At 37.6% G+C, this 72,089-nt stretch overlaps 1 protein-coding gene across 1 annotated transcript; it reads right to left on the bottom strand.

The window, feature by feature from the left end:
- Positions 1 to 35,547: 35,547 nt before the first annotated feature.
- On the bottom strand, positions 35,548 to 36,528 carry LOC133823678 (NDR1/HIN1-like protein 3). The gene has a single exon (XM_062256527.1). The coding sequence runs from the start codon at positions 36,430 to 36,432 to the stop codon at positions 35,746 to 35,748; it is 687 nt and encodes a 228-aa protein (XP_062112511.1). The 5' UTR covers positions 36,433 to 36,528; the 3' UTR covers positions 35,548 to 35,745.
- Between the last annotated feature and the right edge of the window lie 35,561 nt (positions 36,529 to 72,089).

Below are 72,089 nucleotides of genomic sequence, written 5' to 3'. Positions count from 1 at the left end.
AACACTTATAGATTTTATAAGTTTAACCTATAGTTTAAGAATATTAATTATAACATAAGGTTTGATGAATATAGCTGATTATAAAGATGTCATTTATTATACTATAAGGTTTAAATAGAATTAATAAGAACATGACACTTGTCGTGTGCAGGTTTATTTAAGAATTTAACTATAGTTTAAATAAAAGAAAGTTCTAGAAAAGTATAGAACCTTCCAAGACCATTAAGAGCATGACATTTGTCACAATCTTGTTTATTTGAGGAATTAAGCATTTTAAAGTGGATAATTCAAAAATGAAAGTTTCTAGAAGCTCTACACTCTTCTAGAACTTGCTGGAATCTCGTATTACTTAGTCAAACATGATTAATCAATTCAAATTATGCTGTAAAAGTGCAATTACATGTTTAATATATTCACGTATGCCGATATATTGCAGCATAGGAGTCGATGTATCGCCAAACGGGGAATACGAAAAAACACGTCAACTTTGCACAAACGAAACAACAAGCACTCGAGACATAGGGCCAGGCGATATATCGGCCCTAGGACTATACTTTCAAACATTTTTTAAACCGAGCTCAATTCATTCCTTAACCTCTTGACCAGCCTCTGAACATTTTGACCGAGTCTTAAGCCTTTGTTAAATGAATATTCAAATATTTTTCAATTAATACTCATTATTTTTATTCAAGCTAAAAGGAGGTAGCTCACTCCTTGAACTCTATAAATAGGACCTAGTACCCAGCCATTTCTCTCATTCTTCAAGCTGTGTTCAGAGCCTTCAAGCTACTTAGGTTACTATAGAGTGATAAATACTTGGGTTGGGGTATAAGCTTTATCATCTTAAGCTTTATAGACACTTGGGAAGTAAGATAAATAGTGTGTTTCCAATATCAAGGTGTAGTTCGGTTCTAGTACATTCAAAGGTATTCCCAATCTTAAGTTCATTTCAATTTAATTCTTTAGTTTTCATTTAGATCCTAACTCATTGTTTTCAATTCTTGGTTAGGTATTTAAGTTCTTTGAACTTAAGGTTTCTTTTCGGTAAGTTTCATCTTTGTGGTTTAGTTCATTTCTTGACCATCTCTTTCTTTAGAAATACTCACATTCTTATTGTTGGTTTTAGGAGTGTTCCGAATCTTGTTCTTGTTCTCATAAATCCCGATTTTGGTAAGGAAAATAGGATAGAATTATATATGTTTATATGATATGTTATCTTATCTTATGTTATGTTTACATTATGTATAGTATGTTTATAGACCTTGGGCATATGTCTTGTATAGCTAACAAGCCCCAGTAAATTATGGGCATATGACTTGCTTGGCTAGCAAGCCCCATCAATCTATTGGGCATATGACTTGTTTAGTTAACAAGCTCCAAGTAGTATAATGGCCATTGTATGACATATGTTTATAGTATATGTTTATGATATAGTTTATGTATATGTTTTATGTTATTAGTAGATTTTTCTTGCTGGGCATTAGGCTCATTCCTTTACTTTTATGCATGCAGGAAAATAGATATGGCAGTGGAAGGAATCGTGGTAGCTTGGCCTGTGTATTGAGGAAGAATGGATTCGATGGACTGCGTGAACGATTTGAGGACGACGTTATTTTCCGTCTTTTTATTATGTTTCTATGTATTTTCCGCACTTAGTTTGTAAACAATTTCATTTAAAGTTTAAAGTTATGTTTTATTTTCAAATAATAGGATCCCATACCATTCATTTATGTATTTCAATAATTACATTGAGGTTTTTAATAAAGTTGTGAATATTTCTTGTGTATGTTTTCTCAAAAGTATCTATGTATAAGTAGTTTTAATGGTCCAAAGTCTTAGAATTAGTGGGTCATTACAGTTGGTATCAGAGTAACGGTTCAATTGCATGAAGTTCTCCTTGATAAACACGCTCAAGCTCCGAATTTAACCGCCAATGTAAGTTTTTATGTTATAGTTATTATGTTTATGTGTTTAGCTAACGTTTTAGCCTTATGTTTTCAGTTAAGAATGAATGGAGCATTAACTTATGAGGATATCCGAGCCATTTAGGCCTTGAAAAGAATTAGAGAGCCAAGAAACACCGTAGGAGTGATAGAAAGAATCACTCGGAGACTACTCTTATTCCACAGGGAGATAGGTCACTTCCAAGAAACTAAGCAAATCATGATGAGAGCAATGGAGCAATATTTTTTAGTATTTAGACTTTTTAATGATTATCCTACTGTAATTACAGCTTTAGAAGACATATGGGAGACGATAGATGATGAAGATGAATGACCGGTAGCTATGAGATATTATTTTCTCATACTTAGGTTCACCTCTAAGATGGAGTTCCAATTCACAAATGAGAAAAACCATAAGAATTTTTATGAATCTTCCTCGATGGCATTTTGAGGCTCAAGATAATGATGACTATGAAGAGATAGACGATGATATGTTAGATGAAGGATTAGATGTAGAAGATCCCAATTTTTAGAATAGATTAGTTTCTTTATTTATTTTATTTATTATTTGTTTTCTTTTATGACTGTACTTAGTGAAAAACTTTTTTTCCAAATAAATATCATTGTTATTTTGATGACATGTATGAGTTTGATTTTCTTTTGCAATCATAATAAATAATGACTAAGTTCGGTGAGGGTAGATACAAATCAATGAACCTGGTTCCATATTGAGAGTTAGGGGGCCATAGTAGTGGGAACGATTTTACTAATCCCAGCCCTCCCTCAATATGGTTAACTTTGGAACAATGATGAGTTTCGAGCCTGAGAATTAAGTCATATAGAATGATTAGAAACAGACTTAGAAAATAATAAAGATGGCTTATTTTTCTAAGTATAGAAACCCACTCTAATGATAAAGAAGGCTTATATAATTTTCATAAGAAATCATAATTAATAGGTCCGAGTTATGTTTGTTTAGATTAAGTTTTTGCCTTAGAGCCTATTAGCGTAAAGTTCTAACATGTTTTTCTTAACTCATAGAACTCTGCTAAGATGTTGCTCAAAAGGTCCTCTCGCAACAATGCTAATGCCTCCAACGCCGCTCTTGAGAGAAATGAAGCCCCTCTAGTTCGCAGAATGGGAGTGCGTGCTACTGCCAACCGAAATGCGCTGCCGCCAGTTGACAACACTGCGAAAATTGCCAGACTGCGACAGCAAGTTGAGGAATTACTGCAGCAACAGCGACAACAGGCTCAGCCTCAGACTCAGCCTCTGCCTTCGCCGCAACCACAGCCTCAGCAAATGGCCCCAGCACCCCATCAAGTTGGTCCATATGGGGGATGGCCAATGGCGAACTATGCGCCATACCTAGCTCAGCACATGGAACAAGATTATGAGTGGTTTCGTAAGCAACACGCTCCAAACTTTGAAGGGATAACAAACCCCTTCGAGGCAGAAGAATGGCTTAGAAATGGAGAGCCAATCCTGACGCACATGAATCTCGGCAACGCGGACCGCATATCATGCGTTTCGTCTCTGCTCAAGAAAGATGCTAGAATATGGTGGGATTTAGTTCAGCAGACTCACGATGTCGCCACCATGACTTGGACCAGATTTGTGGAACTGTTCCATAAAAAGCTCTACAATTCAACAGTCATCACTTCAAGAGTCGAGGAGTTCGCTGGTCTGAAGCAAAGGAGTTTATCAGTAGCAGAATATGCTCGGCAGTTCGACCGATTAGCCAAGTTTGCACCGAAAATGGTTCTAACTAACTTTCTGAGGGTGACCAAGTTTGTTAGAGGACTTCGACCAAAGATTGAGCTAGGGGTTAAGCTAGCAAATCTGGGAAATACTACATATGCCGATGTTCTAGAAACAGCAAGAGAAGTAGAAAGGCTTCAGGAGAATGTTAGTAAGGAGGAGGCCAGTAAGCCTGAGCCTAAACAGCCAAATCAACCTCAGAATGGTCAAAACAACCAGAACAACAATAGCAATCTGTCCAACAACAATAACGATAAGAAAAGAAGGCATCCTGACAACAAGCAGTCCGACAAAGATAAAAGGGCACGGACGAACAATGGAGAGAATAGGTCGGGTTATGTAGAATACCCGCAATGTGCTAAGTGCAAAAATAAACATACTGGTGAATGTCGGGCAAACACCAAGGGATGCTACAACTGTGGTCAGGAAGGACACCGGAAGAGATAATGTCCCCAGCTCAAGCCAGAGGGGAAAAGGGAAGACAAGATGGTTCCTGCCAGGGTTTTTGCCTTAACCCAAGGAGAAGCTGACGCTAGCAATAAAGTAGTTACAGGTCAGGTTTCTATCCTCAATAATGTATGTTCTGTATTATTTTATTCGGGAGCCACTCATTCGTATATCTCATTAGGAATGATAGAAAAACTAGACAAAGCATGTGAAAGATTTAGAACTAGGTTTGTAACAGAGTTGCCTTCGGGCAAAGTAGTTCTATCATCACGGATAGTACGAGGCGTACCAATCAAGATTGAGGACGTAGAATTAGAAGGTTACTAGGCATGGACTGGTTAGCAAGGCATGGTGCAACCATCGACTGCAAACACAAGAAAGTGTCGTTCGAGACTCCTGACGGCCAGAGACTGTGCTTTATGGGACAAGTTTCAGGACTACGCACACCGCTAATATCATCTCTCAAAGCCCAGAGGATGATAGAAAAAGGATGTCAAACATACTTAGCCAGCGTCACAGATGTGGTAAAGGAAACACCACTAAAAGTTGGAGATGTCCGCATTGTAAAATAATTCCCATAAGTATTTCCCGACGACTTACGAGGGTTGTCGCCAACTCGGGAAATTGACTTCACCATCGAATCAGTACCGGGCACCAAGACTATCTCCAAGGCACCACACTGGATGGCACCAACAGAACTCAAGGAGTTAAAGACGCAGCTACAAGAAATCCTAGACTTGGGTTTCATTAGACCGAGCCATTCACCATAGGGAGCACCGGTTCTATTTGTGAAGAAAAAGGACGGAAGCATGTGGATGTGCATAGATTACCGCGAGCTGAATAAGGTAACAATTAAGAATAAGTACCCGCTACCCCGGATTGACGATTCGTTTGATCAATTCTGAGGTGCAACAATGTTTTGAAAGATTGATCTACAGTTCGGGTATCACCAGCTCAAGGTACGGGAAGAGGACATTCCTAAGACATCTTTTAGAACTCGTTATGGGCATTACGAGTTTTTCTTTATGTCTTTCGGTCTTACCAACGCTCCAGTCGCGTTTATGGATTTAATGAATAGGGTTTTTAAGGACTAATTGGATAAATTCGTCGTGGTATCCATCGACGATATCTTGGTGTACTCAAAGGATGAAGTCGAGCATGAGGAGCATTTAAGGTTAATCTTGATACGACTAAAGGAGCATCAACTTTACGCCAAATTCAAGAAGTTCGAGTTTTGGCTTTCGCAAGTGGCGTTTCTCGGCCACATTGTATCCAAGGACGGAATTGTAGTAGACCCATCCAAGGTAGAGGCTGTGAAGGATTGACCAAGACCGAAGAACGCATCAGAAGTAAGAAGCTTTCTGGGATTAGCAGGTTATTATCGGAGGTTTGTAGAGGGTTTTTCTAAAATAGCCACTCTACTAACCAACTTGACCCAGAAATAGCAAAGGTTCAACTAGACTGATAAGTGTGAAAAGAGCTTCCAATTGCTTAAAGATAAGTTGTGCTCAGCACCAGTACTCTGTGTACCAACATCCAACGACAAGTTTATAGTCTACTGTAATGCGTCGAAGCAAAGGTTAGGTTGTGTGCTGATGTAGAATGACAAGGTCATAGCCTACGCCTCAAGGCAGCTGAAGGAGTACGAGCAACGCTATCCAACACACGATATGGAGTTGGCAGCGGTGGTCTTTTTGTTGAAAATCTGGTGCCATTATCTTTACGGGGAACAGTGCGAGATTTATACGAACCACAAAAGCTTAAAGTATTTCTTCACTCAGAAGGAGCTCAACATTAGGCAGCGTAGGTGGTTAGAACTAGTGAAGGATTATGATTGTGAAATCCTATACCACCCAGGGAAGGCAAACGTAGTTGCTTTATGCACTAAGTAGGAAGAACTATGGAAGCTTAGCAGCACTAGCCAGAATAGAAAAGCCACTACAACAGGAGCTGATCAGTGCCGGAATAGAAGTAGTTATCGGTAAGCTGGCTAACTTGTCTATCTAGTCAAGTCTGTTAGAAGATATACGGATCGGGAAAGGATATGATGACACATTAGTAGCACAAATGGATGCAGTTGGAGAAGGGAAGGCCACAGATTTCTCAATACCAGGTCAAGGGATATTGAGATATAAGGATCGGGTATGCGTGCCAAATGATCAAATGATTAAGATGATGATTTTAGAAGAAGCGTACAGTACCCCATACTCAGTTCACCCAGGGTCGACTAAGATGACTCACAACATCAAGGCAATATATTGGTGGCCAGGAATGAAGAAGGATATAGCGGAATTTGTGTCTAAGTATTTAGTATGCCAGCAAGTGAAAGCAGAACATCAGCAGCCTGCAGGCTTATTGCAACCACTTAGCATACCAATATGGAAATGGGATGATATAGCCATGGATTTCGTGACGGGTTTGCCACGAACAAGTAAGCAACATGATTCAGCCTGGGTAGTAATAGATAGACTAACCAAGTCAGCTCATTTCCTGCCTGTTAAGACTTCATACATAGCGGATCAATACGCAGACATTTATGTCCAAGAAATAGTACGGTTGCATGGAATCCCTAAAACAATAGTATCTGATAGAGGATCGGTGTTTACATCGAGATTTTGGGGAAGCTTACAGCAAGCCATGGGTACCAAGTCAAGTCTTAGTACGGCATTTCATCCTCAGACAGACAGTCAGTCCGAGCGTACCATACAGATTTTAGAAGATATGTTGTGCGCTTGTGTACTTGATTTCAGAGGATCATGGAGTAAGTACTTGCCACTGATAGAATTCTCCTACAACAATAGCTACCAGTCAACGATCGGGATGGCACCTTATGAGTTACTTTATGGAAGAAGGTTCTGATCGTCGTTACATTGGGACGAGGTAGGAGAAAGGCAGTTTCTTAGTCCTAAAGCTGTTAAAAAAGCTCAGGAAGCAATAGCGCTAATTAGAAAATGTATGCTCGCTACTCAAAGCTGACAAAAAAGTTATGCAGATGCTAAGTGGCGTGATGTGGAATTCAAGGTCGGAGATCAAGTCTTCTTAAAGATATCTCCTATGAAAGGTGTGAAGCGGTTTGGGAAGAAAGGCAAGCTTAGTCCCCAGTTTATTGGTCCTTTTGAGATATTGGACAAAGTGGGAGCAATTGCATATAGATTAGCCCTACTGCTAGCTCTATCAGATAGCCACAATGTGTTCCACATCTCGATGTTACAAAAGTTTGTGTCAGACCCATCTCACGTCCTCAAGTACGATACGATAGCACTCCAGAAAGACTTGAGTTACGAGGAACGACCGGTTAGCATCCTAGATAGAGGGATGAAGCTGTTATGGTCCAAAAGTATTCCCATAGTAAAAGTCCTATGGAGTAATAAATCTGAGTAGGAGGCAACGTGGGAGTTGGAGGAGGACATGCAAACTCGGTATCCGGATTTGTTTGGTAAGTAAATTTTGGGTACGAAATGCTTTGTAGTAGAGGAGAATTGTAGAGTCTCAGAATGTTTACTTAGCTAGATAGTAGTAGTAGTAGTAGTAGTAGTAGTAGTAGTAGTAGTAGTGGTGGTGGTGGTGGTGGTGGTGGTGGTGGTGGTAGTGGTAGTGGTAGTGGTAGTGGTAGTAGTAGTAGTTGTAGTAGCAGTTGTAGTAGCAGTAGTAGTAGCAGTAGTAGCAGTAGTAGTAGTAGCAGTAGTAGTAGTAGTAGTAGTAGTAGTAGTAGTAGTAGTAGTAGCAGCAGTAGTAGCAGTAGTAGTATTAGTAGTAGTAGCAGTAGTAGGAGTAGCAGTAGTAGTAGCAGCAGTAGTAGTAGTAGTAGTAGGAGTAGTAGTAGTAGTAGCAGTTCTAGTAGCAATAGTAGTAGTAGTAGTAGTAGTAGTCGTAGCAGTAGCCGTAGTAGCAGTAGCCGTAGCAGTAGCCGTAGCAGTAGCCGTAGTATTAGTAGCAGTAGCTGTAGCAGTAGCCGTAGCCGTAGCAGTAGCAGTAGCAGTAGAAGTAGCAGTAGCAGTAGCAGTAGCAGTAGCAGTAGCCGTAGTAGTAGCCGTAGCAGTAGCCGTAGCAGTAGCCGTAGTAGCAGTAGCCGTAGTAGCAGTAGCCGTAGTAGTAGTAGTAGCCGTAGTAGTAGCCGTAGCAGTAGCCGTAGCAGTAGCCGTAGTAGCAGTAGCCGTAGTAGCAGTAGCAGTAGCAGTAGCAGTAGCCGTAGCAGTAGTAGTAGTAGTAGTAGCAGTAGCCGTAGCCGTAGCAGTAGCCGTAGCAGTAGCCGTAGCAGTAGCTGTAGCAGTAGCCGTAGCAGTAGCCGTAGCAGTAGCAGTAGCCGTAGCAGTAGCCGTAGTAGCAGTAGCCGTAGCAGTAGTAGTAGCCGTAGCAGTAGCCGTAGTAGCAGTAGCCGTAGTAGCAGTAGCCGTAGTAGCAGTAGCCGTAGCAGCAGCAGCCGCAGCCGCAGCAGCAGTAGTAGTAGTAGTTGGTTCAAGTCGGGATTTAGTTGAACCATTGTAGCAACACTTATAGATTTTATAAGTTTAACTTATAGTTTAAGAATATTAATTATAACAAAAGATTTGATGAATATAGTTGATTATAAAGATGTCATTTATTATACTATAAGGTTTAAATAGAATTAATTAGAACATGACACTTGTCGTGTGCAGGTTTATTTAAGGATTTAACTATAGTTTAAATAAAAGAAAGTTCTAGAAAACTATAGAACCTTCCAAGACCATTAAGAGCATGAAATTTGTCACAATCTTGTTTATTTCAGGAACTAAGCATTTTTAAGTGGATAATTCAAAAATATAAGTTTCTAGAAGCTCTACACTCTTCTAGAACTTGCTGGAATCTCGTATTACTCATTCAAACCTGATTAATCAATTCAAATTATGCTGAAAAAGTGCAATTACATGTTTAATATATTCACGTATGCCGATATATCGCAGCATAGGAGCTGATGTATCGCCACACGGTGAATACGAAAAACACGTCAACTTCGCACAAACGAAATGACGAGCACTCGGGACATAAGGCCAAGCGATATATCGCCTATAATGGGCGATATATCGGCCCTAGGACTATATTTTCAAACATTTTTTAAACCGAGATCAATTCATTCCTTAACCTCTTGACCAACCTCTGAACGTTTTGACCGAGTCTTAAGCCTCTGTTGAACGAATATTCAAATATTTTTCAATTAATACTCATTATTTTTATTCAAGCTAAAAGGAGGTAGTTCACTCCTTGAACTCTATAAATAGGACCTAGTACCCAACCATTTCTCTCATTCTTCAAGCTGCTAGGGTTACTATAAAGTGATAAACACTTGGGTTGGGGTATAAGCTTTATCATCTTAAGCTTTATAAACACTTGGGAAGTAAGATAAATAGTGTGTTTCCAATATCAAGGTGTAGTTTGGTTCTAGTACATTCAAATGTATTCTTAATCTTAAGTTCATTTAAGTTTAATTCTTTAGTTTTCTTTAGTTTTCATTTAGAACCTAACTCATTGTTTTCAATTCTTGGTTAGGTATTTAAGTTCTTTGAACTTAAGGTTTATTTTTGGTAAGTTTCATCTTGGTGGTTTAATTCATTTCTTGATCATCTTTTTCTTTAGAAATACTCACATTCTTATTGTTGGTTTTAGGAGTGTTCCAAATCCCGTCCTTGTTCTCATAAATCTCGATTTTGGTAAGGAAAATAGGATAGAATTATATATGTTTATATAATATGTTATCTTATCTTATGCTATGTTATGTTTACATTATGCATAGTATGTTTATAGGCCTTGGGCATATGACTTGTATAGCTAACAAGCCCCAGTAAATTATGGGCATATGACTTGCTTGGCTAGCAAGCTCCATCAAGCTATTGGGCATATGACTTGTTTAGTTAGCAAGCTCCAAGTAGTATAATGGTCATTGTAGTATATGACATATGTTTATAGTATATGTTTATGATATAGTTTATGTATATGTTTTATGTTATTAGTAGATTTTCCTTGCTGGGCATTAGGCTCATTCATTTATTTTTATGTATGCAGGAAAATAGATATAGCAGCGGAAGGATTCGTGGTAGCTTGGCCTATGTATTGAGGAAGAATGGATTCAGTGGACTGTGTGAACAATTTGAGGATGACACTATTTTCAATCTTTTTATTATGTTTCTACGTATTTTCCGCACTTAGTTTGTAAACAATTTCATTTAAAGTTTAAAGTTATGTTTTATTTTCAAACAATGGGATCCCATACCACTCATTTATGTATTTCAATAATTACGTTGAGGTTTGTAATAAAGTTATGAATATTTCTTGTGTATGTTTTCTCAAAAGTATCTATGTATAAGTAGTTTTAATAGTCCAAAGTCTTAGAATTAGTGGGTCATTACAAACTTAATCTTTTGTTGCCCTCTGTAAATGATATTTGTGTGTAGATTTATATTATTGTGGTGGTGTAATCTCACTCTACTCCAAAAGTAGCTAATTCAAAATAACCAATGTGTCATAAAAAGCATATTGAGAGGAAATATCTTCTAGTTAGAGAAATCGTGCATAGAGGCGATGTGATAGTTATGAAGATAGCATCTGAACAAAATCTGACTCACCCATTTACCAAGACACTTCCTGCTAAGTCATTTGAGGGTCATGTACGAAATATATGATTGAATTTATATGTTTTTCCTTTTATATTAATTGAAGTCAATTTTACTATATTATATTTAAATAGAACTACACCCTCATAAGACTAATGTTATAAGGCATTTTAAGGTGCTCAATGTAACCTGTCAGCTATGAAGGCACGTTACAAGCTAGGTTAGTGTGCATGTCGGTGGGCATATTGATACCTAGTTTGTACATTAGTGAAATTTTTGTAATTTTCTTCAATAATGCTTGAAAAAAAATTTAAAAATTAAATTACACTGTATTTAATGGTCAATCGACGTAATGGTGCGATCCAATTTTGGAGATTAAGAGATTTGGTAGCTATTAGGTCATATGTCTCCATATCCAAAATAATATATTCTTGTGCTAGAAGGTTAAATCCTCATAATGCTTTTACGGGGTAGTTTGGTGTCAGCTTTCCCCCACCCCAAGTGCATGGACACTAAGTAAGCTACTACTAGCCATGGTGGACTAGTAGTAGGCATACATGGACCACAGGGAGACTTGTATGTCTCCATGAGTAGGGTGACTCATAGACATTACTAGGTCGACAATCATGGAGGCGTGATGCTTAAAGGATTGCATCATGGATGAGTGAGAGTCTTTAGGGCCAAGAAACAAACTATTCGAACAATATTAACTAAGGCTTGGTGAGAGGCATTAACACATTGGCTTGGTGTTGGCACTTGGACACACATGCTACCTAGCTTGTGAATTGGGTGAGCATCAATGTTAGGATTTTCCTTGCCATAGAGGGAATATATGGACAATGTGAGTATCTTGGATAGTGAGCCTCGATGCGTGGATGCACTTGAAGATGCTTGTGATCATAACACGCCAAAAATAGTTCAAGGGACAGAAGCGTTCACGAGGCACACAATGTGTGAAAATATGCTCACTACTACTTAAATGGTTGGAAGGCTGCCCTTATCTCAAAGGAGTCTAGGTGCCCCACGGGCATTCCACTACTTGAAACGTGAGATTGTAACACTCAACACCAAATAAGGTAGCATTTTATGTGTAATTGAATTTAACATCGAATCCTAATTATTGGAATTTAATAAGTGATGTTAGATATCTTAAACTAAACATAAAATGTCACCTCATATAGTATTGGGCATTGTAAAATGCATTATAGCTACACTATTTAAATAAAGAAAAAGAATGTTTCCAAAGGCAAATGGAAATAGAAGAAGTAAATTATATATATAATTGCAGTTATGTAGGTATCGTAAGGTGCCTTGTAGCTACACTCTTTGAATAGTTTGTTGCTAGCCGAGTCTACCAAGGATGAGATTTACAATACTATAAAAGATATGAACCCTAAGAAAGCCCCGTTGTGGATGGTTTTCCTAATATTCTTTATCAAAGGTTCTTGCAAACGTGGAAGGATGATGTTACTAGGGTATATCTGAAAATTCTTAATGGTAATTTCTCAATTGAGTGCTTTAATGAAACATCATTTTCTTTGATTCCAAATGTGGATAATCCATAGGGAATGGATGAATTTCAACCAATCAATTTATGCAATGTTTATTTATAAAATTGTTTTCAGGTGTTTGTTCAATCGTTTGAGATTATATTTGAAATGACACCATTTATGAGTCTCTGAGTGTTTTTGTTTCAAGAAGCATCATTCATGGCAGCACTATTATTGGTTTTGAGGGACTTTATTGTATGAAGAAAGGTTCAAGAATGGATCAAAGCTTGCTCTTAAGTTGGACAAGGCCAATGATTATGATAGAGTGGAATGGAGATTCATCGAGGTGGTCATGCTAAATTTAGGGTACATTGTGGAATAGATCAAGAAGATTATTAATTGAATCTCATCGGTTAGCTTATCCTTTATTGCTACTGGAGTGGTTAAGGGTAAAGTTGCTACTCGAAGGGGGCTTACGCAAGGGAATCCTCTATAACCATTCATTTTTGTGTGAATGAATTTTCTAGTCTTATCCATAAAGCAGAGGAGGAATGGAATTTTGTGGCCTCAACTTTAGTAGAAATTGTGTTAAGGTTTCCCATTTGTTCTTTGTAGAAGATAACCTTATTTTCATGGATACTAAAAAAGAAGAATGTGAATTTCTTAATGATCTTTTAATGAAATATGTTAAAGCTTAAGGGCAAGCCATAAATTTAAAAGAAAAATTGAGATGTCTTTGCCAAGTCTATTCATGGTGATATCAAAGGTAAGCTTATAAGGATTTTTGGGATTAAAGTGGTGAATACCTATAGTTGATACTTGGGGCTCCCTTCCTTCACATGAAGAACGACAAGGATCATTTCTAGCACATTAATAAGGTTTGAAACAAGTTGAGAGGTTGGAAATCTTCACTTTTTCTCCATGGAAGAATAGGAAATTCTTATTAAAACAACTATACAAGCCATCCTTATATGTACCACGAGTTGTTTTAGGTTGCACAAATGGTTAATTCAGCCTCTTCATGATATGGCGACTCGATTTTGGAGGGGATCAATGGAGAAAAAAATGAAAATTCATTACCGTAAATAAAATGCTCTTTATTTTCCCAAAGAGAGGGATAGGCTTGGATTTCAGAATTTGGAAATGTTTAATCAAGCCCTTCTTTAAAAAAAAAGGAAAAAAAATTAGGAATACTTTTTGAATCCAAATACCTTGTGTGGTAGCTTTATAAAGGCATGTTATCCTAAAGGTAAAATCCTTGAGGCTAAAATTTTGTCAAAGGCTTCTTTGGTTTAGAGAAGTCTTATATGGGGAACGAAAGTTACTTTAAGGGGCTACTGATGGAGAATTGGCAATGGAGACAATGTTAAGATGCTTTATGTTGGATTTTTCGCCCTTAATAAAACCATATTCCGCGGGTAACATGTTTTTATTATTAATAAAAGAAGTAGAAATCATTTTTTTTATTCAATCACATTATTCTCTTGTTTTCTTACATGTTTATTCAATTAATACAAACATTCATAAAATCCTGAACATATGGATGGTTACAATTATAGTGACTAGGTCACAGTGTTTATAATTGTAATTATATGTTCAAAAGAACGAGTCATAAGATTAGATCAGTACATTGGATTTTCACTGATTAGGTAATCTACCATATGATCTACTTACACATTCGGGGTGTGATGTCTTGTCCAAGGCATTGACCAAGTAGATAAGATCAGATACATTTGGTTACAATGGACTAGGACCGATAGTGATTATTGATAGATAAATAAGTATCGTTGTTATCGAATCTAATCAATATCGCAACGTTGACCATAGGTCAAGTCGATCTTAATTCTGAATGATAATATTCTACTGATTATATTATTTAAATCTTTTGACTTGTTCGTTACCATCTTATCCTACGGTCTAGCCCATACTTACATCTTGGAGATTTGGTAGTGTAATTAATGAGAGTATTGTTCATAGATACAAAATCTATAACTTCTAAATGAGAAGTGAAAAGATAATTTTCTTAATTTCTTTGTTCAAAAGGTTAAATGAGATCTCATTTATGTGATTAAGTTCACAGAATTATCATTTATAAGGAACTTAGTAGGAGTTAAGGATAAAATATTGATGAAAGGCAAAATAGTAATTTGCACCCAGCTCATTAGTAAGTCATCGATAGAGGATTGATTGGCTATAATCGTTATTACAAATGATAACGTATTCGTGGTTTGGGAAATACGCTTTGTGACTTCAATAGTTCAATTCCGAGTCTATAGTGGAGTCACGAGGAATTAATAAGTTGTGAGATAATTTATTACCATAAATAAATTCACGGGAACTTATTATAGCCTGGGTTCATGGAGCCATGGTCTCCATGTTGTCTCTTATCAAATCAATTTTAATAGTCTCAAACAATTGATTTAATCATCAATTAGAAATATCAAATTGACTAGGTCAATTTAGTGATATTTACATGCAATAAGAATATGAGAATAAAAGAGAATATTTGGGAAAATTTATTAATATTGATATATTTGTGTAAATATAAATAAATAATATTAAATCAAATTTCAAATTATAATTAGTTAATTTTAATAAGGATTTAATTAATTAATTAGAAGATAAATAAAAAAAGTTTTGAATTTAGGCCCAATTGAGATTTAAATTCAAAACAAAAAGATTGGGCCCAAGTCCATTTGTGGGAGGCCAAGGGTTTGAATTTTTTGTTTATTATTTTAATTAATTTAATTAAAATAAAGTCCACTAAGTTGCCTATATAAGGAATGTGATGTTTAGAGTTTTAAAAAGTAGATATGAGTTGATTCATTTAGTAAGTGAAAACCTAGTCAGTCTATTCCTTTCTTGGCAGTTCATTCTCTTGTTCTTCCCTATCTAATTCAATCTCATGTGTTGAGAACTTGCACATTCTTTGTTAGACTTGATTTAGAGATAGGCTTGGAAGACTTTGTCATAATCTAAGCAGTTTAGATTCTTGACAATTCCTAGCATTCCAAAAAGGACAAAAGGATAGAGAATCTAAATGAATGAATCATTGTTCTGCTGCGTATTTGTAAGTTTCTACATCTTTGTGTTTATTTTAGTTTATGAATATGTTGTTCATATGTATGCCATGATATTCTATGTTTTGTTATGTTTTTTGGAAAAATAATAGGGAAAATGCATCTAGATTTATATTCCAAGATCCTACAATTGGCCTGAGTGCCTAGGTTTCCTAGATCTAGATGATTTTGAATGCATGATTATGTTTATGAACTTTGACATGTTTAGAAAATTGGATGGTTGCATGTTTAGGTTTTATGTGTTTTTGCCTAAAAATTGATTGTTTTGGTATTTTTTAATTTTTATGTATGTTTTATTAATTGTATAAAACCCCTAAAAATTATTAGAAACAAGTTTGGAATGTTTTTGGCACAAAAAAGTCGAATTTGTACGTTTTTCAGAGACTTGGCACGAGTTGGCATGCATAGGGGCGCGCTAGGCGTGCAGGTGCGCTGGTCTATGCCCAAGTGAAAAAAAAATGGGTAACTATAAATTTTGAAAATTGATATATTTTTAATATTATATTTAAAAAAATTATTTTCAAATTATTTTTTGTTAATAAATTAATTATTATTTTTTAAGTTTGCTTATTTTATGGGATATTTTCTAAACTTAACAATCAAGTTTAAATTTAATTAATTAATTAAATTTTTTCGGATAAATTATTGTATTTAATTAATTATTTTTAAATAGATAAATGCCTAATTATTGTTGGTTAATTAGGTTTTATTTTTTTCAGCCAAAATTATTTATTTTGGAAATAAATTTTATAAATGAGTAACATGTCATATAGATTGATATGCTATGCACATCCATTTATTAGCATGTCATGCATCATTATTAAGTTATTTTTGCATTTTAGCTTTAAATATAAGTATAATAATGGCCCGATTTTGTTTTAAAAAATGTGAGAATATTCAAATATGGCTATACATAAAATGTTACATTTTATTTGAGCCCAATTGAAAGTACAAAATTTAATTTCCTCTCTTGTGGGTGATTCCATTTATGAATGTTCATTTGCTTAGTATTACTAGACTGAGTCTAATCAATTGAAAAATAATTAATAAAATGAATGTTCAAATTCATGTCTTTTTGGGCTTTGTGTGGAAGCTAGGAAGCCTTAGTAGTGGGTACGACATACTAAACTTAGCTCTTCTCCATGCAAGCTCGAATTGTTAAGGCTCATTTACCTAAGTTTGACTTAATTGTATTAGGTTTATCATTTTAGTTGGACCTAATAATTTATTATAAACAAATTAATTCTAAATTTTTTGATTAATTTTCAATGGTAATTTTAGAATTAATAGGAAAATTATGATTTATTGATTATTTTAATAATATGGCAAACCTAAGTTGGTAATTTTCAAATTAATAAAATATCAAAAGATTTAATAATGAGTTTTTAAAATCTAAATTCGATATTCATCGTTGATTTAACAAGGTTAGAGTTTAGTGGAGCCTAATGGCGCTTAGATTTTGTCTCCCTATAGAAAGTGTTCACTGGACTCTTAACATGGTTTAATTCCTTACGATAGATGGTTATAGATGTCCCTTCTATAGACTTATCCCTACGATGACTATAAGAAATAAGTCTATGATAATCAAAACCATTATGGCTCAAACTCATAAAGAAAGAAACAATTGTTTTTCGTTATTTTGATCGAATGGATAGGTAACTAATAAAAGTCTAGGAAGTTTTATTAATTGAGATGTTTCTCTATTTGACTAAGTGAATAATTATGACTCTCAGCTACCGGGACACATAGGTTCATGACTAGTTGAAATACCTAAGAAATAGAATAATAAGTATTTTAGTATTTTGCTTATCTTTGAACATTGTTTGTATGTTGTGTAATTTTTGAAACGTGTAAGAATGAATGTTTGTCGAACAATGCGTTGACTTCTATTTTAATTGATATTCCTAGATCTCTAGGGTCTCCGACCCCACTCTCTCCAACCCTACTCTCTATGACCTATGCCCTCCAACCCCAAACTCTTCTGTCGAAAGACATGCTGACCAATGAAACCTCTATGGAATGGAATTCCAACATCAATATTATGTTGATGAGGAAATACCGATTTGTGATGACTAAAGAAATCCATCGGCAAGGCACCGACTACTAAAAAGCTTGCTGGAGCAAAGCCTGCTACAAAGAAGGCTGAAGGGGAATGCTTCCACCGTAAGGAGATTGGACATTGCAAACGCTATTGCCTAGCTCTCAAAGGCAACTTAAACAAAGAGATTGGACCCAAGTCCATTTGTGGGAGCCCAAGACTTCGAATTTTTTGTTTATTATTTTAATTAATTTAATTAAAATAAAACCCATTAAGTTTCCTATATAAGGAATGTGATGTCTTGGGATTTAAAAAGTAAGTATGAGTTGATTCATTTGGTAAGTGAAAACCTAGGTAGTCTATTCCTTTCTTGTGTAATGACCCAAAATTGCTAATAGGGCTTAGTGCCTTGATTAGCGTGTCAGGAGGGCATAATTGGTTTATATGTATGTTTAATTGGTAAAATGCGTGACTATGTGGCATGCATGATTAATACGATTATATGAATATATGATATGCATGTGTTTTTAGTATTAGATATGCATGTGGGCACTTTATAGCCTTATAAGGGCATATTTGTAATTTTGGCCCGTTGAGGACATAAATGTGATTTTATGTGAAAAATGGTTGAAACCACATTATTATGTGGATATATTTGTAGCATATGGCTCGAGACGGTCCTAGTGAACGGATTAGCTAAATAATCATAGCGAGGTTTAATACTCGGCTAGGGGGAGCCTAGGGGTATTTTGGGAATTTAGAGAATATTTTAGGATTTATTGAGTAATGAATAAATAATTGGTAATTAATTGGACACGGTGGGATTAATTGGTAAATTATAGGAACACTTGAGGAATTAGCGGGAATCAAAAAATGACTATTTTACTCCTAGAAGCAATTAGAGGGTTGGGAAAGCATGAGGGTAGTTTGGTCTTTTTGGATTAAGGATATACACAGAAAAAGTCTTAGGGAAGGATGAGAAACATTAGGAATGCTCTCAGACCGTCCTTCTTCCCTCACACTCACATACACACTCTCTCTCTCCCTCTCCTTGTATCTTGAAGTTGAAGGAAAAACAGAAGGAAAGTTTAAGGTGATCAAGCTGGGAATTAAGCTAGAAATCAGAGGGAGTTCAAGCTGGGAATAATCAAAGAAATTGCTGAGGAATTAGGTTGTCGCTTGAGGTAAGAATTCAGGTTATAATCTCTAAATTATGTTGAAACTATGTTAAAAATTAGAGTTTTGCATGAGTTTAGGTTTGCTAGCTGATTTAGGTGTTTGATAGTGTAAGGAAATTGTTATAGGTTAGTTGTAATGGTTGGGACATAAGGATAGATTTTCTAGGCTCAGTTCTGAGATTTGCTGACGATTTGGGGTGTGAATTTTAGGTTAGGTTCGTGGAAAACATTGAGAAAAAGGTGGTTTTCTGGGTTTAGGGGCTCGAGTCGCGACCCTGTTCTTCAGGCACCACAACCTGCATAAGTTTTTAGAGGGTGGGAGCCTCTGTTCGCTAGGCACGCCACGACTCGGTGAGGGCAAGTCGCGGCCCATGTCCCCCATCGGGGGGCGAGGGGGGGGGGGGATTGAGCCTCTATCCAAGGGGCGGGCCATGACCCTCTTGTGCAAGTCGCGACCCTAATTAGAGAATTAAAGGGAAAAGAGGTTTAAGGCTTGGGGAGGCTCAGGAATTCAAACCTAGGCTCTTGGGATAATTTTTACCACCCAGATTGATAAAAATTGAGGTCCCGGAGGCTAGCTATTGTTTTCTAAGTATTTATTTGGATTGGAAATTTATGGTTACCCTTTGACACTGTGACTAGGATTATCGTCAAGGCTCAGGAGTGAGGATCGTGCTCGAGACCGTTCTGTATTCTTCGCTCAAAATTCGAGGTAAGAAAACTGCACCCCTGTGTGGTTGTGAACGGGACTGAGGTTCCCAATTATTGATTGCTTGTACTGTGTGTTTAAAAGATTGATGTGTTATACGAGAATGAACGGCCTAAGCGAGCCGAGGTTGATGGTAAGCGTACTGAACGCAGCTCAGGCTAAGCGAGCCGGGGTCAGCAAGATCAACAGAGGGCTCGATCTAAGTGTGCCAACCCTGAATAGTTGTGAACTTGAGATTATGTTTTTATCATTAATTAGTTGAATATTCGCACTCTGTTTTATGATTGAATTGAATGAGTTAAGCTTGATCGAATACCATTATTGTTACATGTATCTGTTGTTTTCTTTGGTTTTCTTGTTGAGCCTTGGCTCACGGGTGCTACTTGGTGCAGGTAAAGGTAAAGGGAAGTTGGACCAGCCATGAGTTGGAGAGCTATAGGGGCGAGGTGTACATTGACAGCTGCTCGTCCGCCACAGTCAAGGAAAAGTTCAGAAACAGAGCCTTAAAATTTGTATTTTGCCATTAGAATGGATTTTGGTTGTATAAAACTTTTGAGATTTGTAAATTATCACTTTTACCCTTTTTTTTTTTTTTGGATCCCATGTATTAAACATCTGTTTTAATGAAAATTAATCATTATTGCTCAAAATCTTTTAACCCTAACATGATGGTTGACCTTAGGATCACACTCTTATTCAAATGACTTGATTAGCAAGTCTTGCACTATTTCAAATACACAGTGTAACGGTCTTGGTTATCTAAGGCGTTATAACTTGGTATCCGAGCGCTCTAGGTTTAAGGGTTCCTGAAGACTGGCTGGGCATGTACACTCGCCGCTAAAGACAAGCTCGACTCAGGGTTAGGTAACTGTATTTATGTGATTACATGCCTAATTGCTTGAATGAAATATAAATATTTTAATCTGTGTGATTAATAGGGAGCATGAGATACTAATAGGGCCTGGCCCTTGACTGTTGTGTGATTATTTTGAGGCATGCTTATTAGCATTACTGCTGCATGTGAATGAATGTTTAAATGAATTGTTTGCATCTTGATTTCTTATGGTTGGTTGAGTTTCAATGGTGGATTATGGAAAGACTGTTAACTTGTCAACATTGCCTGATCGTCGAGTCGTTGATTGCAGACAAACTTGGATAGCTATGCATCCAAGGCGATCAATACGACTAGCCAGCACAGGGTCTGGCCAGCACAGATAAACTTGGATAGCAATACGAAGCTGTTAAGAACTGGCCAAGACCAAGGAATGCCTCCGAGATTAGAAGTTTCCTTGGGTTGGTAGGCTATTACAGGAAATTTATGGAAGAATTCTCAAGAATATCATCCCCACTGACAGAATTAACACGTAAGAACCAGAAGTTTACATGGTCAGATAGATGTGAGAATAGCTTCCAGGAGTTGAAGCGGCATTTGATTACCGCTCCAGTCTTGAATCTTCCGACTGGTCAGGAGAAGTTTATGGTTTACTGCGATGCCTCGAGGCAGGGGCTAGGCTGTGTTCTTATGCAGGCAGAGAAGATGATGCCTATGCATCACGACAGTTAAAGGATTATGAGCAGAGGTACCCAACTCATGATTTGGAGTTGGCAGCTGTGGTTTTTGCGTTGAAGGTATGGAGGCATTACCTCTATGGAGAGAAGTGCGAAATATATACAGACCACAAGAGCCTTAAGTACTTCTTTACACAGAAGGATTTGAATATGAGATAGAGGCGTTGGTTGGAGTTGGTGAAAGACTATGATTGTGATATTCTTTATCATCCAGGGAAAGCCAATGTGGTGGCTGATGCCCTAAGTCGGAGAGGTCCAGGGCAATTGTATAGTGTGAGATAGATATCCAAGAAGTTAGCAGGGGATATGACCAGAGCAGGGATTGAATTAGTAGTGGGCCAGTTAGCCAACATTACCCTGCAGTCTACTCTCCTAGACAGGATAAAGAAGAGTTAGTTACAAGAGCCACAGTTGGTGAAGGTTAGAGAGGATGTTTTAGCTGGAGTAGCTAGGGACTATTCTATATCTGATATAGGCCTGCTAAGATACAAGGGTCGGATTTGCGTTCCGATGGATGCTGTTATCAGACGAGAGATTCTGGATGAATCTCATACCACCCTGTATTCCTTGCATCCCAGTACCACCAAGATGTATTAGGACTTAAGAACTTTGTATTGGTGGCCGGGGATGAAGGGTGATGTAACTGAATATGTAGCCAAGTATCTAACGTGTCAACAGATCAAAGCTGAACATCAGAGACCTGCAGGATTATTACAACCCTTAAACATTCCAGAGTGGAAGTGGGAAGACATCGCAATGGATTTTGTGGTGGGATTGCCTAAGATAGTGGGTCAGCATGATTCAGTATGGGTGATAGTGGACAGATACAATAAATCAGCTCACTTTCTACCAGTGAGGACAACCTATACTGTTGACCAGTATGCGGATCTCTATGTTAAAGAGATGGTACATCTTCATGGAGCTTCAAGGTCGATCGTGTCAGATCGAGATCCTACTTTTACTTCCAAGTTCTGGGGAATTTTGCAGAAGGCAATGGGCACGCAACTAAAGTTCAGTACATCGTATCATCCTCAGGCCGATGGTCAGTCTGAGAGGACTATCCAGATACTGGAGGACATGCTGACAGCATGTTTACTGGATTTTGAGGGATCTTGGAGTAAGTATTTACCCCTGATAGAGTTTTCCTACAACAACAGCTATCAGGCGACCATAGGAGTGGCTCCTTATGAAATGTTGTATGGTAGGAAGTACAGATCACCTATTCATTGGGATGAGTTGGGTGAGCGCAAATACTTGGGTCCTGAGGCAGTTCAGAGGACCAATAAAACTATAGAAAAGATCAGAGCTCGGATGCTTGCATAGCAGAGTAGACAGAGAAGTTATGTGAATCCAAAGTGTAGGAACGTGGAGTTTCAGGTGGGAGACTATGTCTTCCTTAGAGTCTCACCGTTCAAAGGGGTGAGAAGATTTGGAAAGAAGGGCAAGCTGAGCCCTAGATTCGTAGGATCATTTGATATTCTAGAAAGAATCGGTCAGGTAGCCTATAGGTTAGCATTACCTTCGGCATTTTCGATTGTGCACAACGTGTTTCATATCTCGATGCTACGGAAGTATGTTTCTGACGAGACTTGTGCTGAGTTATGATGATTTGGAGCTGCAGACAGATTTGTCCTTCGAGGAGCAGCCAGTCCAGATATTAGACAAGAAGGACAAGGTCCTGAGGAATAAAGTTATACCTTTAGTGAAGGTATTATGGAGGAACAACAAGGTTGAGGAGGCGACTTGGGAGTTGGAATCAACTATGCGGGATCAGTATCCCGAGTTGTTCAGGTAAAATTTCGAGGACGAAATTCCTATAAGGAGGGGATAGTTGTAACATCCCAAATTTCCTAATATGGCTTAGTGCCTGGATTAGGGGGGCGGGAGGCAATAATTGAGTTATTATGTGAATTGTATTATAATATAATCATGCATGTATGTTAGAGATATTAAATATGTGTATGTGGGCCCGTTTCTTATAAGAAGGGTATATTAGTAATTTGACTTGTTTGGGGTATTAACGCAAATATGTGTTTGTGTGATTGAGACCACATTATTATGTGAATATATTTGATTTACTCGATGAGAGGCAATCCCGATGAGCAAGTTAGCGGAAAAGTCACAACGGGTCTTAATACCTGGCTCAGGGTGAGCTTAGGGGTATTTTAGTAATTTAGTACATTACCGGGAATTAGTGGGTAATGGGAATTTATTGGTAACTGTGTGAGAATATTGGAAGTTGCGGGAATTATAGGATGCAAATTGTGGATAGCGGGATTTAAGGCAAAGGACAAAATTGCCCTTGTGAACATTTGAGGTATAAGCTAAGGGCAAGGGGCAAAATGGTCATTTTCTCTTTAAGTGCAATGTAAGATAAGCTAGGAATGTTTGAGAAGGCTAAGGAATTCAAGGAAAACAGCAGCATCACTCTCTTTCTCTCTCTCACGTTCTCTTTATGCTCCATGGATGCTTGAGTTGTTGTTGGGAAATTGAAGAGTAAAGCTTGGGAAATCAAGGTGTTAGGCTTGGGGAAAACAGAGGCTTAGCTCAAGTGATTCATCTCAGCTGGGGTAAGATTCTGAACTGAAAGTTATTCAGTTAGTTTAGCTGGTTTATTTAGAACTATGGTGTTTATGCATGCTTGAAAGATGGGAGGTTGGGTTTGGGGATTTTGATGAGTTGTACCGTGATAATTAGTTGGGTTTGATTGGTGAGAATGAGTATATAGCTTATGGGAATTAAATTGGAGGAGTGGGATGAAATTGGATGAGTTTAGGTTGGGTTCGGTTGAAGAAAAACCCATAAATTTATGGGTTCGTGGGGTTGGGCCGCGGCTCTTTTATGGTGAGTCGCGGCCTGCGAAGGGAATTTTGAGCCAGCAGGGCTTGGTGACAGGGGTGGGCCGCGGCACGCGTTGGTTTCCAGGGAGGCCGAGCCTCTGGAATAAGAGGCGGGTCGCGGCTCGTGTGTGAGGGGTCGCGACCCTTAAGGGGAAAATTGGCTTAGATGGGATTTTTAGATTGGGAACTTAACCGCTTGGACTCGGGATCGATTCTACTTCCTTGTTAAGTGGAATTCGATGTCTCGGAGGCTAAGATTTGGTCTAGAAGCTTTTATTTATCTGTTGTTGATGGAACTTCCTTATTGCGGTTGTGACTAGGTTTACGCTAAGGGCTTAAATCAGGGATCGTACTCAAAGGGTCGTCGTTAGTAACTCGCATTTGGACCGAAGGTAAGAAAACTACACCTGTTATGTGAATGCATGATTAGAGCTTGTCAAGTTGATGAACATGGTTATAATTATGTTTGTGAATATCTGATTAGGTACATTGTAATGTGCATAATTATGATTATGCTTGTGACTGTTGCGTGAATGTATCATAATGCATCGTGATTGTTGATAAGTAAGCTATATGAAACATGTGACCGTCTGTTATAACTGTGAAGCTTGGTTTATAAACTAGAGGGTTATTAGGGTGCTAAGTGGGGATCAGCTTATTAGTTAAGTATATGTTGGACTTTGGGAGACTCGCCTCATAAGTTGAGAGTCCCAAGGCTTCAACTTACAAGTTGGAGGCACGTGGTGGCTTGACTTACAAGTCAAGGGCCTAAAGAACTTAGTTTATAAGCTAAGATTGGCACAATGCACGTGGAGTGCAAGCCACCATGGCTGGGCCACCCTGGGAGTGCAACATGCACTTGACTGGCTCGGATGCCAACAACTTGAAAGAAAGTGCAACATGGACTTGTGTGACTCTATGGTCTCCAGTTTGGTTTAATGAATGCATCAGTTTCAGTTATTACTGTTTGATAATCGTTTTATTCTGTAAGTTGTTGAATATGTTTTCTTGCTGAGTCTTCTGGCTCATAGGTTCTTTGTGGTGCAGGTAAAGGTAAAGAGAAGCTCAACCAGCCATGAGTCGGACGGCATTAGCAGTGGTATGTACATATGCAGTCTGCTCGACCACCATGGCCGAGAGGCTTAGGGGAACTAGGGTCAAACCCAGCTTTTGCCGCCTAGGTCAGCTTATTGTGTAATTTGAGTATTGTAATTGACTTTTAAACTGATGTTTTTGGGATCCCGTGTAAAGAACATGTTTTTAGCAAGTCCAGCACTAGTTTTAAACATACTTGGTAATGGACCCTAATTAGCAGAGCGTTACATATATGCTTAGGGAGGATGCCCTTATTTTGTGGGAGGTGGCATCACAGACCAGGGATATTTCTACTTTGAGTTGGGATGGGTTCAAAGATCTGTTCAACTAGAAGTACTACAATGTTTCCATCATGGCAGCGAAGGTAAATTAATTCACAGGGCTGGTACAGGGCAGCATGATAGTTACATAGTATGCCCTGAAGTTTGATAGGCTGGCAAAGTTTGCATCAGACTTAGTGCCTACAGACGCGGCCAGACAAGACAGGTTTGTTCGAGGGCTTAATGCCATGATAGCCCTAGATGTGAGGATTACATTAGTACCTAGGCATACGACTTATGCTCAGGCTACTGAGAAGGCTCTTACCGCTGAGGAAGCAGAGAATAAGATCTTGAGGGAGAAGGCTGCGAGATGGGATGTTCGCAGGGCAGTGCCTCCATTCACAGGGTCTGGTAGGGGCGGAGGCCCTAGTGATCTGAAGAGTAAGACCCCTGACACTTCTACCACTGTTGTTCCTGATAGGAGGGGTTGGGGTGCTCAGGGTGGCCGCCAGGGAGGCGGTGAGACATGGAGAAGTTACTTGGAATGCACGAGGTGCAGGAAGCGCAATCTGGGTGAATGTCGGGCAAAGGCTTGTTATCTATGCGGGGTGGTGGGACACCTCAAGAAGGATTGCCCAACAGCGAAGAAAGAGGAATCATGGATGGTGGACAGCTTGACTCTAGCTTGAGTGTTCACGTTACGCAGGCAGAGGCTGAGGCTAGTCCCTCGGTAGTGACAGGTCAGCTTTCTAGCATTGGCTCCTCTTATATTGTATTGATTGACTCTGGCGCTACATATTCATTTGTTTCTAGTAAGGTAATTGATAGATTGTGTAGACCTAGTGAGTATTATACTGCGGGGTTTGGGACTATACTGCCTACAGGGGAACTGGTAGTTTCTAGGAGATGGATTAGAGCAGTGCCAGTGATGGTAGATAATAGGGAACTATCAGTAGATTTGGTCGAGTTGAGTATGGATGACTTTGATATGATTCTAGGGATGGATTGGCTAGTCAGATATGGGGCTACTATTGATTGCAGGAAGAAGATGGTGACTTTTAAGCCTGAGGGTGAGGATCCGTTTGTTTTCGTGGGTGTTGTGTGTGAACCCCGCATACCCATGATATCAACATTGAGGGCTAGGGACCTATTACAGGGAGGTTGTATAGGGTTTCTAGCTAGTGTGGTGGATACCACCAGGGTTATGCCAACAGGGCTGGGAGAAACTAGGTTGGTATGTGAGTTCTTGGATGTGTTTCTTGAGGATCTACTAGGACTGCCGCCACACAGAGAGATTCAGTCTGTCATCAAGTTAGCGCCGGGTACAGAGCCAGTGTCGAGGGCACCATATAGGATGGCTCCGGCGGAACTGAAGGAGTTGAAGATACAGTTGCAAGAGCTTCTTGATTTGGGGTTCATCAGACCTAGCTTCTCTCCATGGAGTGCTCCGGTTTTGTTTGTGAAGAAGAAGGATGGGACTCTGAGAATGTGTATAGACTACAGGGAGTTGAACAAGTTGACCATTAAGAACAAATACCCCTTACCAAGGATTGATGACTTGTTCGATCAGCAACAAGGAAAGACGGTATTCTCGAAGATTGATCTTCGATCTAGTTATCACCAGCTGAGGATCAAGGACGACGATATACCAAAGATGGCCTTCTGAACGAGGTATGGGCATTATGAGTTCTTGGTCATGTCATTTGGTTTGACCAATGCCCCAGCAACATTCATGGATCTTCTTGGATCAGTTTGTGATTATCTTCATCGACGATATTTTGGTTTACTCCAGTTCAGAGGCAGAGCATGAAAAACATCTTTGACAAGTATTGCAAAGGTTGAGAGAGCATCGATTGTATGCCAAGTTTAAGAAGTGTGAGTTCTGGCTACCAGAAGTGACATTCCTTGGACATATTGTTGGTGAAGACAGGATTAAGGTGGATCCTACCAAGGTAGAGGCAGTGAGAGAATGGTCGAGGCCAAGGAATGCCTTAGAGGTTAGGAGCTTCCTTAGATTAGCGGGATATTGCATACGGTTCATGGAAGGGTTCTCAAAGATTGTTGCACCGATGACATAATTGACACGGAAGAATCTGAAGTTCGTCTGGTCTGACAAGTTTGAGAATAGCTTCCAGGAACTGAAACAACGGTTGATTACCACTCCTGTGTGTGTCTTCCTTCGGAGGGAGGGAAGTTTGTGGTATACTGTGACGCATCAAGATTGGGGTTGGGATGCATGTTGATGCAAAATGAGAAGGTTATTGCTTAAGCATCACGGCAGCTGAAGGAGTATGAGCAGCGGTACCCTACCCATGATCTGGAGTTGGCAGCGGTGGTATTCACACTGAAAGTTTGGCGACATTACCTGTATGGAGATAAGTGTGAGATATACACCGATCATAAGAGTTTGAAGTATTTCTTTACCTAGAAGGACTTGAATATGAGGCAGAGATGTTGGCTGGAGTTGGTAAAGGACTATGATTGTGATATCCTTTACCACCCAGGGAAAGCCAATGTGGTGGCAGATGCATTGAGCCAAAGGGACCCAAGACAGTTATCTAACTCTGCACAGATATCAAAGGAGTTGGCACAGGAGATGACTAGAGCGAGGATAGAGTTGGTTGTGGGCCGGTTGGCCAATATTACTTTACAGTCGAACCTTCTAGAGAAGATAAGAGAGGTCTAGACGGATGATATACAGTTGCAGGAGGTTAGAGGGAATGTCTTAGCCGGAGTGGCTAAGGTCTATTCCATTTTAGAGATTGGCGGTATAAGGATCGGAGTTGTGTCCCGACAGATGTGGGTGTTAGATGAGAGATACTTGATGAATCCCATATTACCCCATACTCACTCCATCTAGGTACCACAAAGATGTATCAGGATCTACGGACGTTATATTGGTGGGATGAAGAAGGATGTAGTGGAGTACGTGGCCAAGTGTTTGACCTGTCAGCAGGTGAAGACTGAGCACCAGCGACCAGCGGGGTTGCTACAGCCTTTGGGTATTCTCAAATGGAAGTGGGAGGACATTACTATGGATTTTGTGGGAGGTTTACCCAGGACAGTGGAGTTACATGACTCGATGTGGGTGATAGTAGATAGATACACCAAGTCAGCTCATTTTCTTCCAGTGAGGATAACCTATACTGCGGATCAGTACGCGAAGTTGTATGTGAAGGATATTGTACGTCTCCATGGGGTTCCTGAATCTATAGTATCAAACCGGGATCCCATATTCACCTCTAAGTTTTGGGGTGGTTTGCAGAGGGCTATGGGGACTCAGTTGAAGCTCAGTACGGCCTTGGATCCTCAGACTGATGGACAGTCTAAGAGGACAAATAAGGTATTGGAAGACATGCTTAGAGCGTGTGTATTGGACTTTTAGGGGTCTTGGACTAAGTACCTTTCGTTGATTGAGTTTTCATACAATAACAGTTACTAATCAACGATTGGAGTAGCTCCATATGAGATGTTGTACAGGAGGAGATGTAGATTGCTCATTCATTGGGATGAGATGGGTGAGAGGAAATATTTAGGACCGGAGTTGGTTCAGAAGACTAGTGAAGCTATTGAGAAGATTCGAGCTCGAATGCTCACTTCGCAGAGCAGACAAAAAAGCTACACTAATCCTAAGCATAGGGATGTGGAGCTCCAAGTAGGGAACCACGTGTTTCTGCGAATGTCACCACTGCAAGGGGTGAGGAGGTTTGGGAAAAAGGGCAAGTTGAGCCCTAGATTCATAGGACCTTTTGAGATCCTGGAGAGGATCAAGCTAGTGGCCTATAGGTTGGCACTTCCACCGTCGTTTTCAGGAGAACGTATTCCATATTTCTATGCTTCGAAAGTACGTCTCAGATACGACTCATGTGCTGAAGTATGAGGATTAGGAGTTGCAGACAGATTTTTCATACGAGGAGCGACCGATTTAGGTCCTAGACAGAAAAGACATGGTTCTGAGGAACAAGACGATTCCTCTAGTCAAGGTATTGTGGAGGAATAGCAAGGTCGAGGAAGCAACCTAGGAGCTTGAGTCAGTGATGCAGAATCAGTATCCCAAGTTATACAGGTAAATTTCCAAGACAAAATTCTCAATAGGAGGGGATAGTTGTAACGACCAAAAATTGCTAATAGGGCTTAGTGCCTTGATTAGCGTGTCGGGAGGGAATAATTGGTTTATATGTGTGTTTAATTGGTTAAATGTGTGACTATGTGGCATGCATGATTAATACGATTATATGAATATATGATATGCATGTTATAGTATTAGATATGCATGTGGGCCCTTTATAACTTATAAGGGCATATTTGTAATTTAGGCTCGTTGATGGCATAAATATGATTTTATGTGAAAAATGGTTGAGACCACATTATTATGTGGATATATTTGCAGCATATGGCTCGAGACGGTCCTAGTGAGCGGATTAGCGAAATAGTCATAGCGGGGTTTAATACCCAGCTCGAGGGAGCCTAGGGGTATTTTGGGAATTTAGATTATATTTTGGGATTTATTGAGTAATGAATAAATAATTGGTAATTAATTGGACACGACAAGATTAATTGGTAAATGGTAGGAACACTTGAAGAATTAGCGGGAATCGAAAAATGACTATTTTACCTCTAGAAGCAATTAGAGGGCTGGGAAAGCATGAGGGTAGTTTGGTCTTTTTGGATTAAGGATATACACAGAAAAAGTCTTACGAAAGGATGAGAAACATTAGGAATGCTCTCAAACCCTCCTTCTTCCCTCACACTCACGTACACACTCTCTCTCTCTCTCCTTCTCATTGTATCTTGAAGTTGAAGGAAAAACAAAAGGAAAGTTTAAGATGATCAAGCTGGGAAATAAGCTGGAAATCAGAGGGAATTCAAGCTGGGAATAATCAGAGAAATTGCTGAGGAATTAGGCTGCCACTTGAGGTAAGAATTCAAGCTAGAATCTCTAGATTATGTTGAAACTATGTTAAAAATTAGAGTTTTGCATGAGTTTTGGTTTGCAAGCTGATTTTAGGTGTTTGATAGTGTAAGGAAATTGTTATAGGTTAGTTGTAATGGTTGGGACATAAGGATAGATTTTTTGGGCTCAGTTTTGAGATTTGTTGAGGATTTGGGGTGTGAATTTGAGGCTAGGTTCGCGGAAAACGTTGAGAAAAAGGTGGTTTTCCGAGTTTAGGGGCTCAGGTCGCGGCCCTGTTCTTCAAGCACCGCGGCCCGCATGAGTTTGTAGAGGCTGGGAGCCTCTGTTCGCTAGGTGCGCCGCGACTCGGTGAGGGCAAGTCGCGGCCCGAGTCCCCCATCGGGGGGGATTGAGCCTCTGTCCAAGGGGTGGGTCGCGGCCCTCTTGTGCAAGTCGCAGCCCTAATTAGAGAATTAAGGGGAAAAGAGGTTTAAGGCTCAGGGAGGCTTAGGAATTCAAACCTAGGCTCCCGGGATAATTTTTACCACCCGGTTTGGTGAAAATCGCGGTCCCGGAGGCTAGCTATTGTTTTTGAATATTTATTTGGATTAGAAATTTATGGTTACCCATTGATGATGTGACTAGGATTATCGGCAAGGCTTGGGACTGAGGATCGTGCTCGAGACCGTTCTGTATTTTTCGCTCGGAATTCGAGGTAAGAAAACTACACCCCTGTGTGGTTGTGAACATGACCGAGGTTCCCAATTATTGATTGCTTGTACTGTGTGTTTATAAGATTGATGTGTTATACGAGAATGAATGGCCTGAGAGAGTCGGGCCTAACGGTAAGCGTACTGAACGCAACTCGACCTAAGCGAGTCGGGGTGAGCAAGATCAACAGGGGGCTCGGCCTAAGTGTGCCAACCCTGAATAGTTGTGAACTTGAGATAATGTGTTTATCATTGATTAGTTAAATATTCGCACTCTTTTTTATGATTGAATTGAATGAGTTATGCTTGATCGAATACCATTATTGTTACATGTATCTGATGTTTTCTTTGGTTTTCTTGTTGAGTCTTGGCTCACGGGTGCTACTTGGTGCAGGTAAAGGTAAAGGGAAGCTAGACCAGCTATGAGTTGGAGAGCTCTGAGGGCGAGGTGTACATTGACAGTTGCTCGTCCACCACAGTCAAGGAAAAGTTCAGGACAGAGCCTTGATATTTGTATTTTTCCATTAGAATGACTTTTGGTTGTATAAAACTTTTGAGAGTTGTAAATTATCACTTTTATCCTGTTTTTTGGGATCTCATTTATTAAACATCCGTTTTAATGAAAATTAACCGTTTGTGTTCAAAATCTTTTAACCCTAACCTGACGGTTGACCTTAGGATCACACTTTTATTCAAGTGAATTGATTAGCAAGTCTTGCACTATTTCAAATACACAGTGTAACGGTCTTGGTTATCCAGGACGTTACATCTTGGTTGCTCATTCTCTTGTTCTTCCCTCTCTAGTTCTATCTCATGTGTTGAGAACTTGTCCACTCTTTGTTAGACTTGATTTAGAAATAGACTTGGAAAACGTTGACATAATCTAAGCAGTTTAGATTCTTTACGATTCCTAGCATTCAGAAAGGACAAAAGGATAGAAAATCTAAAATAATAAGTATCCGCTGCGTATTTATAAGTTTCTACATTTTTGTGTTTGTTTTAATTTACGAATTTGTTCTTCATATGTATGTCTAGACCCTACACTTTAGAGGATTCTTGGCTCCCTAGACTGTCAAGTTTTAAAAGTTTTGATAAGCCTTTCTTGCCCAATAACCTTTATCTTGTTGATTTGAATCGTGAAGATGGTCAATGGGATGACGATTTTATAAGAAATGTTTTTAATGAGGAGGGTGCTAATTTGAATTTAATGATCCTGAGTTGGAAGATAAGGTCCTTTGGCGCACTGATAATGGGGTTGAATGAGAAAGCTGAGGCTTCATATATATGGAGAATCGTGTTTTGGTGGAACTTATATGCTGAAGCTTCATATAATAGTCTAGATTTGCCAATTTCTTCGTAATTTGATTGTTTAGTATTTTCCTTTAAACTTAAATTACGAAGAAATTGGAGGAGTATTTGGGACTCCCAAACACACTAGGAAGGAATAAATCTGTGATGCTCGGATTCATCAAAGATAAAATGAGAAAGCGGATTGAACAATGGGAGGGGAGGTTATTATCAAAGGCAGGAAAAGAATTTTTGCTTAAAACAGTGGCTCAATCGTTGCCTTCTTATGCTATGAACGTTTTCCTATTTCCTTTAGGATTATGTAATGAGATGGAGAAACTCATGAGCCGTTATTGGTGGCTTTCTGCTTCAAGTAGGGGGAAAGGTATTCACTGGAAGAATTGGGATAGCTTAAAAGCTCATAAAGTAAAAGGGGGTCTGGGATTTAGAGATCTTCATGATTTTAATAGACCTCTTTTATGTAAACAAGGGTGGAGATTGCTGGCTAATCCTTCTTCTTTGGTGGGTCGTATATTTAAATCTAGATATTTCAGAGCTGGGAATTTTTTAACTGCAGAGCTAGGATCTAATCCTAGTTTCATTTGGAGGAGTATTTGGGAGATTAAGGATCTGGTTCAGTGTGGGGCCCGCTTTAGAGTGGGTAATGGGGAATCTATTGATATTTTAAAGGACCCTTGGTTACTAGAAAAAGAAAACCCTTTTGTTTCCTCTCGGCATCCTGCGTTATTGGGGGCAAAGGTCTCTTCTTTGCTGAATTTGGACAGAGACGGGTGGGATAGGGATGTGGTCAATGATCTTTTCAATAGGCGTGATGCTAAGTGTATTTTTAGTATTCCAATCAATCCCAGCCGCTCAATTGATAGCTGGTATTGGAGCTTAGAAGCGTCGGGTTTTTTCACTGTGAGAAGTTGTTACAAAAGTCTTCAGCTGCTCAAAAATGGAGAGGCCACCATCGAAGAGAAAGCTTTTTGGAGGGGATTATGGAAGGTGAAAGTCCCTCCAAAAGTGAAGGATCTTATCTGGAGAGCAGCTTCGGGATGCTTACCCACGAACGCCTCTCTTCATCTGAAGCATGTGGGTGTCGATTCGATCTGTCCTCTTTGTAAGACGGAGACAGAAACGGTACTGCATGCACTGGTAAGTTGTCGTTTTGTTTGGCCGTGCTGGGATAAACTGGGTTTGAGATTGAGGGCTCCGGGGTTAGTTTCCTTTGTTTCCTGGTTAAGGGCTAGCTTGGATGTTTCAACTGATGAGGATAAATCTAAAATCTCCATGTTGTGTTGGTCTGTTTGGAGGAGGAGAAATGACTGGGTGTGGAATAATAGGAAAGGCTCAACGTATGGGGTCTTGCTCCTAGCTGATTCTACCTTGCAGGCCTGGGTTAGTGCTCAAGATCGCGAAGTGGCTCCTTTGCCAAATTACTTATCGCCTGCTGATGGTGCTGTAGTGTGGAGAAAACCAAACAGGGGAGACCTTAAGATTAATGTTGATGCAGCCAATTTCTTGAGGGCAGAAACTTATGGGTTTGCGGGTGTAGCCCGGGATCACAATGGTACTCTGATTGATGCTTTCTCGGTCGGTAGGAATGGTGTGGTCAATCCGGAATTGGGGGAAGCCATGGGTGTCCGTGAGGCACTGAGCTGGATCAAACGTAGGAGATGGACAAATGTGGTGGTGGAGACAGACAGTTTGATGGTTATCCAAGCTCTTAGAAGTAACATTGTCATGACTTCCTATTTTGGGAGCATTATTGATGATTGTAAACTCCTGTTAAAGGATTTGATTTCAGTTTCTATTTATTTTGTTAAACGTTCTGCAAATGAGGCTGCCAATGCTTTGGCTAAGTCCTCCTCTGTTGTAGCTGAACGTACTTTCTTAAGGGATGATATCCCCTCAAGTGTGTTGGATGTAATCTTTAAAGATAGTTGCCAATAAAGTCCACACTTTTTTCAAAAAAAAATAAATAAATAAATAAACAAAAATGACACTTAAGAATTATAGGCCATAATGATAAATTAGGAAACGGTGAACGTATTATAGATAAAACTCTACCGTGGTTGTCAAGGAAAGTGGACTATTGATACTTTCACCACCAATGTATCTTGCCAGTAATAGAAATTTTTTTACGGTGGCGAACGTATCTTGCCAGTAATAGAAATTTTTTTACGATTTACAAAAAAAAATGTAGAAGAAAGATACTTTTTACTACCAAAGAAAATTGGGCAGAAGTTACTTTCTCGTCAAAATTTGGATTAAGATATCTTTTAGTATGATAATACATAAATAAAATATTTTTTCCTTAAATTTTCCGTACAGCAATGGATTATAATTAATTAATTAATTATGTTGACGGGACCAAGTTATACCTGCAGTAGTATTTATTATTTTTAATGAATGTATTGTCATTTTCTAAAAAAATTATAACCTTTATTGGAAACTTGGGTGGGGCTAAAAGACTTCCGTTGCAGCTTGTGGCTGTTTGTTGGTGGCGTCTTTTCATAGGCACACACACATATAACATAATATATTGGCTTCACTTTTTATTTTTCTAATCAAGCAAAGCCATGACCATGCCATCTATTTTCGTTTCTTTCCAATTAATAATTATGACATTTATCATTGTTATTGGACTCCACTGGACCAGAAAAAAAATATTAAGATCAATTAAATAGTTGGTAAACAATACTAATCATCTATGGACGACTTTTGAATATGGTTTCTTCTAATAAAAACGACTAATATCATTATATATAGGTTTGATTTTAAACTTGAGAAAAATTAGCCCTGCTCAACTGCTTTTATATGTTTATGTTACAATTGCAAGTTCCAATTTTGATTTTTTTTCCATTTTAGCACATGCTGATATACATGGGGCTTTTTTGGTGTTTCACTTTTTGGTATACCATAGTATTTTTTATGACAATATATATTGTAATTATTTAAAAAATATTATATAAATTTTTAGAAATTTTTGAATAATTTAACTTAAAAAAAAAACTGTTTAAATAATTTGTTGCATAAATAAATGTTTTATTTTGTATCGCTTGGAAAAATTAAATATTAGTTTTTACATAATAAATTATTTGTAATTTTTCAAAAATTTGTAAGATAATTATTCAGTTACAGCCAAAAATAGGGGTTGCACCCAAAAATTATCATTGGGCAGAGCAGAATAATACAAGCCTAGATCCATTTACCAACATTGAAAAACATATAAATATAAAGATAATAAATGATACCGTTATATTTGGTCAAGAACGTATTTTAAAAAAACCAACTAATTTATCCTTCCACCCAAAAAAAAAAAACTAGCTTTATCCTCATTCCACTGCTACTTTTCTTTTCTTTATTTTGTGTTTTTCCTTTCTTTTTAGAGACTTGTCTTGTATCATTGCCTCGTTAATTTCATCAAAGAATAACCCCATTGGACAAGTTGCATAAACAGAACCCACGCACGCACCTTGCCACTTGAATTGGTCTTCTCAATTTAGATTAGTATAAATATGTATTGTTTTTAACGCCCAAATGTAATTGAAGAATGAGGTCTTGAGAGACCACTAGCTAGTATGCCTTTATCGTTTCAATTCTAATTTAAATATTTATTATATTAAAATGAACTAGCCTAACCTCGCTCATACCAAGTGAGTACAAATTTTAAATAGCCAAAATAGAGTTTTATTTATTCACATCAACAATGTAATAATAAAATCAAAACCAGCATACAAAAAAGGGAAATACTAAATTCAAAAACCAAGTCAATAATCTAAAAAGGAAAGAATGATAATAACAGTAATAACAAAGGTGATCATGAGGAAAAAGAATCAAAGACTCATCAAAAGAAGTGTAGCAATATTGAATCAAAGATCAAGATCGCACTTGGTTCTCTGGAATCCAACGGTCGACTTTCCTTCAGCACTAAGGGGAACCTTCAAATCACACTCAATTCTGGGCTTGAAACGCCAAGTCTTAATCACGCCAAGCTTAAATCTAATCCGAAGATAAAGCTTCACATCAATGGAGTAAATCCCAGAATTTGTGTCTTTGGTCAACTCAGAAAGTTCCTCAGCGTTGAGCACAATTAATTGCTGACCACTGAAAGCAGGGCTGAGAACGGAAGTGTTCTTGTGTCCCTGGTAGAATCGGTCAATCATGACCGAGTCGAACCTCTGTCCCTCGTAGAAAGCCCTAGCCTCAATACGATCGTAGTAGACACCGATCTTCTTGTTAGGGTTACGGACGGTGATGTTGAGGGCGAGATTGTACTGGAGGTTATTGTTGCCTGTGACATTGAACTGGGTCAGTTTAGCATCGGTGACGTGGAAGTTGATACGGTTAGGACGGAAGATGAGCCAGAAGATGAAGACGGCGAGACCCACAGTGAAAATAACTGAGAAAATAAGTTTAAAGATGAGGCTAAAGATACAGCCACAGCAACAGAAGTCACTGGCGCCGCGACCGTGCCTGTAGAAGGACTGTTTGGGCTTGCTCGGTGGTGGGATTGATGGGCCGTAGTAAGCCCCATTCAGATGAGCTTTGTCCGCCATGGAAAAAACACAAAAAGCTACAAGTCAAAGATGAACAGAGGTAAGGCGAAAAAGAATAAACAAAAAGATCTGAGGTTTGGGAATGGAAGATTGGAAAGGCAAAGTGTGGTTTATATAGATAGAGGTTTAGTAGATTTTAAGGCGAGAACTGATTATTACGACTTTTTGGGTGACTCAAAACGTGTTTTCTTTTGTATTATTATGTACGTAAGAATAAACGCGTTTATATATATAAATGTTTAGGATTTTTTGGGGTGAAATAAGTGAGGAAAAGGATTGATAGGACGCGGTTGCTTTGGAGGGATGAATTGTAAGGAAGTGTAGAATTGATCCGATGTGGACTACCGCTTTATGGATTAGGAAGTAGTTTGCATTTGGTAGTAGTTTCCTGGTTACGTCATCGACTTTGACTTCGGCGCCCTTGCTTTTCTGCTCCAATTAGAATAAGAATGCCATCTGTTTTGTCCATTTTGGAAACTTCGGCACACGTAAGAGGAAATTCTTTAAAACCTAATGTGATTATTTTATATATTTAATGTCTTTCTTGACGGGTTTCTTTGTTTATTGCTTTAAAGTCTTGAATTTTAACATTTTTATTTATTTGTACGCTCGTTTTTTCAGTTTATTTTATTAAGAGTTTATATTTTTTTAGACGGTGTGTTTTGTCTCATTATTTGTTTGAATTCTGTATTTTGATAAATTATTTTTTGGATTTATGTTGTTTAAAATAGTTAAAATAGAACCCTAAACTCAATTTTGATAAAGAAAAAATTGAATATAACAACACAATTTTTAAGCATAATAATTTTATTTTTATTCTGAATTGTTAGTATGTTAATTATTTGTGATTTTAGTTGCGAAATCATTGACCAAAATCGGGTTTATGATTTTATTTTAACAATTTTACAAAATATAAGATCTAAAAAATAATTTATCAAAACACAGGGTTCAAACAGGTAATGATACAAAACACAGATCCAAAAAGATATAAACCATTTTATTAATTTTCTTTGTAGATTTTTGTCACGCACTTATTATGTATTAAAATTTTGGAAAAATGAAAGCAAACCATGTTATTTTTCAATGGGAAGACAAGGTTTCACTAGATACCTATATTTTAAGGCAACTGCTAGTGTGAATTATAATCTTTCAGCCATATATGTCTACCTGCCCCAACAACAAGTTGCCAATTCAACATTCTAGATATTGAACCGTAAATGTAATTGTTAACAAGGATATCGTTTTTCATTTTCTTAAAATGTGTTGCTAATTTTCTAGATATGGAACTATACTCATTCAATAAGTAAAAATATTCTAAGTATATATAATTATCATCTTGTCAGGAATTGTACAAGTATAATAATAATAATAATCGATAAGATTTAATTGGAACTAAAATTTAACAATTATGTGGTTGTTCTGAAGACTATAACAGTCATCCTGTTTTTTTGTCCTGGATTCCAAAAGATTTAGAAAACATTAAATTTTGAGCATCTTCAAAACGTGTTGTTTGAAGTTCCTTTTCAACAAGTACTATTTAAGGCTTCTAAAGTGCTTTCCTAGTCTGAGTATGAGTTGTTAATTCATTCAGCTTGGTATATTTGGGGTGAAAAGAATAGTATTACTGATGGATGGCCTCCACAAACTCTTCACCTAGTTGTTTCACGCATTAATACATTGTTTCAAGAGTATTCTCAAGTATGGTTTCACCTTTAATGATACAAATTTTGATTAGTTAGTTTTGTTAACTACTTTGAGTATGAGTCAACTGAAGGGGCTAGCGTCCCTTCGGTTCTTTATCTTAAAATGTATATGTTGAATATATAATATAAAGGAAAAATTGCAGTAATAATACTTATGTAGTTAGATTTATTGCAGTTAAATGCCTATGTAAAAATTTTGGAGACAATACCTACCGTTACTCATTTTGTGTAGACGTTGGTCCATGAGCCGTTAAGTCTGACCAGGAACCTACGTGGCTATACCTGATTAGTCCAATTTTATTTAAATATATTAAAAAATTATTAAAAAATCATTTAAAATTTTAAAAATTAAAAAAATATCCAAAAATATAAAACAAAATAATTATATTTTATGTATTTAAATAAACGTATTTAGACTTTTTTTTAATCTTTTTCTGCTCTTCTTTGTCTCTCCCCTCGTTCATCTTCCTCTTCCCCTAATCTCAGATACCAGACCTCACGTTGATCCTTTTCTTCCCCTAATCTCAAATACAACTCAAATATCAGACCTTCATCATCATCATCATCATCATATTCTTCTCCTTCTTGTTCATCTTCGCTATTCAGCCTAGACCCAAACCCCACATTTACTCTCAAAACCCAGATCCAGCCGACGCCATGGACGGAGCACATAGTCTGGTCTCCATGTGGTCTCGACGTCGGATGCCCATCGCTCTCCTCTCCAGGCAGTCCCGATCTTTTTCTTCTTAGTTGTGTTTGACTCCATTCTTCATCGACGACTTCGATTTCAACCCACAGACTCCGAAATGTTCCCAGCCCACCAACCTAGATTTGTCTGATCTTAATCCCACTGACTTGTTTGTAGTTTGAAAAAATTGATTAATTTTTTTGTAATTTTTGGAATTTACAAAGAAAGAATACAATATATTTTTATATGTTACTAACTTTGTGATTTGACCAATTTGAACAAAGTAATATAACTTTGTTTGGTGTGATGAGGGACTTGGAATTTTTTCAAGCAATTTTTTCATTTTGTTGCATCTAGGGATTGATTTATATTAGACAAGGTGAAAAAAATGGAAAGAAATTTTTATTCTCACAGGGATTGGCTTAGCATGAAAGGGTCGAGTTAATTGTTTATGTTCATGAGTAATTGGATTTTTGGGTTTAGTTTAATTGATATTTTTTTAATTAAGGTTTTATGATAATTAAAAATTAAGTTAGTTTAAATTTATATTTTAAATATATGAAATAAAATTTAAATATTTTTGGATTTTTAATTTTAAATAATTTTTTAATATATTTAAATAAAATTGGACCAATTAGGTATAGCCACGTAGGTCCCTGGTCAGACTTAACGGCCCAGAGACCAACGTTTGCACAAAATGAGTAACGGTAGGCATTATTTCCGCCAAAATTTTTACATAGGCATTTAACTGCAACAAATCTAACTACATAGGTATTATTGCCGCAAATTTCCCTAATATATATTAATAATGACTTCATAATTATTAGTTTCCTAATGTTGCTTTGTTTTCTTTCTATTTCAATCTTGTAGGCAACTTTTTGGTTACTCAAGCAGAATGTGTGGCATTAGACTGGCTTATTTTCTTGGGAATTTTATGTGCATGTCGTTGAAACAGATTGCCTAGCAGTTGTGTCTGCTTTTGCTAAGTGTGATACATTTTACAATGATATTGGGTCTTTGTTAGAAGACATAACAAATATGTTATCGAGATTTCTAAGAGTGTCCATAGTCCATGTTCGTCTTTCGGTTAATGTAGTTACTCATGGAATAATTGTGCATGCTCTTAGGATTGATAGATAACTTGATTGGTTAGAGGATATCCTTGATTTCTTTAGAGATATTTAAATATTTTAGGTTGTATGACATTATGATTTTACGAATGAAGTTTTCATTGCTGCAAAATAAATAAATAACAAGAAATGTCAAGAGGGATGGACTCACCTAAGGCCCACATGGGCTGAAGCCCTACTAAAACAACAAATATATAGTGGAAATTACATAAAATATGACTTATTTTCATTTTCTACATTTTTATGGGGTTACTTTTTCACCTTTTTTGGCTTTTTGATTATGAAGTTAATGTTTATGGGAATTTTTCCCCATAAATTAGCAAATATATATAATTATTCCATATTTCTAATGATATAGTTATGTTTTCGTTGATTTTGAAGGTAATTTTGTAATTTTATTTATTTTTATAAATAATTTATTATTTTAATTTGTTTAATTAAGGATAAACTTGTATTTTCATATCTATTTTAATATTACATAATTATTTTATTATTTATTATTTTCTTACAACTCTATTTATATATTTTTTCAAATCAATTTTTTACCAACTTTTTCGTTTGCAGTTCTTTTTTGCTTTAGGTCATGACTTTTTTTATTATTGTTTGGGTTAAGTAACTAGCTACCTAATAAGTTACCTTCACGTTTATAGATTTAGGGTAACATATTACTATCTTACGAGTAATCAATTACCTATATTATTGGTAACCGGTTACCATCAGAAAAATATGTTACCATCTTAAGAGTAACCAGTTACCTATACTATGGGTAATTGGTCACCCTGCTACCTTCAAGGTAACCTGTTATCAACTTAGGGGTAACTAGTTACCTATACCACAAGGTTGCCCTAATAGAAGCTACAATAGAATATAAAGAGTAAAGTGTAAAGTAAACAAAAACACATTGTTATTTGATCGATCTCGCTCACAATAAATTTTTTCAAAGCTAAAAGTCATTCTAATAACATATAACCCCACGATATATTAAATTCATGATATGTGCAAGACAAAAGACAAAAGATAACATTATTGACCGCTTTAATCCGACAGGAATCAACTATTGACGACGTTTTTTGTCAACCAAAATTAAATAATTACAATAAAGCACTTAAGAATAATTAGGAAGAAAGGAGAATAAATGGATTTCTTACGTGGTTCAGTAGTTAAATCTACATAATCCATGAGTCACTTTTATTAATATAGTCTGTGTTAAAGCTTGAGAGCAATTTCACAGAGCTTGAGTACAAAATTTGTGTGTTCCCTTAAATGAATATAACCCCAAGCTATTTATAGACCTAGTTGAAAAAATATATCATCCCTTAGTTTTAGGGAGGCGTCCAGAGTTACCTCCTCCATGGCCTCGACAAACCTCTGTTCTTGAACTCAAGGATCCAACTCATTGGAATCATCTACTTGAACAACATGTACCTCCACCTCCTCGAGGAGAGGCCACTTAGGGGTTGTAGCCTCGATCACCATTACTGGCTGCTTGAGGGATACACTGTAGCATTTCTTGGCCTCCTTCTGGTCTCCTCGAACTGTGCCAATTCTTGCCTCTGTGGGGAACTTCATGCACAGGTGGAAAATTGAAGTGACTGGCCCAAATTCTACCCAGGCTGGACGTCCCAAGATGGTGTTATATGTCGAGGAGCAGTCCACGATGACAAAGGTGCAATACTTGAAGTCTTGACGAGGCACTTCTGCAAGTGTCACGAGCAGCTTGATTTTCCCCATCGGAATAAGCCTTTCCCCCGAGAACCCGTATAGAGTCGAGGTGCATAGGGACAAGTTGCTCGTGGTCAGCCCAATCTTTTCGTAGGCTGACTTAAACAGGATGTTCACAGAACTCCCGTTGTCCACCAGGTCTGAGCCACCATCATATTGGAAATCTGGCTCCCGGCCATCAGAGGATTGTGGTGGGGAAAGTGGACCCTCCAAGCACCGTCTTTTGAGAATGTGATGACTTGGTCAATCATCCTAGGCATCTGTGCTGGTAGCTGAGCTAACACTAAGACTTCATCATTGTGATTCAAGGCTCGCGCACATCTATTATGCAAACCTCGGGAGGTGCCCCCCAAGTGAGGTCTTCTAGAGATAGTTCTCACTCTCTCATTCACTGGGGGAGGTGCATGGACTATTTGATATTGTGGGGTTGCGGGTATTGTTCCCAGAGCCTAGTGAGTTGCCTGTTGTGGAAGCGCTCTCGCGGCCGGGGCCTAAATCGGACGTCTTCCGCTCCGAGCATACTGATGCAGATGCCCTAGCTTGATGAAGTTCTCAATATCATCCTTGAGTTGTCGGCACTCATTGGTGTGGTGCCCCACGTCATTATGGAACCGACATAATTTTTTGGGAACTCTCCTCTCCTTGTCCCTCCACATAGGTTGTGGTTTCGGTAGTGGATGTGTTGCTCCGTGGCTAAGAAGATGTTATCCTGAGACTCCACCAAGTCCGTGTACTCGAAGTACTACGAGATATACCTATCCTTGGGAGCCATTCCTTGTCCTGCCGACGTTACCCCAGTTCCCTTGGGCTTTCTGCCCATGTCTTTGCCCCCGTACTTACTTCCATATGGGGTCCTACTTGGTTCAACTGACTAGGCTGGATCCACAGTTCCAGCACTGAACGCAGACTGAAAAACATTGTATCTAGTGGGCGTGGCTCCATATCCCGTTGGAGTGGCACTGAAGCCAGCAGGAGGCATGGCACTAAAGCCAACTAACTGGATAGTCGGGCTGAATTGTGGGGTACCCACCATACTTTGTTGGACAGGAGTGTAAGGGAGTACTGGGTCCCCAGAACCACCGGGCTCAGAGCTAATGGAGCAAGGAAAGCGACAGGTCTACCAAATGCCCCAATCTGGGCATCCTCCCAGTTTATGTACTCTTGTGCTCGACGAATGAAGTCGTCAAGCCTACGACATCCTCTCCGCTGGAGGTCATCCCACAAAGGATATCCTACTCGAATGCCTGCCTGCAAGGCCATCAACTGATGGCCATTGTCGACCCTCTTGGTCCTAGCAACTTCCTCCTTGAAGCGCTTGATGTGGTCCTTTAGGGTCTCGAGGGGTCCTTGCTTTATGTTGGCCAAGGCGTTGACCTCAAAGCTCATGTTTCTAGTCGCTATGAACTGTCTTCATAATGAAGAGGAGAGTTGGTGCCACAAGTGAATGGACCCTGGTTTGAGCTTCTTTGAACCATTCGTCCACCGAACCCATCAAGGTCAACGGAAACACGTGGCACTTTGCATCCTCTGAGACACAATGCACCGACATCAATCGGTTGAACTTTGACAGATGGTCGGTGGGATCTGTGCTGCCATCATAAGACGTGATGGCAGACATCTTGAAGGCACGTGGCAACGGAGCTTCCACTATGTGGGGAGCACAAGGCTCCCCATCCTCATCGTCTGAGTCGTAGTCCTAGCCTTGTCTTCAAGCCATCCTGAGCATATCTTTTTTAAGCTCTCTAATTCCGCGTAGAGAGGGTCGCGGTCTTGATTGGCACTTTGTGCCGGGTGTTCTCTCTTTCGATCATTAAGAACATCTGGGAGATCTGGCTGACCTTTCTTCCCGGGGTTGCTCCCGGAGGCTGCTATGCCATTACGAGCATTTAAGTCATCTCGTAGGTCTGGTTGACTTTGGTGGCAACCACTGTAACGCCCTACTACCCAGGCATCGTTACGTTGTACACTTTAAACAGTGCTAAACTCGCTAACCGAGTCATTTGGCCATAATCGTGTAACTAAGTGTGATTAACGATTTAGGGTTAAAAATTTTGGTTAAAGACACAACGTTTCACTAAAATGTTTACGGTATACATTGGGATCCCAAAATATATTTTAAAGGTTAATTACAATAAAATATTTACAACCACCCGACCTAAGCGGCAAAATAGGGTTTAACCTTAGTTCCTTTTTAAACCCCCGGCCGTGGTGGTCGAGCAGCCGCATATGTACACATCGTCACCTAAGCTCTCCAACTCAAGGATGGTCTAGCTTTCTTTTGCCTTTACCTGTACCACATAGCACCCGTGAGCCGAGGCTCAGCAAGAAAACTCAATATGCTCATGAATAGGTAATAACATGTCACCGAATCATAATAGCATGCCTAGTAATTGTAATGACCCAACTATTTCTAAGACCTTGGACCATTAAAACTACTAGACATAGCTACTATTTTTGAGAAAACATACATAAGAAATAATCATAACTTTATTAAAACCCTAAAATAAATATTGTATCAATAACATAAAAGTATAAAATACAATGTGATATGGTATGGGTACCCATTGTTTATAAATCATAAAACATAACTTTAAATACTAATTGTAGAATTACATCAAAACATAATTTAAAAGACATAAAATAAATAACACCGTCCTCAATCAACACGCAGTCCATTAAATCCATTCATCCTTAACACACAAGCCAAGTTGCCAAGAATCCTTCCGCCTTCCATATTTATTTTCTTGCATCATACTAAAATAAAGGAGTGAGCCTAATGTCCAGCAAGGAAAATCTATTTTAACATAAATCATAAGCATAAGACTACATCATAAACATATACTATAAAACATATGACTATAAAAACATATATCATATAGGACTACAATGGACATCATAACTTCTTGGGGCTTGTTAGCTAAGCAAGTCATATGCCCATAAATTTTTGGGGCTTCTTAGCTAAACAAGTCAAATGCCCAATATAACTTCTTGGGGCTTACTTATCTAAGCAAGTCATATGCCCAATCATAAATTCTTGGGGCTTACTTATCTAAGCAAGTCATATGCCCAGGCGATTAAAAACATATTCTTGGGGCTTGTTATCTAAACAAGTCATATGCCCAAGGACTACAAGCCAGATTATACATATACATATCATAACATAAACATATCATAATATATAAGCACATAAAATCTATCCTATTTTCCTTACCAAAAGTCGGGATATTTGGGAACAAGAACGAAATTATAACACTCCTATAAACCAACAGTAAAATGGTGAGAATCTAAAGAAAAAGAGTTGAAAAGAACACTAAACCATCCAAGAAGAAACTTACCAAGAAGAACCTTAAGTTTCATGAACTTAAATACCTAATCAAGAATCATATACAAGAGTTAGGATCTGAATAAAAGAAAACTAAAGAAAACTATAGAATCATCAAGAATTGAACTTAGGGATAAAAATACCTTGAATGATCTAAACCTCAATACTGAAATCACACTAAATCTCACTTCCCAAGTGTTTATAAAAGCTTAGAGTGATAAAGCTTTAACCCAAAACCCAAGTGTATCTCTCCATAATAACACTAGCACCTTGGAGGCTCTGATCAAATGCTTGAAGAATGAAGAAAATGGCTGAGCACTAGGTCCTATTTATAGAGTTCAAGGAGTGAAACTAACCCCTTTTAATTTGAATAAATAAATTATTATAAAATGAAAAAGATTTGAATTTTCGTTCAACTGACGCCCAGAACTCGGTCAAAATCGTTCAAAGGCAGGTCTAAGTGGTTAAGGATAATTTTCAAAATTAAAAACCAAACTTTCAAAAAACCATCTTGGAGCCGATATATCACCCCCCATAGGTGATATATCACCTCCCCCTATATTCTTGAGCCCCGTTTGATCGTTTGTGCAAAGTCGACGTGTTTTCCGTATCTTTCGTAGGCGATATATCGGCCCCTATGCTACGATATATCAGCATACATTGATATATCAAACACGTATTTACACTTTTTTAGCATAATTTGAATTGGATAAACAGCTTTGAATGAGTCACAGTATGATCCTAACAGCTGTTGGAAGGTTCTAGAGCTTCTAAATCTTTCTTTTATTAAAACTATTCATCAAAAATACTTAATTCGTTAATAATCATGCTTATGACAAGTGTCATGCTCTTATTGGCTCTATCTAAACCTTAGGTTATAATAAATATATATCTATGACCAGCAATATTAATCAACCTTATGTTATAATTAATATTCTTAAACTATAGGTTAAACTTATAAAATACATAACTGTTGCTATGAGTGTCCAACTAATTCCCGACTTGAACCAAAATCCATGGTAACTAACATACTACTAACTAATACTACTCTCTAGCTAGCTAAGTAAATATTCTGGGACACTACAATTCTCCCCTACTTAAAAGAATTTTGTCCCCGAAATTTATTTACCAAAAAATTACGGATATCAGGCTAACATGTCTTCCTCCAACTCCCACGTTGCCTCCCGTTCAGAACTATTACTCCATAGGACCTTGACTATCGGGACATTTTTAGATCGTAATTCCTTCATCCCTCTATCTAGGATGCTAACCGATCGTTCCTCGTAACTCAAGTCTTTCTGGAGTGCTATCGTATCGTACTTGAGGACATGAGATGGGTCTGACACATATCAACGCAGCATCGAGATGTGGAACACATTATGGCTATTTGCTAGAACTGGCGGTAGGGCTAATCTATATGCAACTATTCCCACCTTGTCCAATATCTCAAAAGGACCTATAAACCAGGGACTAAGCTTGCCTTTCTTCCCAAACCGCTTCACACCTTTCATAGGAGATATCTTTAAGAAGACTTGATCTCCGACTTTGAATTCCACTTCACGTCGCTTGGCATCCGCATAACTTTTCTGTCGGCTCTGAGCAGCGAGCATACGCTTTCTAATCAGCACTACTGCATCCTGAGCTTCTCTAATAGCTTCGAGTCCAAGGAGTTGCCTTTCTCCTACCTCGTCCCAATGTAACGGCGATCGACACCTCCTTCCATAGAGTAACTCATAGGATGCCATCTCGATCGTTGACTGGTAGCTATTGTTGTAGGAGAATTCTATCAGCGGCAAATACTTACTCCATGATCCTCCGAAATCAAGTACACAAGCGCGCAACATATCTTCTAAAATATGTATGGTACGCTCGGACTGACCATCGGTCTGTGGATGAAATGTCGTACTAAGACTTAACTTGGTACCCATGGCTTGCTGCAAGCTTCCCCAAAATCTTGATGTAAACACCAATCCTCTATCGGACACTATAGTCTTAGGGATTCCATGCAGTCTTCCTATTTCTTTAACATAAATGTTTGCATACTTATTTGCTGTGTGTGTAGTCTTGACAGGCAGGAAATGAGCTGACTTGGTTAGTCTATCTACTATTACCCAAGCCGAGTCGTGCTGCCTATTTGTTCGTCGCAATCCCGTCACGAAATCCATGGCTGTGTCATCCCATTTCCATTCTGGAATACTAAGCGGTTGCAATAAGCCTGCAGGCCGCTGATATTCTGCTTCCACTTGATGGCATACTAAGCATTTAGACACATACTCCGCTACATCCTTCTTCATTCCCGGCCACCAATACAACGCCTTATGGTCATGAGTCATCTTAGTCGACCCTGGATGAACTGAGTATGGGGTATTGTGCACTTCTTCTAAAATCTTCCTCTTAATCTCTTGATCATTTGGCATGCATACCCGATCCTTATATCTCAAGAACCCATGTTCTGATATCGAGAAATCTGTGGCCTTTCCTTCTTTAACTGCATCCATATGTGCTACTAATGTGTCATCATGCCCTTGCCTGATCCGTATATCTTCTAACAAACTTGACTGGATGGACAAGCTAGCCAATTTACCAATGACTACTTCTATTCCAGCATTGATCAGCTCTTGCTGTAACGGCTTTTCTATTCTAGCTAACACTGCTAGACTTCCATAACTCTTCCTACTTAGCGCATCAGCAACTACGTTTTCCTTTCCCAGGTGGTATAGGATTTCGCAGTCATAATCTTTCACTAGTTCTAACCACCTGCGCTGCCTCATGTTGAGCTCCTTTTGTGTGAAGAAATACTTTAAGCTTTTGTGGTCTATACAAATCTCACACCGTTCTCCATAAAGATAATGGCACCAGATTTTCAATGCAAAGGCCACTGCTGCCAACTCCATATCATGCATTGGATAGCGTTGCTCATACTCCTTCAGCTGCCTTGAGGCGTAGGCTATTACCTTATCATTCTGCATCAGCACACAACCCAAACCTTGCTTCGACGCATCATAGTAGACTACAAACTTGTCATTGGGTGTCAGTACACAAAGTACTAGTGCTGAGCATAGCTTATCCTTAAGCAACTGGAAGCTCTCTTCACACTTATCCGTCCAGTTGAACCTTTGTTGCTTCCGGGTCAGGTTGGTGAGCGGAGTGGATATCTTAGAAAAGCCCTCTACAAACCTCCGATAATATCCTGCTAGTCTCAGAAAACTTCTTACCTCTGACGTGTTCTTAGGTCTTGGCCAATCCTTCACAGCCTCTACCTTAGATGGGTCTATAGAAACTCCTTCCTTGGATACTATGTGGCCGAGGAACGCTACTTGAGAAAGCCAAAATTCGCACTTCTTGAACTTGGCATAAATTTGATGCTCTTTCAATCGCAACATGGTCATTCTTAAATGCTCCTCGTGCTCGACTTCGTCCTTGGAGTACACCAAAAAATCATCGATGAATACTATGACGAATTTGTCCAAGTAATCCTTGAAGATCCGATTCATTAAATCCATAAAATGCGGCTGGAGCGTTGGTAAGACCAAAAGACATAACTAAAAACTCATAATGTCCATAACGAGTTCTAAAAGTTGTCTTGGGAATATCCTATTCCCGTACCTTGAGCTGGTGATACCCGGACCGTAAATTAATCTTTGAAAACACAGTCCGCCTCGGAGTTGATCAAACAAGTCGTCAATCCAGGGTAGTGGGTACTTATTCTTAATTGTCACCTTATTCAGCTCGCGGTAATCTATACACATTTGCATGCTTCCATCCTTCTTCTTCACAAATAGAACCAGTGCTCCCCATGGCGAATGGCTCGGTCTAATGAAGCCCAAGTCTAAGAGTTCTTGTAGTTGCTTCTTTAACTCCTTGATTTCGGTCGGTGCCATCCGGTATGGTGCCTTTGAGATAGGCTCGGTGCCCGGTACTAGTTCGATTGTGAAGTCAATTTCCGGAGTCGGCGGCAACCCTGGTAAGTCATCAGGAAATACCTCTGGGAATTCCCTAATGATGTGGGCGTCTCCAACCTTTAGTGGTGTTTCCTTTACCACATCCGTGATGCTGGCTAAGAATGTGTGACATCATTTTTCTATCATCCTCTTAACTTTGAGGGACGAAATAAGCAGCGGACGTAGTCCTAAAACCTTTCCCATAAAGCATAGTCTCTAACCGTCAGGAGTCTCGAACGCCACTTTCTTGCGTCTACAGTCGATGGTTGTGTCATGCCTTGCTAGCCAATCCATGCCCAGTATCATGTCGAAGTCTTTGATCTCTAGTTCTATCAGGTCTCCTTCTAGTTCTACGTCCTCAATTTTGATCGGTACGCCTCGTACTATCCGTGATGATAGGACTATTTCACCCGAAGGTAATTCTGTCACAAACCTAGTTCTAAATCTTTCACAAGGTTTGTCTAATTTCTCTATCATTCCTAACGAGATATATGAGTGAGTGGCTCCCAAATCAAATAATATTGAACATACATTATTGAGGATAGGAATCTGACCTGTGACCACTTTATTACTAGCTTCAGCATCTCCCTGGGTCAAGGCAAGGACTCTGGCAGGAACCATCTTGTTGTCCCTTTTCTCTTCTGGCTTGAGCTGGGGACATTCTATCTTTCGGTGACCTTCCTGACCACAATTTTAGCATCCCTTGGTGTTTGCACGGCACTCACCAGGATGTTTCTTTTGGCACTTAGAGCACTGTGGGTATTCTACATAACCTGACCTACTACCTCCATTGTTCGTCCGTGCTCTTTTATCATTGTCGGATTGCTTATTGTCAGAATGCCTTCTCTTCTGACCATTATTGTTGCTAGGCTGATGACTGTTGTGGTGGTTGTTCCAACCATTCTGAGGTTGACTCTGCTGCTTAGGCTCAGGCTTACTGGCCTCCTCCTTACTAACATTTGCCTGAAGCCTTTCTACTTCTATAGCCGTTTCTGGAACATGGGCATAAGTAGTAGTTCCAGGATTTGCTAGCTTAACCCCTAGCTCAATCTTTGGTCTAAGTCCTCTAACGAACTTGGTAACCCTCAGAAAGTCAGTTGGAACCAACTCTGGTGCAAACTTGGCTAGTCGGTCGAACTTTTGAGCATACTCTGCTACCGTCAAGTTGCCCTGCTTCAGACTAGTGAACTCCTCAACCCTTGTAGCGATGACTACTGAGTTGTAGTACTTCTTGTGAAACAGCTCCACAAATCTTGTCCATGTCATGGTGGTGACATCGTGAGTCTGCCGTACTAGGTCCCACCATATTCTAGCATCCTTCTTTAGCAGAGACGAAACGCAGGATATGCGGTCCGCGTTGCTGATATTCATGTGCGCTAGGATCAGCTCTACATTTCTGAGCCATTCTTCTACCTTGAAGGGTTCGGTTGTCCCTTCGAAGTTTGGAGTGAATTGCTTACGAAACCGCTCGTAGATTGGCTCCATGTACTGAGCTAGGTAGGGTGCCTAGTTTTCCATTGGTCATCCCCCATAAGGACCTACTTATTGGGGTGCTTGAGCCATTTGTTGCGGCTGCGGTTGTGGCTAAGGCTGAGTCTTAGTTTGTGGCTGCGGCTAAGCCTGTTGTCACTGTTGCTGCAACAGTTCTTCTACTTGTTGTCGAAGTCTGACAATTTCTGTAGTGTTGTCAACTGGCGGCGGCGCACTTTGGTTAGCAGCAGCAGTGGCAGCACGTGCTCCCCTTCTGCGAACTGGAGGGGCTTCATTATTCTCAGGAGCGACGCTGGAGGCATTAGCGTTTGTACGTGCAGACCTTTTGAGCGACATCTTCAGCAAAGTTCTAACAGTTGAGAAAAACGTGTTAGAACTTAACCTAATAGGCTCTAAGGAAAAACTTAATCTAAGAAAACATAACTCGGACTTATTAGTTATGATTTCTTATGAAAAAAATTATATAAGCCTTCTTTATAATTAGGGTGTGTTTCTATACTTAGAAAAATAAGCCATCTTTATTATTTTCTAAGTGTGTTTCTAATCATCCTATATGACTTAATTCTCAGGCTCAAAACTTATCGTTGTTCCAAAGTTAACCATATTGAAGGAGGGTTGGAATCAGTAAAATCGTTCCCACTACTATGGCCCCCTAACTCTCAATATAGAACCCAGTCCATTGATTTGTATCCACCATCACCGAACTTAGTCATTATTTATTAAATTTATTATTTATTATGATTGTAACAGAAAAATCAAACTTATACATGTTATAAAAAATAATAATAATAATATTCATTTGGAAAAAGGTTTTCACTAAGTACAATCATAAATGTAAGATAATAAATAAATAAATAAACTAATCAAAAAATCAGGATCTTCTACAACTGACCCTTCATCTAACATATCATCATCTATCTCCTCATAATCATCATTATCTTGAGCCTCAAAATTTCCTCGAGGAAGATTTATAAAGATTCTATGTTTTTGCACATTAGTGAATTGGAATTCCATCTTAGAGGTGAACCTAAGTATGAGAAAATAATATCTCATAGCTACTGGTAATTCATCTTCATCATCTATAGTCTCCCATATTTCTTCTAAAGCTGCAATTACAGAAGGATAATCTTTAAAAAGCCTAATCACTAAAACATATTGCTCCGTAGCTCTCATCATGATTTGCTTAGTTGTTTGGAGGTGAACTATCTCCCTGTGGAATAAGAGTAATCTCCGAACGATTCTTTCTAACACTCCTACTGTATTCCTTGGCTCTTTAATTCTTTTCAATGCCTTAATGGCTCAGATATCCTCATAGGTCAAGGCTCCATCCATTCTTAACTGAAAACATAAGGGCTAAAACATTAGCTAATAACATAAACATAATAACTATAACATAAACACTTACATTGGCGGTTAGATTCGGAGCTTGAGCGTGTGTATCAAGGAGAACTTCATGCAAATGAACCTTTGCTCTGATACCAACTATAATGACCCAACTATTTCTAAGACCTTTGACCATTAAAACTAGTAGACATAGCTACTATTTTTTTAGAAAACATACATAAGAAATAATCATAACTTTATTAAAACCCTAAAATAAATATTGTATCAATAACATAAAAGTATAAAATACAATGTGATATGGTATGGGTACCCATCGTTTATAAATCATAAAACATAACTTTAAATACTAATTGCGAAATTACATCAAAACATAATTTAAAAGACATAAAATAAATAACGTCGTCCTCGATCAACATGCAGTCCATTGAATCCATTCATCCTTAACACACAAGCCAAGCTGCCAAGAATCCTTCTACCTTCCATATTTATTTTCCTACATCATACTAAAATAAAAGAGTGAGCCTAATGCCCAGCAAGAAAAATCTATTATAACATAAATCATAAGCATGAGACTATATCATAAACATATACTATAAAACATGTGACTATAAAAACATATATCATATAGGACTACAATGGCCATCATAACTTCTTGGGGCTTGTTAGCTAAGCAAGTCATATGCCCATAAATTTTTGGGGCTTGCTAGCTAAACAAGTCATATGCCCAATATAACTTCTTGGGGCTTACTTATCTAAGCAAGTCATATGCCCAAAAGTTTGGTTTTTAACCCAAAACACAAGTGTATCTCTCTATAGTAACACTAGCACCTTGAAGGCTCTGATCAAATGCTTGAAGAATGAAGAAAATGGCTGAGCACTAGGTCCTATTTATAGAGTTCAAGGAGTGAAACTAACCCATTTTTATTTGAATAAATAAATGATTATAAAATGAAAAAGATTTGAATTTTCGTTCAACTGACGCCCAGAACTAGGTCAAAATCATTTAAAGGCAGGTCTAAGTGGTTAAGGGTAATTTTCAAAATTAAAAACCAAACTTTCTAAAAACCATCTTGGAGCCAATATATCACCCCCCATAGGTGATAGATCGCCTCCCCCTATATTCCCGAGCCCCGTTCGATCGCTCGTGCAAAGTCGACGTATTTTTTGTATCTTCCGTAGGCGATAAATCGACCCCTATGCTGCGATATATCGACATACATTGATATATCAAACACGTATTTGCACTTTTTCAGCATAATTTGAATTGGATAAACAGCTTTGACTGAGTCATAGTACGATCCTAACAGCTGCTGGAAGGTTCCAGAGCTTATAGATCTTTCTTTTATTAAAACTATTCATCAAAAATACTTAATTCCTTAATAATCATGTTTATGACAAGTGTCATGCTCTTATTGGCTCTATCTAAACCTTAGGTTATAATAAATATATATCTATGACTAGCGATATTAATCAAACCTTATGTTATAATTAATATTCTTAAACTATAGGTTAAACTTATAAAATCCATAACTGTTGCTATGAGTGTCCAACTAATTCCCAGCTTGAACCAAAATCCAAAGTAACTAACATACTACTAACTAATACTACTATCTAGCTAGCTAAGTAAATATTCTAGGACACTACAGCAATAATAGCCCTATTCATGCATGCAAGTAAGTTCAAGTAAAAGATTGTGGGCCCTGCCCTCTTGTATGGATGACTATCAAGTCAATCCTAAGTGAATATCAATAATGATTCTCGTAATCATGCTGGGGCTGGCAGCCCATTCAGATAAGTGACTAAGAAGTCACGAACTTGAACCAGATAAGTGACTATGGAGTCACGAGCTTGGGCTCTACACCCTAAGCTTGTGACGTTACAGTCACCTGAGCCTTTTGGTCCTGGCTCTAAGTAACTAGCCTTTAGACTAGACAAACGCTTTTAGTTTTCATCGAACTTAGGGTCGGTCAAGCATTTCACACTTATGTTGATAATGCTTATGTCGATTAGATCTAATCTTTTCGGCTTGCGTTAAACACACTAATATCGTTCTTGACTCATAGGTCAATTCCATACGACCAATGCTCAGTACTACTGCCGAACTTGAATAATAATTCACAGCTTCATAATCAATACTGACACCATTGCCGTTTCTTGACTCATAGGTTAGTGTCATACACAGATAAGCAAAGTTGCTATGCATTTACTATGCAATCAATGTCAATATATAAAGCACTCAACATGCCTCATCAATAACCATGCATGTCACATACTGGGTGCAGTTTTCTTACCTTTGGTCCAAGCACAGGTTACCAATAAACGAGCCACAAGCACGATCCTGTTTCCAAGCCCCTAGTGATAACCTAGTCACAATCATAATATAAAACCTCATAAAAAATGAGTAAATAAATACTTTTAGACCCAACCCAAGCCTTTGGGACGTCGAATCCCACTCAACTGGGTAGTAGGATCGATCCCAGGCCCTTAGAATTAAGTTCCCACGACTAAAAACCAAATCTGGGCAAAACTGCCTTTACACGTCGCGGCCCCCAAACCCTGAGCCGTAGCCTGCCTCCAAACAGAAGCCAGACCACCTATCTGCCTGCACCTTGCGCCGCGGCGCACCAACCTTGCACCGTGGCCCTACCTACCCATCAGCCAACCTCATCCTCTTCATCAAGCCTGGGTCGCGACGCCCTAAAACAGGGTCGCGACCCAACCACGAACCAGCAAAAAACTTTTGTTTTCTTCATTTAAAAACCTTCCAAAAAGCTATCCAAACATCTCCAAATCCCAAAATCAAAGTTCCTAAACATCCTAATTAACCAAAACCGTTAGAATCCAAGCTTCAAATTATCCAAAAACTCATCAAAACATAAAATCCAATTCAAGCTTAAAAACTCAAAAACTCAATACTTAAAACTTGGATTACAAGTCGTTTCCCAACTAAATCCTCCGGCTAATCGCGCCCAAGCGGAACATCTGCGGCACCACAGACGCTGGCGACCTGGTGATGTCCTTGGGTACCTTGCCCATTCTTCTTGCCTTCTGGCCTCAGGGCCTTGTTGTGTTTGGGGGCTCGACGACTCTTCTTCTGCCCCAGAGAAAAAATTTCATCGACTCTACCCTTTCCACACTCTTGTTGCGTAGGTGGGGCTCTAGGTCCAACTGGGTGCACACGCAGCACTCCAGCTATCGGATCTTGAACCATGACAGCGAGGTGCTCGAGAGGCACACCTGCTGCGTTAACAGGTGGCACTTCAGCTCGGTGTATAGGTGGCACACCAACTGGCTGTTTAGATGATACTTCTCCATGCGAGTCCACTCGCAGCCCTTAAGCCACTAGAGTGATCTTCATGGCGTTAACCATCTCTTGTAGGGCGGAAATATACCCTCATGGGCATCGAGTTTTTGCTGCTGGGTAGCCACCTAGTCATAGAGCACCACCACCTCTAGTGGATCCTTCACATCCATAGGCTGAGGATAATCATTCTCATAATATTTGTCATTGCCTTCGTTGCCTATGTCGTCATAATCAGCGTTTTCGTCATAATCCTCCTGGACCATCTCTGGGAGGTCTTGTGAAGGTGGATGACTGGTTTCTGTAATGCCCTACTACCCAGGGACTGTTACACTGTGTATTTAAAATAGTGCTAAACTTGCTAAATGAGTCATTTGTCCATAATCGTGTAACTAAATGTGATTAACGGTTTGTGGTTAAAAATTTTGGTCAAAGATACAAACGTTTCACTAAAACGTTTACTGTATACATTGGGATCCCAAAAATACATTTAAATGGTCAATTACAATAAAAGAGTTACAACCAGCCGACCTAAGCAGCAAAATAGGGTTTAACCCTAGTTCCTCTTTAAACCCTCGGCCATGGTGGTCGAGCAGCCGCATATGTACACATCGTCACCTAAGCTCTCCAACTCAAGGATGGTGCGACTTTCTTTTACCTTTACCTGCACCATATAGCACCCATGAGCCGAGGCTCAGCAAGAAAACTTAAACATGCTCATAAGCAGTTAATAATATGTCATCAAATCATAATAGGCATGCCTAGCATAATAACCTTATTCAAGCATGCAGACAAGTATAAATAAATGATTAGGGAATCATTCTGGATCGATTCCCTAGAACATGGCCATGTCCTTTGTATAACCAACTTTCTAGCTGATCTAGCATATCGACGCTAGGTTGTCTTCGACTAATAGGTCGGTCAAGCGTATGACGCGCTTCAGGTTAGGCTAGATCATATGGACCAGCGCTTATCGTGCTAATGCCCTGCTTGACTAATAAGACAATGCCTTACGACCAGCATTCAGTGTGTTATTACCGTACTTGACCAATAAGTCAGTGTCTTTCAACCAACACTCACTATGCTAATGTCGTCCTTGACTAATAAGTCAGTGCCATTCGACCAGCGCTTAGCGCTACTGCCGAACTTGACTAATAAGTCAATGCCATTCGACCAGCGCTTAGCGCTACTGCCGATCTTGACTAATAAGTCAATGCTAGTATATGGGATTGATAAGTCACACTGGGCCCCATTTCCCTATCATCTGTATAAGCGCATCTAGCGCTGAACAACATTCAACGTGCTAAGGTCGTTCTTGACTAATAAGCCAATGCTAGGATATGTGACTATTAAGTCACCTCAGGTCTCTTAGCCATATCCTCTGTATAAGCGTACTTGACGCTTTTGGTTAGCCTAACCAATACAACCAGCACATCGTGATATTGCCACTCTTGACTCATAAGTCAATTCCATACGACCAGCACTCACCACCATTGTCGTTTCCTACTAATAAGTAAGAGCTTCACAACCAGTGCTCATCACTATTGCCGCTCTTGACTGATAAGCCAATGCTCTTTGACTAGCACTCAGCACCATTGCTGTTCATGACTGATAAGTCAGAGCTTTACGACCAGCGCTCAGTACTATTGTCGTTTTTTACTGATAAGTCAGTGCGTTTCTCAAGTAAACAATGCAACCACGCATTCATGATGCAACAGATATCCATATATAAAGCACTCAACATGCTTCATCAATAATCACAAGCATAATCATAATCATGCACATTTACAGAGACTCAAGCTCTCATTCATTCCATATTCAACAGTCAAGCCATACCATATTCACATGCATCACATACTGGGTGTAGTTTTCTTACCTTTAGTCCAAGCACAAGTTACCAATAAACGACCCTCAAACATGATTCTGTTTCCAAGCTCCTAGCGATCACCTAGCCACAACCATAATATAGAATCCCATCAACAATGAGTAAATAAAGACTTCTGGATCGAGTCCCAGCCTCCGGGACGTTGAATCCTACCAAATCGGGTAGTAGGATCAATTCCAAGCCCTTAGGTTAAGTTCCCACGATTAAAAACCCAACATGGTCAAAATTGCCCTTAAGCGCCGCGACCCCCCAGCCTTAAGCCGCGACCTGCCTCCAAACAGAGGCCAAGCCCCCTCTCTGCCTGCGCCTTGCGCTGCGGCGCATCTACCCTGCGCCGCGGCCCTAAATGCCCAAACAGCAGGTCTCCTCCTTCATCAAGCCTGGACCGCGGCGCCCAAGCACAGGACCGCGAACCCAGCCAAAACCTTCATTTTCTTCATTTAAAAATCTTCCAAAAACCTATCCAAATATCTCCGAATCCCAAAAATAAAGTTCCCAAACATCTCAATTTCCCAAAACCATCAAAACCTAAACTTTAAACAACTCAAAAACCCATCAAAGCATAAAATCTAATCAAAGCTTAGAAACTCGAAAACTCAAAACTCAAAACTTGGATTACCTCTGATTGAATCGTTTCCGAGCTAAACAATATCCCCTAGAATCGCTATGACTCGATCCTTGCTTGAATCCGAGTCCTAAAACTCGAGTTTCCTTCGAAATGCGAACAACATCAAAAAGGGATAACGGGAGAGAGAGAACGTATTGAACATTCTTTTTATGTTTCTGGCAGGTTACTTCAAGCTTAAGTAACCTTAAGCAAATCCTAATGCTCGGGGTCCCAAAAATGCCCCAGGGTAAAATAGTCAAAATTCTTAGAATTCCCTCCTGATCTCACTAACTCTCAATATATCATCAAATAATCATTCTCATTACCCAATATCCTGGTAATGTGCTAAATACCCAATATACCCCTTGACTCACTCTGAGTTAGGTATTGATCCTGTTGTGACTTTCCCACTAACTTGCTCCCTAGGATCGTCTCGTGCCGAGTAACCCAAATATATATATGTGTATCCATATAATAATGTGGTCTCACACACACATATATCACATATATGCCAAATATACCCAAAACGGGCCAAATTACAACAATTACCTAATTAAACAGAAATGACCCCACATGCATATTTAATACACCAAACACATGCATATCAAATCATATTATAATATAACTCACATAATCACATATATCATATAATCACATAATTTCCATAATTGCCATAATTGCCATCCTGGCCCCCTAATCAAGGCCCTAAGCCTTATTAGGAAATTTGGGACGTTACAGTTTCTCCACCCTCGGCTCCGGTGGGAGGAGCTACATCGTCTGGTGCATTCTGTCTAGTGTCACCATGGTCGTTTTTCTTTAACCTTTCTTCAAGCTCTCAATGAAAGCACCAAAATGTTGACTGCCTTTTTTTCTATCAACTTAATCTAAGAACTTAACAAAAACTAGAAGAAAATAACATAGAGATTTTATGTGGTTCAGGCTATAAAAGAGTCCTAGTCCACGAGTCTTTGGTATTAGTGAGTTTGAAGCTTGTTTGAGCCAGTTTCAATGGAGTCTCAGGCAGTGTATATATTGTTTTGAGTTTACAATGCTTCACTAGCAAAAGTTCTGAACCCTTTACAAGTCCCCAACCCTATTTATAGAGGTCTGAGCCATTAATTCCCTTAATGAACAATTAATACAACATTCCTCATTATTTGGGGAGTAAACTGCTAATTAATTACATAGGGATGCACTAACAAAAACCATGGGCCCAGTTGAATTGCACCTGGCCCATTTGCAGAAATCTGCCTACCAACTTTATGGGGAAGAGGAACCTGACCGTGTCAGGATACGGCACACGTTCCCCCATGTCAAGCGGCATTGAGGGAAATGTCGATTGTCAAGTGTATGATTTCGACACCACTACTCAAGGCTCACCAAAAGTTGTCAGATTATCTTCTGATGGGCCACAGCTGCGGCGATTGACACCTGGTAGCTACTTTAGGTCTGAGGACAAGAATCCTAGACCTGGGGATTGGTGAATGAAGAGAGCGAGGACCATCTGAATGGTCTTCGGGCGTGACCTTACATGGAGACATCCACGCCTTGGAAACGGGTCACGGGCGATGGCCTCGCCTGGAGACATCCACGCCTCGAGGAAAGACCTCAGGGCGTGGCCTCACTTGGAGAGACACGCGTCTGACCAGATCATAGCACGAAACCTTACTAGCGCTCAAGGAGCTCAATTACTCCTCTAACAAATGCCATGTGTCCTCTAATGAAAACACTCACAACAACTTTATAAAGTCATTTTTAAGACTTTTGAAAACTTATTTTTGTTTTACATATTTTAATCTTCTAAATCAAGATATAGTTTTAGTTACACGAGTTATTAAAAGTTGTGTTAATAAAATAGTTCGGTTGCTCTTCCAAGTTTGGCTTATACTCCTTACAAGATCTAATTATGTGTTGAGCCCAAAAGAGGGTGTTTTAATATTTATACTCGCAAGTGCATGAATCGTTTCGGAATATAATGTTCATGTAAGTACGAGGTCGAACCCATGGGAGTTGACTAACATCAAAAGAAACTATTTCAAACAAAGCAAGAAGATTCTAACCTAGTTCCAAATATTTGATGAGATTTTGTTTTAGAAAAATAAAAGACAAGTAATAAAAAGATTTAAAATTAAATAGAAAAATGGTTTTCAAATGAGATATGTAAAATAAGATTATTAAGATATTAGAATCCACAAAATGCAAGTTCAATAGTATTTATAAGTATATTGATTCCCAAGTTTAGATATAGTTGAAATAAATCACACTATATTTTTTCAAAATACATTTTCTATTCAAGCACAAGTTACTTTCAAAAAGGTAGGATTTTTCTTCACTTATATAAGATATAATTTCTAAGCTTTAGTTGTGTTACAACCTAATGAAACTACAAAAAATCAAAGAGATTATGTTTAGGCAAAATATGATACTTATGCTCTAAGAATTAGATGTGAACAATTTAATGAAAAATATTTAATCAAAGAATATCATATTTTTGCATAATGAAGAACTAAGTGTAATATGCTTTAACAATCAATAATAGATGAAAAATGCATATCTTTGATAGAAAAATCCATAAACAATATTGCACAAATGGGAAATCAACATACAATAAAAAAATACTATCTAGTTACATTTTGTTTCATCATCATCTTAATAATCTTGAAAAAGATTAGAAGCTCATAACTAGATTGAAATAAAAATTACAAAATAACATACTTGACATGCTCTTCAAAAGATGAAAATGGTAGAGAGAAAATAGTGAAAAGAAGAGTGAAAAATATGAAGTGTAGAAGATGTTGAAAAGATGAAGAAGAGCTCCCCAAATGGTCTTACAAGACTCTATTTATAGGCAAAATATGGAGATTAAATTAATCAAATTAAAATAAATAAATTGATTAATTTAATAGTGTTGGGAAGTGGTAGGATAAATAGATTAAGTGTAAGGGTATTGGAAAGATGAAATGTTTGATTGGATGGAAGATTAGTGAAAAATTAGGGTGAAAAAATGAATTAGGAATGTTTATTTAGGTAAGAAAAATAGGGAAGAGTGAATTGATATTTGAGTGAAAAGAAAAAAACATTGGGAAGAAAAATGTGGTTTTTGGCCTTTTGGTGGCTGTGCTGGCAGCTTGGCTGTCTTGGCATGGGGTGCAAATTGGGCCAGGCAGATTGCTGAAGGAATTTTTGTGGGCCTGGGGAGTGAACTGAAGAGGGCCCAGGCGGCTGGGATAGATTGGGCTGAGTGATGGCTGTGAAAAATGCTTGCTGAAGGTTGTTGAAGGCAGGGAGAAGCTTGGGTCTTCGACTGGGAGCATGATTGATGCAGCTGGGTGCATCAACGGTTGACAGCTGGTGGGCGTTGGAGGAAGCTTGGCTGGGACAAGGTGCAGTAGCTGAATGTTGGGCCTAATTGGAGCTGGCTGGGCGGGCCTAGGAGGCTGGAGCTGTGGGCTGATGAGGCTTATGCCACTTTTCTTTGTTTCTTTCTTGAAAATGCCACATTTTACCTTTTTTTTTTCAGCTTTAAATCTTTTCTAACACCAATCAAACAACATACTCCCTACAAAATAAATCATAAATTAAATTAAAATTAAATATTTTCACTAATAAAATATATCATATAACTTCCATGAAAATATTAATTAAAATTTAATTTATATAACATTTAATTTCAATAAAATCATATTTTTAGCATTCAACTAACAACACTAATTTCAATTAATTAAATTACAACATAAAACAATAAAATATCTATAAAAACATATAAAAATCTAGAAAATTACAATAAGACTAATAAATGCAAAATTACTTAAAAACTTAATAAATTAATTAAAAACTCAAGAATTAAGCAACAATTAGCACATAAAAAGTGGTAAAATAACTTTATTTTGTAGAGTTATCATTATGTATACTAAGGGTTTGTTTGGAACGTAGGATTGGATTAGAGTAGAGTAGAAAGGAATACACTGGAGCAGATAGGATTGGCTGAATCTATTACTATGTTTTGTCTTATACTTAATTAGACTACTTTTTAAAAATAAAAATTATATTTAAATAATAAAAATTGAATTATAAAATTATAATAATAAAAATAAGGATATTTTAAAATATTTATTTTATTTTAATTTTTTTTACTAAAAATGATTTAAGTTATTATTTAAAATAATAATATTAATATTTTAAAATTAATTATTGAAAAATATTATATATAAATTAAAAAAGGAATAAAATCAAAAAAGTTTACAGAAAAAACCCAATTAAAAAAAAAAAAAAAGAGTCCAACTTAGGTTGGATTATATATCCAACCTTTTAATTGGGATATATGATCCAATGTACATTGGATAAAAGTTTCAATTGATCCAGTGCCCTTTTGCACCAAATTTGGGATTCAGATATATTATCCCAATCCCAGTCCTTATCTCCTGTAACAAACGGGTCTAATGTCTTTTAGTCTGACTGTGGGTACAATTGGATCATTGATTAGAACTAAAATATTTCATAATTAGATAATGTCTCCATAAACTACTAACTTGGTGATTTACACTCAAAAATGCATATTATTACTGTAAAAATAGCTAATTACGTTAAATTGTAAATGATATTTTTATAGAATTAATGTGATATATTTTTATGTTAAAAATATTTCTGTTGGAATTAATTTGATCTATTTTTGTAAGGATTATAGTGTATATTGGCATTCTCAAAAAAGATATAAAAGAAGAAGAAAACAGCAGGCCCAAAATCATAGAAAATGGTATTTTTGAACGATAAAATAAAGCTCAAAGAAGGTCCGGCCCACTAACCCAGCCGCCCCCAGCCCACATGTGTCGGAAGTTGAAGCCATCTGCGCCAGCAGGTCCCACACGCGTCAGTAATAACAGCAGCTGTTCCCCCTCCCCAGCTCATACGCGTCCCGGATACGATTGTATTTCACGCGGAAACTCTAGGCGGCAAGTGCGCGTCACGTTAGCCTTTGAGATTGGGATTTGTATCCACCGCCTTCTGCAGGTACAGAAAAACCTCAAAAAAGTAATATTAATATTGAAGAAACATATTTTATTTTAATGTTATAATTTAATATAATTATATCTATAAAATTAAATAATAATGGATAAATCAGGGTAAATTTAACGTAACACATTGACGAAAATGATATCTACCTACTATTGAAAATATATAAAATTATTTTATAAATCTAAATTATAATTAATTTTATCATAATTTTTAGTACGTAAAAGATAATATATAAGCATATGATTTAATATTAAGTTAATTATTAAAAAAAATTATAGCTATACGAGAATTATTCCAAAATATTTTATATTAAAAATAAATTTTGAGTTTGTTTTTTTTTATATAAAAAAAGAAGATATTTTTCAGCTCTTCTCACAGGGCGCACCCGTGTCCATTTTCACCAAAATTCAACCAATAGAATTTTGTCGGCGTGTCCTTGCCACCCAAGGTAACCATGCCATGTGTCAACTTCAAAATTTAAATAGTTTAATTGTACAAGGACTCAAATGTAATTTACAGTAAGTTTATACATTTTAATCCTGTTACCAACCTATAAATACGTCGTGGATCCTTAAGAGTCTGATTGGTTTGCGATTAGAAAACTGTATTTTTGAAAAGTGGAATTCTGAAATGAAAATTTGAATTTAGTGACTGAAAACATGTTTCTGAAAATGTGATTGGTTCAATGTCAGTAAACTGTTTTTGAGTTTTAAAAAACTGAATCTGTGATTGGGATTAAATTTGAAAATATATCAGACACTGAATACGTGATTGGATTAGCTGAAAGTAAAATTTAATTATATTGATAAATTAAAATTTAATAATAGTGCATTAATTAAATTCATTACAATATTGCATTGTCATTAACTTTGATTTTTTTTTAAATTAAAGTTATATTTTTTTAGGGCATGATTGATTAGTGATTTAAAAATTGTATTTTGAAAAAGTATGATTCTGAAAAAAGAATCTAGATTTAGTGTTTGAAAATATGTTTATGAAAATGTGATTGAATGTATTGTCCGTTAACTATTTTTGAGTTTTATAAAATTGAATAATTTTTTGGTAGAAAATCTAAAAATTGAATATGTAATATATATTTTTTATTTTTGGTATAATAATAATTGAAGTGAAAATATTTTTTTTATTTATTTGTTGTAATTTTTATTTGATCAATGAATTTTTTTAGAAAATATATTGTAAATTAGAATTAAATTATATTATGTTATATGATTTTATAATTAATTATTTTACTAAATTTATATAGATAAAATTTTTAAAAAGTAGACTGATTTGTAAAAATGACAAAAGAAAAAAAATCAAGACGGTAAGAAAAATAAAAGAAAATTAGCAAGAAATTTTTTTTTTTTTTAAAACTCAATTTACAATTTGTGGACTTAGAAAAATATTTTACTTTGTTAACTATTTTTATTTTATAATATTTAACTTTTAGTATAGAATTGAAATGATAAATTTATATTTATTTATTAATAGTAATGTTTTTTTGTAATCTTTATTTTATAAAATATTTTATCATTAGCTGAATTTTATTTTAAAAAATATATTATAAATTAGAATCAATTGCATCCCTTTGTATAATTTTACAATGAAATATTTTAACAAATATATATAGTTATGGAGGTGAATAAGAATTTTAAATTGAAGAAAATACCATTTTTATTAAAAAAAATAGAGTAAATATTTTAACACTAGAATTGTAGAAAGAAAGAAAAAAAATTGTCAGTAAAGAAAAATTATTGTACAACATAGCACCTTAAAAAAAATATAAAAAGTCTATTAATATATAAATTAATATTATTTATTAGAAAATAATATAAAGAGAGAGAGAGAAGCAAGATCCGTGAGACGAGCCTTAGATGAGATATTATGAGAGAGAGAAGAACATTATGAGTCCTTGAAACAAGTGATCAGAAAAAAAAAAAACGTGAAAACATCATTTCCTAAATCCTTTTATAAATTAGAGTTTGTTTTTAAAATTAGTTTTCAAAAATGATAAACCAAACAAAAATTTTGTATACGTCCCACAATTTTTAAATTTTAAAAACATAAAAATTGATTGGAATTCTATACAATCACACCCTAAGAAACCACATGCCGTAATTCTTGAGCAATATTCCAGATGAGTTGTAGCGCTGCTTCGTCTATCTCATACTCATACTATCTTTTTATAGAATTTGTGAAATAACAAGCATACTCAGCTACATCTCTTACCAAGGCTATAGATAAACTTCATTGCAATAATTATCTCATTTTCTTATCTGTAATTTATGAATAATACTGTAATGTCTTAATATCTATTTTTTTATGTTAAACTAGCTATTATTAATAATTATAATTTTGAGTTCATATATTTTCAATCACGCTTTCTTTAATTATTGTGATACTAACGGCAAACAATCTACAATGTATATTTGATTAATTTTATTTAAAAAATAATTTAATATATTTATTAAGTTTTAATAATTATCATATAAACTTTAAATAAATAAATAATATTATATATATATAAAATAATAATATAAACATATTAAAATAAAAATTAAACTTAAACATTGTTTATTATTATTATTTTTTAAATATACGGTAGCATCTTAAATCATAAACTACACTATTTAATCTATAAAATATTAATTATATTATTCAAATTACGCATTTATGATTGAAGAAGAAACTTGTTTATTCTTGATAGAAAATAAATGTTATTTTAACTTTTTATATAATTACACAATTATATTATTTATACACACATGTCACTTATATATAATGTTTGTTGTTATTTAATGTGAATATTTATTTAGTTAAGTTAAATTAAGTAATAAAAAAACATATTTTCTTTATAAATATAAGTGATAATTTTTTTAATAAAAATAAAAATTATGTATTATATACTATTATAATAATAATATTTTATAATATTTGAATTTGTATTAATATAATTATTAAATATGTATTAAATATTATTATTTAATATTATTATAATAATGATATTTTATAATATTTGAATTTATATTAATATAATTAATAAATATATATTTTTAATAACTTTTAAATATATATTTTATTAAATATTTGTAATATTCTATTAAACTTAACAAAAAAAAAACAGTTGAAATTAAGAATTTATGTTATTTACATATTTTTTATATAGAAAGGATATATATTATTTTATAAATTAAATCTCTTATAGTATTATGACTTGTTATAGTCACATTTAGATTATTTGTGAAATAAATATTACACATAATTGTTGAAAAGAGTTTATACACAATAAATATATACATGTTGCTTAGTTGACGAATTTTCCAATTGTAAATTTGAGATGTCAAGTTTACAATTGTGTTTTAAAAATAAATTATAATTAAAATATAGGAAAACAAAGCAAATAAGGGATTCTTGATGCCTTGCTCTTCCACTATATCATCTACTTTTATTAATAATTTTAAATTTACCTCTTAAGCTACTCAATCAACTTTTCTTAACCCGTTCTTTATTTTAATTCCTATTTTGTGCTTAATTCTTCACTAATTACTTTTGTTTATACTATCACTTTGGAGAATCGACCGTTCGAACTATACTGCAACCACTACCAATGAATGTCACGTTTTGTGGGCAGTCACTCGAGGTGAGACTGACGGCTATCAAGTTCGGAATAAACTCAGACTGGGAAACTTAGGGCTTCACTAGTGACACTAACCCCACTCAAATAAACTACTAACATGATAATTTAATATCTAATTTACTAACTTATTCTTTAGGACATGTATATGTACAACTAAGTATTAGTTAGAATAATTTAATAATTTTTCAAGTATTAATAATTTAGTAACATAAAACATTATATGTAACATTGAACAATTAGTTCTTTAAATTTAAATAATGACTAAAACAAAGTAAATATATTATATACATTATTTTATATCAATAATCATATTTTTAAATAGAGAAAGTAGTGAAAAATGCACATCGGTCAATCTTTTCAAGTACATCAAAACCTGTATCTTAATTTTGATTCACACAAATGATAAGTGCTCAAAAATATATATTTATTATTTTAAAAATTTTACAATAAAATTAATTTTAACATATATTTTAATGAAACTAATGTGATATATAAATTTTTTTTGAAAATATTATAGTTTTGAGTTAATTTTGTAGGAAAAATAACACTTTTGGTATATATGAAAAAGAAATTAAAATAAAGTAATAGGCCCAAAACAATAAAAGTGACATTTTTGCAAAGAGAATCAAACCCAAAACACCCACCCCCACCGAAGAAGTTAGACTAAGTGCTCACTTTTAGATAATCATTTTAATTTTTACCTATTTATTAATCCTCTTACTTTTATACCCAGATTTATAATGAATATTCTCATTATACTATTTTTTTACACAATAATATATTACAACAACACTTAGAACTATGTGCTCAAATAAGGGTAATTTGAGAAATCTCATGATAATAATGGGTAAAGTTCAACTAAATATATTTAGTGTCTAATTTTAGTTAACTACTCCTAAAAGTTGGTAGTTATCAACTTTTCCCCAAAACACCCCAACCCAACTAAAGAACAACTCCACCGCATGGCATTTTTTTTTTCACATGGCTAATGTATACAGCAACTAATTTACTAGCTGTTGGAATTCCAATGATCATATATTTAAACAGAGAAAGCAATGAAAAATGCAAATCCATCAACTATTCCATATACGTCAATCATCTAAAGTATCTTAGCTTTGAATTACAAAAATATTGTTTTTAAGTTACAAGAAATCCCATTTTCTCATACTAGAGTTAATTAAATTGATATCAAATAAAACTAGTGGGATTTAAAACATTGAAAATACTTTATCAAGTCAATTTTTAAGACTTTTGGAAAGAAAAAAAGTTTTTAAATAATATTTAACATTTTTTATTATCAAAACTAAAATGGAATTTTAGTTACACGAGTTACTAAAAACTGTGTTACAAAAACAATTTGATAATAAAAAGGATTTTATGTAAGAGCTCAAGTCATACTTAAGTCAAAATCATTCAATTCATCAAATCGTAATACAAGACTAAAATAACACTATCGGCATTGATCCCACACAAATAAGTTATATAACACATTCCGGTGATTGTTGTAAAAAAGTTCATATGTTTTTTTCTTTTCTCTTTGATGTATGAATACAAATAGAAATGTATAGTTCATTTGATTGATTACTTGTGGTTACTAGTCATTCGAGTACCAATAATTATATTTGAGTAAATTGCTGTCAAAATAATCATTGGTACTTTTATACTTATTTTTTTAATTTTAAAATATAATAAGAAAGCGTAGGAGAAATATAAATTATTAATTATTTTTAATATTTTTAATTATTTTCTTTTTCTTTTTCTTTTTCTTTCTCAAAATAATTATTTAAAATTAAAAATTAATAAATTTTTTTATTAAAAATAATTGAATAATTTTATTTTTCATCAATTTAAAATATAAGTTTTTTTAAAAAAAGTAAAGGAAAAATCTAAGTTTAATTATTTTGAGAAAGAATAAGATGGTGAAAATAATTTAAAATTAAAACCTACATTATTATTTCACTTTCCTATTATTTCTCAAAATAATAATAGAAAATATGTATAAAAGTGCAACATTTTGAAACTATTGGGTATATTTACCGCTAAGAAAAATTTTGGGCATAAAAGTGCAACATTTTGAAGACATTAAATATATTTACGACAAAAAAAAAAGATTAGATATAAAAGTAAAATATTTTAAAAATATTAAGTATTTTAGCCACAATTTACTCTATTTTTAAATAGAGAAGTCGTGAAAAATGCACAACAGTTGACCTTTTCATGTAGGTCAATCTACAAAAGTAACTAAAATTCTATTTTTGTTTAGATCATTTAAAGGGAAATTTGCATATATACTATAAGTTAACAAAAATAGTCTAAATATACGGCAAGTGAAACTAATTATAAATATACGACACCTAATTATAATGCCAACCAATGAATCATCTATTGTTAAATACGTCACCCAAGCTCACATGGCAACACACTCTTTTCTTTTGTTAACATGTTTGTAACAATGATTGTTAACCGAGTTTTTCGGCAACTATAATTATGAAAGATAAGAGAGCTTAAAAAGAAAGGATTTCGAAAATGCAAACAGGATTTTTACGTGGTTGGGGCGTTAATGAGCCTTAGTCCACGAGTCATTTGTAATAGAGCTTAGAGAGCTTTTGACAATGGAGTTTTCTGCAAATTTGAGCTGAGTAATCGCTTACAAGCCAACCCTTGGGATCCCCCCTACTGTGCACAACAGGCACTATTTATAGGCAGTCTTGTGCAATGGGCTTGGGCTGGACTAATCCTGGCCCAATAGAGATGTAATTATAGTTTGCTCACTAATGGAGCCATAATACAAAGGATTTGAAATATATAACATATATTAACAAAGGCCCATTGGGCCAGCCCAAACATGATCACATCATAAGACTCGCGACAAACAGTTGCTTCAGTCTGGGTGTTACGATCCACGAGGAAGATTCGGGGGACAAGATCTGTCAGTGTAGTGGCAGCACTGTTTCCCAGGAACAGTGTACGCTCCATGCGTAACTTCTTGTTCATAGTTGAGGAGACCAACTTCTGTGTTTCTCGAGGACATGTCAGCTTCAGGGAAGACCAAACTTTTCCTACCCGGACATCTTGTCCGGGTTCATTTACTAATGGCCCGGACCATATGGACGGGGACACCTTGTCCGGGATCATTCTGGACAGGGACACCTTGGCCGGGATCATCTTGTCCGGGATCATTCTGGACAGGGACACCTTGTCCGGGATCATCTTGTCCGGGATCATCTGGACGGGGACACCTTGCCCGGGATCATCTTGTCCGGGATCATCTGGACGGGGACACCTTGCCCGGAATCATTCTTTGATGGCCCGGACCATATGGACGGGGACTATCATGACTTTCTTCCCTGTTCATTGGGCTCAGGGTGGGCCTGGATCTCTTTGAGGGAGTCCATGTACCCATCATGTCACGCCACGCGTCCCGGGGGAAAACAGGGATAACATTTACCCCCCAAGTCTTCATCCATGTTTGCATGGTGGAGACTTGCTTTACTCCCCCGGATCAAATCCAAATATCTTGAGTAGGGATTTAGGCCTCCCGGACCATTCATGTCCGGGATGAGACTAGGCTTTGTGCCTTGCGTCCCATTTGGTTTTAAACCCCCCGGACCATTCATGTCGGGGATGGGTTTGTACCCGCCCGAACCATTTAAGTCTGGGATGGGACTAGGCTTGGGCCTTGCGTCCCATTTGGGTTTGTACCCGCCCGGACCATTTAGTGTCTGGGATAGGGGTGGCAATTTGGGTCACGACACGATGACACGACACGACACAACACGATTAAGGTAAACACGAACACGACACGTTTAATAATCGTGTCGTGTTCGTGTTTACCTTAATCGTGTCGTGTCATAATCGTGTCGACCCATTTAATAATCGTGTCGTGTCATAATCGTGTCAGACACGATAACACGAATACTTTACATAGGTTTTCTGATTTTTTTCGTATAATTATGATTAATCGTGTCATAATCGTGTTATCGTGTTCGTGTCGTGTTGACCCGTTTAATAATCGTGTCGTGTTCGTGTTCGTATTTTTGACACGTTTAATAATCGTGTCGTGTTCCTGTTTACCTTAATCGTGTCGTGTCATAATCGTGTCGACACGAATCTGACACGTTTACACGAATTGCCACCCCTAGTCCGGGATGGGACTAGGCTTGGGTCTTGCGTCCCATTTGGGTTTGTACCCGCCCGGACCATTTAGGTCGGGGATGGGTTTGTACCCGCCCGGACCATTTGGTCTCTGGGATGGGACTAAGCTTGGGCCTCGCGTCCAATTTTGGTTTTAAACCCCCCGGACCAGTCATGTCGGGGACGGGTTTGTACCCGCCCGGACCATTTGGTGTCCGAGATGGGACTAGGCTTGGGCCTTGCATCCTATTTGGGTTTGTACCAGCTAGGACCATTTAGGTCGGGGATGGGTTTGTACCTGCCCGGACCATTTGGTGTCCGGGATGGGACTAGGCTTGGGCCTTGCGTCCCATTTGGGTTTGTACCCACCCGGACCATTTAGGTCGGGGATGGGTTTGTACCTGCTCGGACCATTTGGTGTCCGGGATGGGACTAGGCTTGGACCTTGCGTGCCATTTGGGCTTGTACCCGCTCGGACCATTTAGGTCGGGGATGGGTTTGTACCCCGCCCGGACCATTTAGGTCGAGGATGGGACTAGGCTTGGGCCTTGCGTCCCATTTGGGTTTGTACCCGCCCGGACCATTTGGTGTCCGGGATGGGACTAAGCTTGGGCCTTGCGTCCCATTTGAGTTTGTACCCGCCCGGACCATTTGGTGTCCAGGATGGGACTAGGCTTGGGCCTTGCGTCCCTTTTGGGTTTGTACCCGCCTAGACAATTTAGGTCGGGGATGAGTTTGTACCCGCCCGGACCATTTAGGTCGGGGATGGGACTAGGCGTGGGCCTTGCGTCCCATTTGGGTTTGTACCCGCCCGGACCATTTAGGTCGGGGATGGGTTTGTACCCGCCCGAACCATTTGGTGTCCAGGATGGGACTAGGCTTGGGCCTTGCGTCCCTTTTGGGTTTGTACCCGCCCGGACCATTTAGGTCGGGGATGAGTTTGTACCCGCCCGGACCATTTAACCGAGTTTTTCGGCAACTATAATTATGAAAGATAAGAGAGCTTAAAAAGAAAGGATTTCGAAAATGCAAACAGGATTTTTATGTGGTTGGGGCGTTAATGAGCCTTAGTCCACGAGTCATTTGTAATAGAGCTTAGAGAGCTTTTGACAATGGAGTTTTCTGCAAATTTGAGCTGAGTAATCGCTTACAAGCCAACCCTTGGGATCCCCCCTACTGTGCACAACAGGCACTATTTATAGGCAGTCTTGTGCAATGGGCTTGGGCTGGACTAATCCTGGCCCAATAGAGATGTAATTATAGTTTGCTCACTAATGGAGCCATAATACAAAGGATTTGAAATATATAACATATATTAACAAAGGCCCATTGGGCCAGCCCAAACATGATCACATCATAAGACTCGCGACAAACAGTTGCTTCAGTCTGGGTGTTACGATCCACGAGGAAGATTCGGGGGACAAGATCTGTCAGTGTAGTGGCAGCACTGTTTCCCAGGAACAGTGTACGCTCCATGCGTAACTTCTTGTTCATAGTTGAGGAGACCAACTTCTGTGTTTCTCGAGGACCTGTCAGCTTCAGGGAAGACCAAACTTTTCCTACCCAGACATCTTGTCCGGGTTCATTTACTAATGCCCCGGACCATATGGACGGGGACACTGTGTCCGGGATCATTCTGGACAGGGACACCTTGGCCGGGATCATCTTGTCCGGGATCATTCTGGACAGGGACACCTTGGCCGGGATCATCTGGACGGGGACACCTTGCCCGGGATCAT

Source organism: Humulus lupulus, chromosome 3, assembly GCF_963169125.1.
Source record: "Humulus lupulus chromosome 3, drHumLupu1.1, whole genome shotgun sequence".
NCBI lineage: Eukaryota > Viridiplantae > Streptophyta > Magnoliopsida > Rosales > Cannabaceae > Humulus > Humulus lupulus.
Note: the sequence above shows the minus strand (reverse complement) of the source record. Positions and strands in the feature narration are given on the sequence as shown.

Bases quoted from the DNA above. Each gene is read 5' to 3' on its own strand.
- LOC133823678 (XM_062256527.1), bottom strand. From the start codon at position 36,432: ATGGCGGACAAAGCTCATCTGAATGGGGCTTACTACGGCCCATCAATC.